At 44.2% G+C, this 72,089-nt stretch overlaps 4 protein-coding genes across 4 annotated transcripts in view; 3 read left to right on the forward strand and 1 right to left on the reverse strand.

The window, feature by feature from the left end:
• The first annotated feature begins 8,825 nt into the window (after positions 1 to 8,825).
• Positions 8,826 to 21,250, forward strand: LOC133917571 (fimbrin-5-like). The gene is made up of 14 exons (XM_062361451.1): positions 8,826 to 8,912; positions 9,008 to 9,181; positions 9,280 to 9,527; positions 9,636 to 9,807; positions 10,134 to 10,172; positions 10,304 to 10,378; positions 10,522 to 10,638; positions 10,728 to 10,939; positions 19,586 to 19,735; positions 19,812 to 20,011; positions 20,347 to 20,504; positions 20,585 to 20,681; positions 20,789 to 20,880; positions 21,056 to 21,250. The coding sequence occupies exons 1-14, from the start codon at positions 8,826 to 8,828 to the stop codon at positions 21,248 to 21,250; spliced, it is 2,016 nt and encodes a 671-aa protein (XP_062217435.1).
• A 13,549-nt stretch (positions 21,251 to 34,799) lies between these two features.
• Positions 34,800 to 48,703, forward strand: LOC133919188 (glycerophosphodiester phosphodiesterase GDPDL3-like). The gene is made up of 9 exons (XM_062363496.1): positions 34,800 to 35,168; positions 35,909 to 36,202; positions 36,390 to 36,502; positions 36,588 to 37,083; positions 37,279 to 37,317; positions 37,401 to 37,688; positions 37,911 to 38,050; positions 47,585 to 48,071; positions 48,186 to 48,703. Exons 1-9 carry the CDS (start codon positions 35,060 to 35,062, stop codon positions 48,452 to 48,454), a joined length of 2,235 nt encoding a protein of 744 aa, XP_062219480.1. The 5' UTR covers positions 34,800 to 35,059; the 3' UTR covers positions 48,455 to 48,703.
• A 5,585-nt stretch (positions 48,704 to 54,288) lies between these two features.
• On the forward strand, positions 54,289 to 55,256 carry LOC133917572 (uncharacterized). Its single transcript, XM_062361452.1, has 2 exons — positions 54,289 to 54,577; positions 54,648 to 55,256. Exons 1-2 carry the CDS (start codon positions 54,351 to 54,353, stop codon positions 54,784 to 54,786), a joined length of 366 nt encoding a protein of 121 aa, XP_062217436.1. The 5' UTR covers positions 54,289 to 54,350; the 3' UTR covers positions 54,787 to 55,256.
• A 15,742-nt stretch (positions 55,257 to 70,998) lies between these two features.
• The window catches only part of LOC133919189 (uncharacterized), a 1,202-nt gene continuing 111 nt past the window's right edge, over positions 70,999 to 72,089 (reverse strand). Inside the window, exon 1 of the mRNA XM_062363497.1 lies at positions 70,999 to 72,089. This exon is cut by the window's right edge and continues 111 nt beyond it. Within this exon, the coding sequence (XP_062219481.1) occupies positions 71,381 to 71,710 (330 nt within the window). The 5' untranslated portion in view covers positions 71,711 to 72,089 and the 3' untranslated portion in view covers positions 70,999 to 71,380.

Consider the following 72,089-nt stretch of genomic DNA (forward strand, 5'->3'; position numbering starts at 1 on the left):
TATCATTTGTACACACAAAAGGATCACAAGCAGCATCTCTTCTTATCATTTGAACACACAAAAGGACCGAGACAGCATATCTATTCTTATCATTTGAACACACAAAAGGACCATAAACGGCATCTATTCTTATCATTTTAACACACAAAAGGACCAGCACACAAGCATATGTTCTTATCATTTGAACACACAAGCAGTTGTCCATGAAATCAGTATGAACTTGCGCTAAAACCCTAGGAATCGGAGCAAAGAAGGAGATGGAGGGGGAGCCGGGAGGCCTACCTCGACGTTGGGGTGGTTGTCCTCGGCAGTGGACGAGGGTGCATGGCACGGTAGCACTGGCTCAGTTTCGGGGTGCTCATCGGGGTGGAGGCGGCAAGCTCCTCGGCGTTGGGGTGGTGATCCTCAGCGACAACAGTGGTGGACAAGGGTGCAGTGCATGGCAGCACGGGCTCCTCAGCGTTGGGGAGGAGGCGGCGAGCTCCTCAGCGTTGGGGTGGCTATCCTCGGTGACGGTGGCGATGGACGATGGCGCAGGGCACGACAACGCAGGCTCCTCGGCGTCGGGAGGTGATTCAGCGGAGGGCACAGGCTAGGAAGGGGAAAAATTTCTAAGTGTCAGAGGGCGCAAGCATCGAGCATTTTTATAGGGGAGGACTTTCACTGCTGGCTCAAGATGAAGACCGACAGTGAAACGAGATCTTCACTGCTGGCCTAATAGGACAACCGTCAGTGAAACATATTTCATTATCGACCCAAGAAGTCCATCGGCAATGAAATAATTTTCACTGCCGGTCAAATATGTTCATCGGCAGTGAAACCCCTTTCACTGCAGGTCCGAGGTGCAAACCCACGACCTACCCCAAGTAAGACCGAACAATTAAACCGTCGCGTTACTCAAGCGTTCTCAAATTAGTTTGTACTATCTATGTTTATTAACATTTCGTTGACCTAAAATCCTAATGCAAAAAAATTATTCAAATTTCTAATTCAATAAAAAATTAAAATAAATATGTTCATACATGAATTTCTATATTAGGGCCTACTATATATCTTAATTCCATCAATAAATATTTTAAATCATTAAAAATTGAAAATAAATACGCTCATAACTATAGCTAATGTAAATCATGTAATATACAAATAGCAATATGCTAGTGCTATTGCTAATTCATTAAAAATAAAAAATAGTAATACATAGCAACAGTGCTTGTGCTATTGCTAGTTCATTAAAAATCAAAATAAATATGCTCAATAATAAAGACATATTCCACTATAAACTACAAATTGAAGCTTCCATAACATAAGTGAGGTACAATTGAATCTAAAATAAATTTATAGTAATTAATACAATTTAGCTACTTTGTCTTAACGATTTGCTCTTCATTATGATCACGACATACAAATGGAGGTTCGTTGGTGTCTTCCACAGGACCTAGGTCAACATCCTCTCTGAAAGGAGGTAGCGTGTTGAATTGATTGTAGTCTTCCTCATCAACGATATTCTTCACTCCGATAATCCTTCTTTTCCTTGAAGAACCACGTGGCGCTCCTCCTTGTTAGTCGGGTCCAATGAGTTTTTGTTGGTGCCATCCCTAGAAATTTTCTTTATTATTAAACTGTTACATGCATGATATACATATAGCGATAACTTATCAAAATTAAACAGCACATTCACCCTCGGGATCAACCTCATGACACTCTGTGATGTTGTTCTCTAAAGAGCGATAAAGTGCATCAAAGAGAATGAATGAAATGTCATGAGATGTGATCCAAACGACATGAAATGTGTTAGAGATGTAGTGCATGAGGTTATGAACGCAGCAGAGTAAGAATCACATGAATTGGAGTTCATTTGCCCACTTAATTAACCAAATTACATGCTTGGTGTTTTTAAATCCAAAATTATATGAGGTAGTTCAAACAAACTCAACATGGCAAAAGGTATTTTTATTGTGTAAGGTATACATAAAGAAGACCTAAAAAAATTAGTTTCACATTTTATGATTTTTATTAATTTCTGTAGAAATTAATCAAGTTTAAAAGGCTTAATTAAGATTAACAAAGAATTAGTGCTAAACAAGCATTTCATGATTGAAATATAGTTTTCCTATACAGAGCATGACAAAATAAGATTAACAAAGTTGGATTGAACAATTTTGGATATTTCAAGATTTAATTATGGATTAACAAGTTACAATATATAATGAAATAGAGGTATTTCAGTGGACATTTCATGCATTCGTGTATTTTTATCTTGTAGATCATGACAAAACAAAACTAACAAATTTAGTTTCATATTTTTCTGAGCTCTAGATATTTTTCTACAAATTATAGATTATTTCAGTTGATTTATCAATACAACTAATATTCCTTTTGCATTTTTTGGATTTTTCTACTTTGACCGATTGCCAACGGAGAACGGCAGCAGAGCATGGCTAGGGAGGGGTACCAAAATGCTCAACTCACTATGGCGAACTCGTTTGAGGGGTTAGCGGTAAGCACGGCTAGCAGCGACCATGGAGGGCGGCGGAGCAAGGCCGACGGTGGCGACACGCTGGAGAGGGAGAGAGTGGAAGGGAAGGGAGTGGCGAGGTTCCCTGGACCACAGTGAAGCTCGTCATGCGTTCGGCTTAGGCAGAGGTGGCTCATGGCCCGAAGTTCGTCGGCGAGGTGGGCGAGCTTGCGGTGGAGGCCGGCGGAGCACTGGGCCAATGACCAGCTATGATCAAACTAGTGCGCGCAAAAGATTGGGTATGACACTGTGAAGCTCGCCAAGCAATGGAATTGAACGGAGAGGGCTTAGAAGTGGTGAAGCGATGAAGGTCATTAGGGACGATGCTATGCTCGGGCTTGGGGGAGGACCACTGTTTTATACTGTACACATCACTACCGGCTCATCCCACCAGTCGGCAGTGATGTGCAACTATCATTGCCGGTCGGTGGCTTAAGTCGGCAATGATGAGGCTATTGGGCATCACTGCCACTCAAGCCACTGGCTGACAGTGATTCCCCTTATCACTATCGAATCACTATCAGTTCATAAGCCATGATAGATAGTTTTTTCCATGCAGCCTACGCACTAGCAGTGATGCCCCATCTCTGCTGACCCGTAAAGAATCGACATTGATGGGCTGACATATATGCCCGGTTCTGTAGTAGTGCTCCCCTGTCTTATAAAGTAGGGTTTCGATTGAGCGGTGAATTTATCTGGTGTTCTTGCTCTTTTCTGGCCTTACTCTTGCACCCGCACCCACTGGCCCTAACACTCCCAACCTCCCTCGCCGACGAGTGCTCCTCGCTGTATCTAAGGACCTCATGACTCCCTCAGGCGTGTGCGGCAGAATCAGCTCCCCAGTGGGGGGGGAGGGGTCACGCGACATTCGAGAATCTCGTTGCTGTGTCAGCGACCTCAGCCGCCACCACCGCCCACCAGGTAGGATCGGCTTCCACTGTCGCCGCCAATGTGGGTGAGCCATAGGCGGGCGGGGCTATTAGTGCTCATGTGTAAGCCGAAACCTTTACGGTGGTGATTCCTCCACAGTTGCCCAGCCACTACTGGGCATGGTGCTCCATCAAGCTAGTAAGAAGCACCCCCTCTAAAACTAGTGCGCTGGGGGCATCAACCGTCACCGAGGTCGAGCTCAACCGGATGGTCGAGGAGGGAAAGATCTCCTCTAGATCGTCACCCGAGCCTCGAGGTAGGTGCTGATCTTGGCACAGTAGGGCCATGAAACCGTGGTTTCTAAGGCCTTCTCTAACGCAGCCCTCGACTTCCCAACAGTGCCGCTTCTCAAAGGGGTGCTTTGCCATTTCTATGTGGAGCTCCCTCAACTTTTAGCGAACACTATTGTCCACCTGGCTATCTTCGAATGGGCTATACAGGCGGAGGGCTATGAGGGACGAGCAGAGCTCTTTGCCACCATCCATGAAGCAAGCTACCAACTAAAGACCAGATGGAGGACAGAGAGACGAAGGCCCTCAACTTCAACAGCTTGAACTTCTAGCTCCGGTAGGAGTATCAGGACGCATTTCTGGCAAAGGCCATCATCGATTGGTGGTATACTAGGTGGCCGAAGGGGTGGTTCTATTATGATGTGGGCTTCGGATCCCCCCTTTGCTCCACTAACTGGGACATTCATTACATCCGAACTACGGTGGACCTTCCTAGGGCCCAGCTTGTTTTGAGGGTGGCATTCCTCCGGATGGTGGACCAAATGATGAGCATGCATGATCTCATGGAGGAGTTCACGATGCTGCGGATTTGGCCCCTTAGGATGGATTGGTACCACACCTTCGATCAAGGTGAGGAGGGTGAGCCGAACGCGTACACCGGGCCCACCGTCGCTTCTGGTGAATCCTCCCTTTTTCTAGCATTGAATCCACAGATGTGAGACACCTTTTACTTTCAGATAGGTGCTTTGCATTGGACCACGGGGGCGAGATCGTGGACTAATTCCTCGACCAACCCTCTGTTGTAGAGCAGGACAACCAACTGGAGTTGGTTGGGAGCTAGGATCGGCACAACCTCGTCTGCTCCCGCCTCATAATCGCGACTTCAGTGTGCCAGACCCAGCGGAGCCTTGGGTCACCAAAAAACAAGGGTGCGGGGCCTCAAGTGCCACAGCCTCTGCGATTATCACGATCCTACTCAAGACTTGACCACCAGTTGGCCCTTCTGCCTCATGTGCTACCTTGACGGTCGAGTCCTCCAAGGCGGAATTCAATGGGACGAAGTGTCAGAGATGTGCGGAGGACTTTAGAGGTATGGGCGACATGACTGAGGATGTGTCCTAGGCCGGAGTTGGTGGCCCGGGAAAGGATCCAATCTTCCCGAACCCAGCAGGCCATGGCCAACGTGGAGGGGGTGCAAGGCCTCCCTTGATGACTATGTGACATGGGGAAGATGACCCCTTCGATGACGGGAACGACACGAGCCTTGTTACCACTGTGACCAGCCGCATGGGTGAGGCGTCATTTGGTAACCCACTGCACCGGTGCTTAAGTATCATGACCTTTGTGTTTTTCCATTTTTACAGGGGCCGTCAAAATAGATCGGACCTCGTCCCCCGTGCTGGAGGTTTTGGCTTCCTCCGAGGACCCGTCGATTCCTCTAGAGATACATGAGGCAGCCACTTTGGAGGTGACAACTTCATTGCCTTGGGGCGTCCCTCTGGGCCATGATCTGGCTCTTGTAGATGGGGCTTGGGGGCCAGACCCTCCATGGTGCCGGTCTCTGTAGTCCTAGAGTAGGGATTGAGCTTTGAGGCCCTGACTCTGGATGACTTCGTGCTCCGTTCGGAGGCGTTGAGTGTCTTCCTAGCTCGAAGGCCCCCGAAGGAGATGGTAGCATGTCTAGACGTAGTGGCCTCGTAGGTATGTTAGTTAGATGAAGCTTTCCTGGTTCCAACCTTCGAGTTACTAATCCTTATCTCTCCCTCATTGTGCTTTGCAGCAACTGCTCCTAGCAACGGTGCTAGGCTGTTCATAGCGTTGGGCCCTTGTGGCTGCCCAGAACAAGGCTTGTGAGGAGATGGTAGGGCTCTGTCATGCCCTAGAGGAGGTAGAGAGGTGAGCGAAGGCTGTGGAGGGCCATCTGTAGGAAGAGATGATATGCGTTAGGAACGAGCGGAGGCTGCGACTCATGAGGCTACCGAAGCCCACTGAGTTGAAGAGGCATCTATCGGCCAGACCATTGTGAGACGGATCGCTGCAGAAGGAGAAGCTCGGGACCTCCAAATTATGGTGGTCGTAATCTAGCAATAGCGAGGGGGGGGCATCCCAGGCAGTGGAGGAAGCGCTGCGCACGAAGTGCCAAGGGCTGGCTGATTGCATGACGAAGGCGGCCCATGCCATCGAGAAGGCTCATGCCTCAGGGTCAAGGGCCCATCATTGCCATCCGTCCTGGAGATTCTAGCCTTAACACTCCACTGGCTCCGAGCCGCAACCGGGGTGATGGCTAGCACTGCCGAGGCCTATGCTAGCTCTAGCGTCCATGTGATCTAAGTGTTTCGATTGGTGCTGCTACACCGCACGGGGTGCAGCCACTTTGAAGTGATGGAGCAGCCAGCTCCAGACTTTGTGGCTAAGGACCTCCGACTTGAGGTGCCTCCAGCGAAGACCACATAGCCTTAGACAACTTCCGCCAGGGGGTATGGACAAAGCATGGCAAACCCACGACTCTACATTTTATAGTAGATCGCGTGAAGTCAAGTGCTCAAGAAGCTCCCTGTTCGGACCCCCCTCTACAAGAGGTTAGGCTTCGTTCTTGGAGACCTCCTCACATGCAACACCGCCACCGCAGGACACCTGCTCATCTAGCCTGCCTCCTTGTTCGGATATTGCTCCACGGGAACACTGTCACTCGCAAGCGACACTCCGCAGGATCAGTGGTTGGAGGTGTCGCTCTGAGTAGGCCTTGCATTTCTATTTCTCTCCTTTTCCTGTGGGGGGCCAGAGACCGAGTGTGTTGACTCGGCTTTCCCGCTTCATATATTTTGACTTTGTTTGCCTACTTTGGAGGGCTACATCTCCTTTGTGCTTTTCTATTTATCAGTGTGTCATGCTAGAATATGCGTGCCACATAGCTAACCTTTGAGAAGGATTTGCGCATACATGTTTGGCAACCCGAAGCGTGAGGAGGGCCCGCGCTACCTCTCCTACGGTGGGAGCGCTTTGTTCTACCTCACAATTCCCAAGGATGTGTGGACCTAGAGGTGGCCGCTGACATCTTGGTTAAGGAGGAGCTAGAAGACCCTTCCGCTTATACTTCGGAGGCTAGCCCAGATTCCATAAGGGTAGATGAGTGATAGAGGGTTTTTGAGGCTATTGGCCCACGTGACTCTTGGCATTTTGTTCTCCCACAAGACCCTAACAAAATGTTGCCATCTGATAGTCTTGAGGATGGAGGATGCGGAGGCCGTGGAGGACTCATCGTCATCGGGGGAGTTTGATTTCTTAGCCTTCGACTCCTACCCCTTTCAGGTGGAAGCCTCGCCTTCTCAGGCTCCAGGAGACTCCATCTTTGGCATGAGGTCTTTGCGTCAAGGGTATGCACGACATCGCCCGATGTGCCGACTAGGTCATGGGGTTGGAGGCCCCGGAGGGTGGAGACAGCCCTTCGTGCCTCGTCGTACTTCGGGAGGGCGACACAGCCTAGCTCGTTTGTTAGGACTGGATTGATTGTAAGGCACATTACCGAGTGCCATTTTTGCACTTATTATATAAATAAGATAGTGATGTGTTGGCTTTGGTTCCCTTCTCGCCTTTTATAACTACTCGTACCTACACTCCAGAAGCTTCCCCTTTCCCGGCCCCCTCACATGATGCGGGCAGTAACGACCAAAGGGTGCGACTAGAGGGGTGCTTAGGTGTCATAGATGCAAATAGAGTGACAAACATCACATTAGTGATCGATGGTACGGAGGCCTACAGCCTTTGAGTTAGCAAAAGTTTGTACACTCGACGATACTGAGGCCGTTGGCCTCCAAGGTAGCAAAGGTCTGTACACTTGACAGTACCGAGGCCACTGGCCTTCGAGGTAGCGGAGGTTTGTACTCGACGCTATCAAGGCCACTGGCCCTCGAGGTAGTAGAATTTTGTACACTCGACGCTACCAAGGCCGCTAGCCTTCGAGGTAGCAGAGGTATGTACACTCGATGCTACCGAGGCCGCTGGCCTTCGAGGTAGCAGAGGTTTGTACACTCGATGCTACTGAGGCCACTGGCCTTCAAGGTAGCATAGGTTTTTACACTCAATAGTGGAGGTTTGCACTCGACGCTACTGAGGCCACTGGCCTTCGAGGTAGCGGAGGTTTGAACTCGATGATACCGAGGCAATTGGCCTTCCAGGTAGCGGAGGTTTGTACTCAACGCTATTGAGGCCACTGGCCTTTGAGGAAGCGAAGGTTTGTACTCAACGTCTTAGAGGGCAGTAAGGGGGGCGGCTATGGAGGAGTACCCTACCCGTCCTCTGAGAGGACGGTAAGGGGTGACGTTGCTACCGTAGCATCTTAACCGTCCTTTAAAAGGACTGCAACCCTTTCAGAGACGGTAGGGCCTATTTCTATAAATCTTACCATCAGGAATCTATTTATTTAAATATTAGATAAAAATATAAAAATTAAAAATCTCGCACGATGCCATGCCGCTGGGTACAAACAAATCAGGCCCCTAATCCATTCTTCTCCAAGAAAAAAATCGAGCTCCTTAAAAAAAACCATCGACTAATTTGGTGTTAATCATATGCACCGCAAGCATCGATCAGGCCGCCGTCCTCCATGGCAGAAAAGTTCCAAGGTGAAGGTTCAGCTTCTAAGTTTGGGGAGGCGATGCGTTTGCTGCGGGGCAAAAAAAGGGCACCTTTTCAGCTTCCTCTCTCCCAAAATTTTAGCTCGTTGCTTCGCATGGCTGTCTGCAATCCAACAACACGTCCGCTCCCCCACGATTCTTGGGGCCTGCGCGGAAGCGATCCGTGTGGAGCGAGTGATTTGAGGTCTGGGCGAACGAGTAGGAATAGGGAAAGAAAAAAAGTTTGTAATTTTAGCCAGCCCCTCGGAAAGGTTGGTGATGATTTGTTCTCTTGTTCTTGTCGTGGGTGTTGCAGGTGTCCATTCAATCCGCTCCTCGTTCTGGCTCTTCTTTGCTTGATGTATTCAGTGCCAACATTGCGAACGAATCGATGGAAGGGTAATGGCAACTATAGATCGCCAGTAGTTGAGGAACTGGTGGGTGCAAGAAAGAATTTTGTGATGAGGTAGACATTTGCCCAAGTGCAAGAAAGAATTGTGTGATAAGAACTAGTCGTATCCTTCAAACTCGAAGGCAATGTCTAGCTTCTTTGGTGTTCTTGTCTCCGATCCATGGCTGCAGAGCCAGTTCACCCAAGTGCAGCTCCGGACCCTGAAAACAAAAGTAAGCATCCGGAGCACTTTTCATTCATGGCATAAAATTCTCATGTTTCATAGCCGTGCAATCACATTGCTACCTCTTACGCTTTGCTGCAATAGTTTTTGTCTGCGAAGAAACCAGGTGCCGATCATGTAACCATAAAAGATTTGCCCCCGGTGATGGAGAAACTTAGGGGCATCCATGAGGTTCTATCTGAGGAAGAGGTCAGCAAGTTTTTGAGCGAGAGCTATCCTGATATGAGCCAACCAATTGAATTTGAGTCTTTTCTTAAGGTACAATGGATCATTTCTGCATACCAACCAGTGATTTTAACTTTTCACTCACATAGGAAAAGAATCTTGTTTAGTGATGCAATCTTGCAATTTGTTAGGAGTACTTAAATGTTCAAGCAAAGGTGACCAGCAAAAATGGAGGCAAAAAGAAATTGAAAGGATCTGTGTCATTTTTGAAAGCCTCCACCACTACTCTCTTGCACGTTATTAACGAGTCTGAAAAAACTTCCTATGTGAATCATATCAATAATTTTCTTGGCGAGGATCCTTTTCTCAAGAATTTCTTGCCATTGGATCCGGCATCGAACGGGTTATTTAACCTTGTTCGGGATGGTGTGCTACTTTGGTGAGTTCTCAGCAGTGCTCCATTCTGTTCATTTACTATGTTATTTCATCATATTGATTTTTGTTGATGATACGCTAAGGCTTGTCCCTTTATCTTGTAATGAACCAGCAAGTTGATCAATGTTGCTGTTCCGGGCACAATCGATGAGAGAGCAATCAATACAAAGAAGGATCTCAATCCATGGGAGAGGAACGAGAACCATACCCTTGGTCTTAACTCTGCAAAGGCCATTGGCTGCACTGTTGTTAACATTGGAACACAGGATTTGATTGAAGCTAGAGTATGTATTTATGTTAATGTTGCATGAATTATGATTTTATTCCCCATTCTTTTCCTATCTAACTAGTAAAAACAACAAGTCAAGTTTGGAATGACAAATATATAAGAAGATATTCTTGACTAGTCTGTGTATGTCTTGAAATACATTGTAGGCAACTGTGAAATTTTTCAAATGAAAGTTCCAGGAGTATTCCTTGTTGATGATCTTAGCAAAAGTTTTTTTTTTATTAACGAAAGGATACACATTATCACTTTGGTAGTCAATTCATTATTATTCAATCAATTTACATCACTTTAGGAGCTAAAATATCTTATGCTTCTTTGCAGCCTCATCTAGTTCTTGGTCTGTTATCCCAGATCATAAAGGTGCGTGTGCTATAACAACATTGCTATATTAATTACTAAAGAAAATTTCAGCACTATACTTTTTGGTGATTGCTTCATCATTTTCCAGTAAATACAGTTGTTCACAATTTATTTCATTGTCCTTGTCTCAGATACAACTACTGGCTGATCTGAATCTAAAGAAAACACCTCAGTTGATGGAGTTGGTGGCTGATAATAATGGCAAGGTTTGAATTATCAAGAATTTGAATGTGCATGCATGTGCAGAAACAATTATCAGAATACGTGATCATTTTACAAGAGTTTAATCATGTTTAATTTGTTTCACTCACAAAATCTGGCTAATTGATGTTGCCATGATGCTGTATAGGAGGTAGAGGAGCTGGTCACCTTAGCACCAGATAAGATGCTGCTCAAATGGATGAACTTCCATCTCAAGAAAGCAGGGTATAAAAAAACTGTAACAAATTTCTCTACTGATGTGAAGGTATGTATATCTTAGTTGACCTGGATATTATGCTTTAATATCTTTGGATGATTTAGTTGTTCTGTATCTTATGAATAGTTGATATGCAGGATGGTGAAGCGTATGCTTACCTTCTCAGCACCCTTGCTCCCGAGCATAGCTCAAAAACAATGATAGAAACTACAGATCCTAAGGAAAGGGCTAAGAAAGTACTTGAAACAGCAGAAAAGCTCGAGTGTACAAGATATGTAACACCTAAGGATATTGTTGAAGGTTCAGCAAATCTCAACTTGGCATTTGTTGCTCAAATATTCCAGAACAGGTAAGTAGATTGAAGCGGCCTTTCTTGTCTATGTCTGTCCTGTAGGTTGGCAAGAACTCACAGGAAAGCTCAGCAATTTATTAGCACTAGCAGCCGTGCACTTGTGGCACACACGAGTAATTATACAACTACGGTTTCTGAATTATGCGGACACCTGTTATATTCTGAGTTAACATAAATCAAGTAACCGAATACGATGATACATGTTTTGAGAGCAAATCAAGTTGTGTAATACTTCCTCTGGTCATAAATACTTGTTCCTTTGACCAAGATTCGGTTAAGCTTTTAAAACTTTGACCGTTAATAGTTTTCAAAATATTTAGTTTTGAAACATAAAAATTACATGTGTAGATTTGTCTTGAAAAATACTTTTATAATATTATATTTTTATTAAATACTATAACTATATTCTAATAGAAAATAATGGTCAAAGTTGTACATCGAAGACTGTGAAAAATAAAAAATGATAAGTATTTATGACTGGAGGAAGTAACACAAATTCTGAAATATAGGATAATCAAATAGCTCATTACAACCAACGAAAATAGCACCACCAATTGAATGAAACATGTGCCAGGTAACACTACCCAAATATAGTGTATCCAACACATTTTGTTGCCACTTGCGGTCATGAACCAAACACGTCTAAATCACTGGCCCTAATATATAAACCTTCAATCAACATTCATGTACCTCCCTTTCAGAGATTCGATTGAATCCAACCTAGAGCCTCGGAATCCTACATCTTTTGGTGAAAAGTTATCACGTCCAATGTGCATGTAGCAATATCAACGGTCAACAAATGATGGGCCAAGTCATATTGATCCTCATACAAAGGCTCAGAGAAGTGGATGTTATTCCTCTTGTACTTAGAGATGCTTGTTCCACTAAAGCTGTCATTGAAATGCTTCGACACAAATAGTGTCTGGTCACTGACGTCGTTCACCCTGCACCACTCCGGCCTCCGATTCAAGAGATCACACTTGTAGATCACACTGCTATAGGTAACGCGCCATGCCTTATGGAACTTTTTCACCATGGCGTCGACCATGTGCAACTCACCGTTTGATTCTAGGTAACTACGATGGTTGAGCTGCGCAGGTGGCGGCAGTGATGGCATCAGCTTTATGGTTGGGGTTGCACCGGCGGCGATGCTGTTGCTGCTGATGGAGATCTATCTGGTGCAGTCGATTGCCAAGAATCTCTCTTTACAGTGCATGACGGAGTCCACAGAGCATTCCAAGTAAGTGATGAGCAACATCCACGTACTGTCGACCTCGACCTGGAACAACGCGATCTCCATGGACCTCACGAGCTTGACCATGGCCACATACTCTTGGCTGTCAGTGCAAGGTAGCACGGAGAGCATGATCTCATTGAAGAAATATATGATTCATCTTGTCTAGCCTGATGGCACTTATACCAACTGAGGAACGGTGACGTTATAAGAGGGGGGTGAATTAAGACACTTAGAAACTAATTAGTTTCGAAAACTTCACAAGATAAACTTATTTCAATTATATCTAAATGTGTTTTAGGTTTATCTAGTGTGTCTACTCTACCACTCAAGAGAATTATAACATATTCTAGCAAGGTAAATTGTAAGAAAATAAATGTTCAAACGTAAATAAGGTAGAAAAACAAACTCGGCACAAAGGATTTTTATTCCATGGTATCGATGATATAAATACTACCCTTAGTTCACGTTGGAGCTCCACCAATGATATACTCCCGGCCGACACCTGATTATAACTCTTGAGCCACTAAGCCACCAAGATAAAGCTTCAAGCCGGATGAGCCACCAAACAAACAAGGCAAAGTCTCACAAATAGCTTCTCTTCCGATCACTTCGGAGCTTGAAGCACCAAAACAAGGGACTTCGCGTCTTCGTATAAGTGTCTTGCCGCCGCTCCACACCAAGTCGGAGGGTCAGAACAATTCCGGTTCAAGTTACCGGCGAGTCACTAAGACTCCAAGACACTGGTATACCACTTGGTACAAGCTAGGATCACTTCTTGATCCCTTCTTCAAGCTATAACATATAGCTACAACTCACTCTAGGGCTATAAGCACTAAACACTCTAATCTTGTGCTTAATCGCTTTGGATGATCACTTTAAGCACTTTGGTAGCTTGAATATCTTCTGAAGTGTCTACGAGATTCTCTAGACTCCAGCAGCATGACATACCTTCAAATGACTAAGTGGAGAGATATTTATAGCCTCAAACCTGCCAACTAGCCATTTTTCCAACGGTTCAGAAAAGCTGTTAACGCCGGATGATCTGGTGAGAACAATTGTACTAACACCGGATCATCCGGTGAGTACAACCTCAGAAACTAGCCGTTGAAACTAGCCTCTGTGAACATCGGACACTCCGGTGTATCTTCAAATCCATCACCGGACCTTCCGGTGAGTTATCTTGAGCCATCCGAGTCTCTATAGTCTCTCTGTGTAAAATGCTCCGGTGCATTCGTCCGGTGCTCATTCCATTCACACCGGATCATCCGGTGAGTTAAACCTTCTCTTATTTTCCCTGAAAATGATCCAATGCAACTATCTCTGTGATCACTAGACTATCCGGTGAGTTGATCTTCATTCTTCAGCATTTGGAATCGCCTCTACAAGAAAAACACTCCGGTGCTTTATACCCTTCATCACCGAACTATCCAGTGCGGCATCAGCCTTCTCCCCCTTTGTTAGAAATACTCTGGTGAGTTCAACACACAAAGCACCAGACCATCCGGTAGGTTGATCTTCAGTCTTCTGCACTTGCATTCTTCTCTACAGGAAATACTCTGGTGTTATCCAGTGCAGATCACCGGACTATCCGGTGAGGTCCTCGGCTTTCTCCCCCTTTGTCAGAAATACTCTGGTGAGTTCATGTCCTACTCACCAGATTATCCAGTGAGGTTAGGAGCCTCTAGACACAATGCTCCAGTGAGTGCAAACTTCTCTGCACTGGACTATCCAATGAGGCAAAACTTCCTAAGACTTTTCCAATTCAATCAAACTTTGTCTCGGATACGGTGACTTCTTGATGTATTATATCTATGAGACCTACTAACATATATTCTTGACAAATATGTTAGTCTCAATGACTATATTGTCATTAATCATCAAAATCACAATCATGACCTAACAGGGTCATTTTTACTACAATCTCCCCTTTTTTAATGATTTATGACAACACAACTAAAACAAGTGGCAAATAATAAATAATACCAATCGTAAAGAGTACAAAACCTTACCACATTACTTGAATGCATGTTCTTGTCATTTATTCCCTCTTTGTTGTGGCTCTCTCTTTCTTCATTGTCACTATCCCCCTTAATCGACTCATACAAGAACTTGTCGCCTTTATCAATCTAGGTGCTTCATATTGCTTCTTATATCTTCTTCTTCCCCCTTTGTCAACTTTGACATTTCTAGGGATCTTGTATCTTCCTTATTGCTTTGATCATCAAACTTTTCCCCCTTTATCAACATCTCAAAAAAAGCTACAAACATATGTTGAACTCGAGAAAAAATATTAGAGCACAGGAGAGAGCTTCATAAATCATGATCCAATGAAATGATACCAATTGAAAAGATATACTAATTATAATAATATGAGGTATTGATATCAATTGAAAAAGACAAATAAGGATCATAATTCATGAAACTCACATGATATAATCTAAACTTCTCATTTATTTGTGCATACATATAAATAATTTATGAAACTCACATGATATAATCTAAACTTCTCATTTATTTGTACATACATATAATAAGACCTACTTGTGAATACCATTTGTAGGAATGTAGTAATATATGCACAGTTAGACAATATGTATATGCAGAAAGTTTCAATCATATCATGCATGAAGGTAGTTTAAATGTAGAAATAAATTAACAATAACACTAATTAAAGTATTTAAGTATTGCATACTTCTAAAGACTTGTTGATATCTCCATGAGACTACAAAAGATACATTTAGTAACACATGTTAGTCTCAACATCACAACCTATAGGATATACTTTCTCTAAAAGTGTACATACAAATGTTGAATACTTGCGAGATATATGCACTTGCTATTAATAATAATAGAGATTTATCTTATAGATTGTATCATAGCATATGAAATATATCAATTGTGAAAACTAGTGCCATGAAAGAAACTTACAACTAATAAACCATATAGATTGCTCATAAGAAAGAAAGGAACACAAGCAACTTACCATATAAAAATCTATACTAGGCATTGCAATAAATTGAAATATACACATGTAATCCTAGATAAGATAATGGTTCAAAAACGTGAACAAAAGTCTAGCTACCATTACGTCATTACCTTTGGATGGGGATTTGGATATATGATGATCATAATCTTCATTAATACATTCAATCTTGTACACTTGACTTTTTTGTTTAAACCTTCACTTTATTTTGTAAGCCAAGTCTCTATATCCTTATAGCCGCCTCGAGCTTCAAGTTTTCTTTTGAACTTAAACCAATTGAAGCTCATTCGTGTTGATGATGACTTCTTTAGGCATTCAAATGGGTTGGTTTCACTTTTGGTTTTTTCTTCCAACCATATGTGCAATCACTCTACCATTGTTTTTATTCTTGAGCTTGTAGTGGTTGTTTTTGGTCTTGATCTTATAGTTAGGTTTGATGTAGATGTTGGAGGTCTTATTGGAGAGGTTCCTGATCTTCTTCTTCTCCTTAATATCCTTCTTAACTTGTTTGCATTGGAAGGACTTGTGACCTTCTTGATGACATTTGAAACATGTTGCAATGGACCTTTCTGCAAGCTTTTTCATCATGGTAGCATGGTTATCTTGAGGAGGTCGGGCATGAGTCTTGCCCTTTTATCTTGCTAAGTCCTTCTTAAGTTTTTTCACTTCTTACTTGAGCTCATCATTTTCTTGTGCAATGAGTTCATTAGATGGTTTTTTAAGAACATTTTCAACACATATCTCATTGCAAAGTGATGAGCTAGATAAATCAATTAAATCATCACAAGAAGTGCAAGCATCTATCTTAGAATTAAAATTAAATAGTGGTAGATTGCTCTAAAGGGGCCTTAGATTAGATTCATTGCACTTAAAATTTGCTTTAAGCTCTTCGTTCTCCTTGTTTAGCAAATTAAATTTGCTCAATACTTGCTTATAATTAGAAACAAATATAGCATGAATGTTATTGAGGGCATTGAATTTATTAAATTCTTTAGATTATTTTTTAAGGCCTTTTTGTTGTTTATTGATCAAATGAAGGAGTTCATTATAGGAGAGAGGATTTTCATCGGATTCATCATAACTTACATCACTATTCATACCTTTGGTTATAAGATACTTGTGTGATGACGACTTACGTGATGATGATCTTAAAGAAGAGCTTCTCTTGGAAGAGTGGGTGGCGAAGCTCTGATCACTTGAGCTTGAATCTTCATCTTCACTCACCCATCTTCTCATGCTTCCAAATGCTTTGGCTCTTTCCCTTGTCTCCCTTTTACTCTTGGTCTTCTTCTCCTTTTTGATGTGATCAATAGTTTTGACCAAGTCTTTAATGGATATTCGATGATCAATCTTGGTATTGATCTTCTTGATGTTCTTTTCCAATTGAGAGATGAGCTTGACGACTTTAGGATCAATTTCTTCATCACTTGATGTGCTTTGTTCATCATCTTCATTGCTCTCTTCATCTTCATCTTAATCTCTATCATCTTTGCTTGAGTTTGGCTCTTACTCTTTCCTCCTCATCTTCGTCTTCATGTGTGGGCATGGTGCTTGCTTACTTGTGAGAGCAAGGTTCTTAGCGTCGGATGAGGAAGCAGCTTCTACCCCATGTTCATGGTCATCTTATAGGCGGTGATCTTACCGAGCACATGACTTTGAGTCATCTTCTTGATGTCGTTGTTGTCGTAGATGATGGAAACTATTAACTTGTACTTTGAAAGAAGAGCTTGAAGTATTCTTCTCACCACTTGATAATCATCAATTTAAAACCTAACTTATTGATCTCCTTGACAAGAATATTCAAACGTGGATACATATCATTAGCACTTTTATGAATAAATTGTTTGATGCTATTGAGTTTAATAACAAGCACATGATATTTCTCATTACGCACATTCTTTGTACCTTTATGAATTTCAATAAGACTAGTTCAAATATCATGTGTATTGGTGAGAGAATAAATACGATTAAATGAACCAATATTTAAAGATGATAAACGGATACTCTCTGTTAATGCATCTAATTGTCTCTCATTGTTGGTGATGCGAGGTCTCATCCCTTCCTCGGTGACCATATGCGAGTTATATATGATCAGTAGAAAGTACAAGTAAATTGGATTACCTTCTCACTGAGAATTGTTATATGAATTTTAGTTTACATGGGCACATGTCAATCTGTCATTAACAATTGTTAATATATCAATACTTCTATACCACCAAGAATCTTCTTGGTAAATGGATGCACGTGTACAAGCATTACTAAAAGTAATTTATTAAAAAAATTCATAGTGCTTTGTTCTGTAAACAAAATTAAATAAACAACATGCAAACATTCTGTCCAACACATTTTGACTAAAATATTGGCAAAGTGTCTATTTGCATCTAGAGCCAATTGACATATCATAGAAATTAATTAGCTAAACATAAATCATAGAATTCAGATATCCATGAACCAAAGAATGATGGATTAGAAATGCACATACTCTAGCCATCCAAGCGTTCTGTCAAACATGTTCTAGTCAATAAAACACATATACATGTTTAGCTAGAGTCGAGGATGAATTCTAGGGCCGTTGAGGTGAGCATGATGTGGAACTTCGCCGCATCGACCCCTTCAGATGACGGGAGGGCATCAGGGCCAAAGTGACCACGGACGACTGCTATCTCCCCTTCGGCGTAGACGAACACATACCCCTCGAGTTGTGTTGTTCGCTAGCTATTGGCTGGTGGTGACAAGAACAGGAGGACAACACTGCGCATTGGGACGCCACCCTGAGAGGGGAGGTTGAGCAGGGTGGCGATGGGTTGGTGTGGCCGTGAGGAATGGTGCTCTAGGCCTTGAAGGGCCATGGAGCACACGCGACAATGCGGAGGAGGTTGCTCCTCATTGGTTTGGATTAGTGGAGGGAAGGAGGTAGGCGTAGAGTGGGTAAAAAAGCACCCGTATTGATATGGGGAGGGTGTGGTGTAGGTCTACGGGAACTAATTGATTGACTGAAGTTTCCAAATTGATATTGCATGAAGGAAGAAATCCTAGAGGCTATGGTTTCTAAATTGATGGACTAATTGATTAGGTGAGGAGATAATTACGTGTGATTCCAAATTAATTAATAGGAATCTGACCACATCTAGGGGGATTAGGGGCCAAGTCTGATCTCCAGTTGATTGCATGATCTTTTTTGGAAGGAAATTAACAACCGGGATTAATGGGAGCAAATTTAATAGAGCAAAACAATGAAAATCAATGATTTCTCAATTAAGTGAGGGAATGTTGGAGGGACAACACAACCTCGGCCATTGGATTCAGATCCGAGGATTCAGGTAGTTCCGTGGTCGCTTGTTGGGGTGGAGATAGGATTTCCAATGGTTGATGACAACTCATTCTCGGCCATTGGATTGAATGAAAAACCATCAAACAAATCTTGGTTGTTGGTTTTGTTGGATGTTGACACATCTGAGCGTGGACATTTTCTACGGTGTGCATAGGATTCTTTCAACTCGTTCATTTATAGTTTAGATTATACCTCGTATCTATGTCTTCACTACGAACATAGATATGCCCTTTGTTCTTTTTTGGATGTTGTTTTAACCTCCAACACACAGAACAAGGTTACAATCAATTATTCCACCTTTGACATGTTTACCTCTCTTAATTGCTCCTACTTCCAATACTTCCAATTAATAGCACCCAATCCACCACACTCGTTCACTCAACTCCAACTTCCAATGGCTTTTAACAGGAACTCTTTAGGAAAACACCACCTAAAAAAGACAATTATTTAATAGCAAAGCTAACTTTGTAAAACAACATCTATTTCAGAACGGAGGGAATATTACAATAATTTGATCTTGCCGAAATGTATTGTTTCAAACACTCTGCAGTATGAAAAATCTTCTCTATTTTTTCAAATGACATACTTGGTTTCAAATTGCATTATCTGCCTAACTGTTCCTATTCCTTTTCTTTTAACATATGCACTGCTCAACATTGATGAATAAGGAAATTATTGGTGTAACCATGGAGTATTTATCTTTTACATTTGGGAGGATTGTCAAAATGTATAATATTGCCATGACATGCAAAATTTTATTCTTAATTTCTTACATTTAGTTTTTGGGAAAGTTTTATAGTACACTACGGATGGATGACCATCATTAACTAGATTATCATTTAAATGTGCAAATTAAGGAAAAAACTCAATTGAAATACATGCGATGTCTCGACCACTTTAATCTTCCAGTTAGTTTTCCATAGAGTAGCATTATCTTCATGGACTGCTAAAACACTTGCACCATGCATTGAATATCAAATTTTAATTCCTCGAAAAAAAGAGTGTGAATCTTCATCATATCTCAATAAACTATGAACAGCATTTTCCCCTTTGCTAATGCATCTTATCTGGAATGATTACAAACTGGTGCAGAAATGGCCTATCAACCAGCAATGTAGCTCCAGCTGAAGATACTCCTGATGATGTGGAAGCATCCAGGGAAGAGAGAGCATTTCGCCTTTGGATCAACAGCCTTGGAATTCCAACTTATGTGAACAATTTGTTTGAGGATGTTAGGACTGGGTAAGCCCCATCTCTAAGTACCACTTAACCTTTCTTGGTATATATTTTGCTATCTATACCAAAAGTTCATTTGCAGATGGGTCCTACTAGAGGTGCTTGACAAAATTTCTCCTGGGTCAGTTAACTGGAAGCAGGCATCTAAACCACCAATTATTATGCCGTTTAGAAAGGTGGAAAACTGCAACCAGGTTATCAAAATCGGGAAGGAGTTAAAATTTTCTCTGGTAAATGTAGCAGGAAATGACTTTGTGCAAGGAAATAAGAAACTAATCCTAGGTAAATACCTCTGTTTATATTAGCTTGTTTGATATCTTATTCTAGTTGTTGCTTTTATGCTCCGCATAACTTTTTTTCACTCTTGTTCACTTTGTTACTTATCATGGCTAGAATTTGTTATTTACCCTATCAAGGTTTACCTGGACCTGTCGTAACATATATCTGCCAAAAGGAAATAAGAAAGAGAACATGGACATATATAGGATGGGGCTTGTTTTCGTAGGGATATTTGTGATCATTAGCTGCTATTTCATCCAAGAGGGAAAACATTTTGAGTTCCTAAATGATTTTCTTTTCTAGCATTAATATTTCTTCGAAAATTTTCTTATTCCCAGCTTTCTTGTGGCAACTCATGAGGACCAGTATCCTACAGTTACTAAAGAACTTGAGATCCCACTCTAAAGAGAAAGAGATAACCGATGCTGGCATTCTGATTTGGGCTAATAATAAGGTCAAGGAATCAGGCAAAACGTCCGGTATCGAAAGCTTCAAGGTTCATCAACCTTCTTGATTTGGCTAAATCAAACTATTGTGTCATACTCGTGGACTTAAGCACTTGTGTTGATTCTCTAGGACAAGAGCATAGCAGATGGGGTGTTCTTCCTTGAGCTTCTAAGCGCTGTGCAGAGCAGGGTTGTTGACTGGAGCTTGGTGAAAAAGGGGGAGGACGGTGCGTACCTCTGCTCCCATCTGCACCCTTCATGAGTCAATTTAACTTTTCGTTGTAGTAACTTCTGTTGTTTCATGAATCTCTCTTCATTTGCTTTTTGATCGCAGAGGAGGAGAAGAAGTTGAATGCAACATACATCATCAGTGTTGCTAGGAAACTAGGGTGCACCGTCTTCTTGTTGCCTGAGGACATAATGGAGGTAAATGTGGGAAAGTTTAGTTTGGTTCCATGTAAAACTAACCTGTTCATAGAGCTAAAGCATTAGTTAATTTGCACAAAATTTATATACCAGGCATCTCACTGATCTTAGCTCGGTGTCCATTCCGTCCGAAAAACAGGCATTAATGTCTGCTTTTCATTTTTTGCCGCGGCAGGTAAACCCAAAGATGATCCTCACTCTTATTGCAAGCATCATGTACTGGAGCCTGCAGAGGCAAGGGCCTTACCAAAGCCCTGGACAGTCAGAATGTGCAGCGTCACGTGATGCTCTTATGGAGGAAGAGGAAGTGGAGGAAGAGGAGGATTTCGAAGGAGGCATCGAAGATGGCGTCTCCAATCTGACCACTTGATGAGAATTTGCACGGTGAAGTTACTGGGTTATCATCAGGGGTTGTCTAAACCTCCAGGGAAAAACAATCAACAGCTGCAAAGAAGAAAGTTTTGGTATTTATTTGATTCATTCTTTGCATGCCATCAACTCAAGTTTGCCAAGTAGGTAGAATTGTGCGTGATTGCGCAGCTAAAGCTTGTAAGCTAACTAAGAGATGGAAAGTGTATAATGAAACGCGAGAATAAAACCAAAATATATGCTGGACTGCTACCACATCAAACATCATGTTTGGAGCACAACACAGGAAGGGAGAATGTCCAACCCCATCACATACGCATCTCATTACCATCTCGCTGGGCCTTGAATTTGGGCCTCGTGAGTCTGCTTTTTGGTCAGGTCGGGCCTAACCTCACATGCCTACCTAAATAATGACAGCTCCATTAATCAAGTCGACATGTATCCACCGTCAAGCCCGCAGGGCCAACCTTGCAAGTAGGGTCCTCTTGGGCCTGCCGTCTACCCTAGCAAAAGGGGGCTTTGACGAGGCTGAGGGCTCTAGGGCGCAGGTCTCGACAGCGCCAACGACATGAAATCCACAACATCGACCAAGCGTGAGGGGCTTCGAACCCACCTTGAGGTAGGGTGCACGACCGAGGACGCATCGGCACTTTCCCCAAGCGCCAGTGTGCCCTCAGCCGGCAACTCGAAGAAGGGTACTGGTGCACTCTACACGGGATTGGATATGCCCACAATATTGAGGACTACCAGGTCCTTGTAATCTTTCGAGAGGAGTACCTCGAGCGGCATTGGTAGGAGATAGGACCGAAGATGAGCGGCCCAGAGACCGTAGGCCCGCAACGGGCCGCTAGGTGGATCATCTAGCCTTACCGAACCCTCCTCCGCTAGCTCTGCCCCCTTCGCCTCCACCACCCATGGTGCAACATATCAAAGGGGAAGATCATGCCAAGCAAGTGGTCCTGGCCATAACAGGGGGGAGCCTTTAGTGGCTCCTCGAAGCAACAGCGATGAGACTACACGCCTGGGGTCAACCATGTCGGGGCAACTAGCGTTCACCACCGAGTCTAGGGATGGGCCGTAGCCCTAGTGACCTTTGCCTTCGACGACGCTATGTGGGGTTAACTTACATTGATGCCCTAGTTGTCACGGTCGACATCACCAGTGTCAAAGTCTGGAGAGTGCTGATCGACAGAGGAAGCTCCAATTATCTTCTCTTCGTGCATGCCTTCGACCAACTCCGCATCCCGCGGGGCCGACTCTCTTTAGCCTAACCCAACAACAGTCATCAAGTCCACAATGTGGTTGAAGGGCTTCTCGAAGACCCCCCCCCCCTTCAAGTACCTTGGACACCACGACACTCTAAGGCCACGACCGGAGGGGGACGTCAGGCAAGTCCCAACAGGTATGGTCCACCCCAACCAGACCTTTCAGATCGAGGCAAACCTCACTCCGGAGCAGGAAACCCAGCTTCTGGCCGTCCTGTAGGCCTGAAAGTCCATCTAGGCCCCCTATGTGAGTTTTAGATAATTAATGACAAACGATTAAGGGACTAATGTGTTTATTAAAGTTATGAACATATTTTAGAGATGTTTGGCTTGTTACCGGTGAGGAGTTCATATGGAGTCTTCTTCAAGAGTCAATGAAGATATATCCGGTTCGATTTCGTGACAAGCGGTGTTAACGGCTTCCGCCTAAAAATGGTCGAAGGTCATATGCTCATCTAGCATTGTTCTTGTCATCTCAATAAGTGTTATGTTCTTCCTTAAGGCCATGCCATTTTATCAAGGAGAGTAAGGTGCGAAGAATTTATGCTTGATCCCCTCCTCATCAAGAAATTATTCAATTTGTGTGTTCTTGAATTCACTCATATTATCACTCTTAATATTCTTGATCTTCAAATTGAACTCATTTTGGGCTCTTCTTGCAAATTTTTTTAATGTTCTTTGAGTCTCTCCTTATGCAAAAAGAATACTCAAGTGAAACGGGAATAATAATCAACAATTACAAAGCCATATTTATTACCGTTGATGCTTATATAAGCAATAGGATCGAATAAATCCATGTGAAGTAATTCCAAAGGCCTTGTTGTCGTCATGATGTTCTTAGCAGGATGTGGCGCTCCAACTTGTTTTTCCACTTCACAAGTATTACAAACTATATCCTTGTCAAAATTAACACCCGTTAGTCCTAAAATATGCTCGCTATTTAGAAATTTATTAAGATTCCTCATACCAATATATGTTAGTCTATGGTGCCATAACCAACCCAAGACGGACTTAGCCATCAAGCAAGTCTCAAAGTTAGTTAATCCGATAAAAAAATCCACAAGATAAAATTTATCTTTCATTTGACCTTTGAGATTAAGGATGAATCATCCCTTCTAAAGACCGTCACATTATAAATAAATAATTATATCATATTTCACAAAGTTAAGAGATGGATAACAAATTATAATTCAAGGATTTAACAAGTAAAACATTTGATATGAAAAGATTATTTGAGATATCCACTTTATCTTAGTCACATTACCTTTTATTTTCCATTGTCTCTAAAAAACAATGGTCTCATGTGGTGATCCACTTAGATCAAAATGTGAGACCATAGACTTTTCTCCAGTCATGTGATTTGTGCAACTACTATCGATCACCTAACTTCTTCCACCGGAGGTATATTCCTTTAAAAGAAATTATGCCATATTCTTAGGTACCCACATTTTTTAAGCACTTTAGGCACTGAAAGTGCATCTAGCCCTTATGTGTGGTTTTGGTAATTAATGACAATACATATGAATTAAAAATTATATTGAGAATTGTTAGTAGGTTATTCCATAGGTGATGTACAGAGAAGAGATATGCATCAAGATGAATGGGCTCTAAGTGATGCTCGGGTAAGCCAATAATAATACATATGGACTAACAATTATGTTGAGAATTATTATTAAGTTATTCCATAGGAGATGCATAAATGATGAAGCATGAGTTAGTTGAGAAATGTCATGAGTTTAAAGAATTGCATCAAAACCATTGAGATCTTAGTGATGCTCATAAGAAAAAGAAAAAGCTCAAAGAATGAAGGCTAAGTTACTTATGGAGATCAAGTAAATAAAGATATGTTATTGTCAGTAGAGTTTTATTGACTAACTTGTGTACTATGTGCTTGAAAATAAGTGGAGTTATGTTCCATATGAAGAATGACAATAAACATGAAAGCTAAGTTACTTGTAGATATCAAGTAACTTAAAATATAAAATTGTCAATTATATTTTATGGACTAACTCATGTGTTTTGTGCTTGAAAGTGAGTTGGGGGTTAGGATCCATAAAAGGCATAAGTTGAATTGAAATCCAATATACCAAAAGTGAAGAACAAAGATTGAACTCCATATTTGATAAAGTGAATTCATTGAAAATGTCGGATACAAAGTTATTTTCTATGGTAAGATGATGAAGGGCAAGCAAGACTCGGTTACGATGGACCATTCGGTATTGAAGGGCAAGCAAATGGCTTGACACCGAAGGACCAAGGTGGTGGTGAAGAGGAAGTGAAAGCTTTGCATCAATACCGTGTGAGGCTATGGGAAACTATGTGTGATTCACATCAATCACATGAACAATCAAGAAGAGATGGAGCGAAGACGATATAAAAATTGGCAACCCTCTAAGTTTGAAAGAAGGAAGCGATACTTGAAGGTATTCAAAGGCTCAAATTGGTACAAACGAGTTTTACATTTGAATGTGATTATAGGTATACCACACTATTAAGAGAAATGCAACATAGAGCTAATTTTCGTGTATCAGTGCTCAAAAGTTCCTAACCAATCCAAAGTGAGAGTTCGCTTTAGGAGTCCGGTGCGGAAAGTGTGGAAGTGTCTGAATTAGGTTTTTGAGTGTTCCTAGTTTTGATCTAATGTGTTTGAGATCATTAATTCAGTTAGGATATGTAACCCTCTGAATATGTTTTTCGTATAGTCCAAATTCACCAAAATTGGACTTCAGGATCATAAGTTATCGTCGTTTTTCAGCGGGTTGATTGTCTGAACTCGGAAGCTCCGAGTGGAATCCAGAAGTTTCGGGTTGTCCAAAACCTCCAGATGAGATCCACGCAGAGTGCTCGGTTTGGACCTTTTAGTTCGCTTGGAAGTTCCAGGTTAACTTGGAAGTTCCAGGTTGGGGTCCTCTGTTGTGTTTAGCTCATGTAACCTAGAGGTTTCGGGTGAATCCAGAAGTTTTGAATTGTACTGATTTTTGGGCATAACAGCTAGTTTTGGGGGGTTGGATATAAATACCTTCTCACCCCTTTTGAGGGGGCTGCTGCTTTGGGCACAAAAGAAAAATATTCTAAAGCCAAAAGAACTCCTTCCTACTCCGATTTAGTGTGAGATTTGAGAAGAAAAGTGAGTTGAGTTGAGAGATTGAAAGATTGAGTGCAAGTGAGCTAAACTCTATTCTTGAGCACTCGAGTTCATCGGCAAGAAGTTCATCGTCGTGTTTGTTACTCTTGGAGCTTGAAGCTCCTAAGTGGCTTGGTGTCGCGGCTAGCACCCAAGGTTGTGGTGTGCCGTAGGAAGTTTATGAAGGCTTCGATGTCGCCTCCGGAAGGGAAAAATCAAGAATGAAAACTCAAGCTCAAGTGTGATCGAGCTTGGTGAGAAAAAGGGTTGAGAGAGACCTGGTTCAAGTGTGACCGAGCCTCTCAATGTAGACGTAGGAACCTCTAGGGAAAGTGTCGGGAAACAAATCGTGTGTCTTCTATCTTGTTTCTTTGTTCTTAAGTTCTTGCTTTTCGTTTGTGCATATTTGCTTGATTTACTTGTTCGTGTGAAATTATTTGTAGGTTCTCTATGGATCTACTTGGAATTATCATTTAGAACACATGGCTTCATTTGGTTTGAACTAGAACTCATTAGACGTACTTTAATTTCAGTTTTGAGCTCTTTCTCTGTCTGAACTCAAAAGTTTCAGATTGAACCCGAAACTTCCAATGAACATTAAACTCGGAACTTTCGGTAAACAATGTTTTCAGAATTTTTAATTAGGATTGTCTTGCATATCATTTGCTAGATTCAAAGAATCTTTGTCACCATATGATTGCAACCTTCACACCTATTTAAGGTGTTTGTGCATTAATTGGGTCTAGCATATTTAGATTTTTCATTTGTGAAAAATCTGTTAGTTTATTTTCGCTACAAGTTTATACCAAATAGTAAAAGGGGTCAAAATTTTGTTAAAACACGTATTCAGACCCCCCCCCCCCTCTAGGCGACATCATTGTCTTTTCAAGCACCCAAATTGATTTCTCAACATGAATATTTCTATTCCTAATGCCAGCATCTTTAGCAAAGACCCTACCAAAACAATCTTTCTTAAGCACATATGATGCATCAAAAGTACTATGAGAAGAACAAATAAACTTTTGGATACTTTGTGCCTTTACGAACTTAGCGTGATGTTGATCCATTTGCACCCAAGTCTTACCCTTTTCCTTTTTGGGTGGAGTGTATCCAATTCCTTCATGATTGAAATTGTCCTTTTGAGAGCCAAAAACTTCCTTGAGGGCCTTACTACCCTTATGACATTTTAGAAAGATGTTTTGAAGAAGTCTCTTGAGCCTCTCATTTTGACTTGCTAATGTTTGCATAGATTTAGAGTCAATAGCATAAACATCAATATCGATATCTTTAAATCTAGAGCAAGCAATTTTATTTGAGACACTAGGGGGACAATTTGCATCATTTGAGAGGGCGATACCACTCTTGAGAGTTTCAACTTCCACTTCAAGAGACTTATTTGCTTTGTTCAAGCGGTTAAAGCTTTTCTTGAAGTGACTTGTTTGAGCTCTCAATTTTAGTATTTGAAACTTAAGCTAACTAAAAAAAAAGATAAATTATCATATCTCACCTTCTATTTAGCTAGAGCACTCCCGAGTTCAAGGTTTCTCTATCTTTTTCAAAGATGAGCAATTCTTCTTCTTTTTCGATAGTGTCCTCTTACCCCTCTATTGTCTCAAGTAAATCATATATACTACGCAAGGATAATTTATCTAGATGATCTAACAAGTCATCATCTCTATCACTATCACTATCATGCTCACTAGATATATCAACATTGGAAAGCTCAGTTGGTTGTAATACCTTATGCCCTTTTGTCATGAGGCAAATGGGAGACTTGTTGTCGCTTAAATCTTTGAATAGAGGCTTGATTTTTTGTGAAGTGGCAAGAGCAATTGTGGCGATACATTCTTCTTTATCGGAGTCGGTGTAGGAGACGTTTGAGTCCCACTCTTGATCAAGATGAGCTTGACCCTTGTAGCTCTTCTTGTAGTGTTAGCTCTTGTCTTCATTGTGGTATTTTTCCTTGTTGTACCATTTCTTCTCACATTTGTTCTTGTTTTTCTTGTTGGAGCGATCGGCGATAAAATGACCTAGTTCATCGCACTCATAGCATATTCTTGTTGAGTGTCTTCCCCTTGACTTGCCGAAGGTCTTATTTCTTCCACTTTTTTTGTTGAAGCCACTCCTCTTGAGAAACTTGTTGAATTTCTTCACATATAGTGTCATTTGTTCTCTTTCTTGGTGGTCTTCACTTTCTTCTTCACTAGTGCTTTCTTCAACTTCTCTTCTAGCCATCAATGCAAGATTTTATTTCTTAGAGCTTGAACTTGGATTATTGATATCATAGACTTCCTTGGAATCTCATTCTATCAAGTCACGAGCTAGAATCCTTCCAAGTACGTTATGAAGTGTTAGCTTCTCAAAGTCATCTCACTCAGGAATGAGGGCCACCAAGGCGACATTTCTTGGAGTGATTGCTCAGAGCATCCTCTTGATAATGAAATTGTCGGTCATCTCCTTGCTTCCAAGCCCCTTGATCTCATTGACTAGGAGATATAGGTGATTTTACTCTAACTTGGGGTTTCATCATCACTCATGATGAATCGATCCAATTTACTCTTGAGAAGCTCTAGCTTGAACTCACAGACACTTGAGGTGCCTTCATGTATGTCGCGGAGTCTTGTCCCAAATTTGTTTTTCACTCTCAAGTGCGGCAACCCTATTGAACTCATATTCACTCAAAGCACTAAAGATAGCATTTGCAGCTTGAGCATTCTTGTGTTCATTGGTGTCGTCTTTAACTGTGGACTTGTTTGAGTTCTGCAAAATATAGCCATTTTCCATTATACATCAAATAGAAGAATTAATAGATTTCAAATGCATTTTCATCTTATGCTTCCATGATGCATAATGAGTACTATCAAAATATGTTGTTCTACCGGAGAAACCATGCACATATGAAGGTGTGAAAGGACTAGTGGAGTAATCATATGGAATTCTTGCTCCTCCTTCACTAGAACATTCCTTACCTGTCATCCTAGATTTCTCTAGACGGTTAAGCCTAATTTAAAGAGATTAGGCTCTAATACCAATTGAAGGATCGAGATGGCGGCCTAGAGGGGGTGAATATGCCTTTTTTCTAAAAATATCCTACAAAGCTAAAATTCTGACTAAAATTAAATATGAAATTTAAATCTACTCTAGAGCAAGTGACAAGATGCAATCCTATATGAGATATAAATATTAGGATTAACACAAAGCAATTTATGAACTTGTAATTAAAGTAAATCAAATATGTGAAATAATCGAAGAATAGAGAGACGAAGATGTTGTTCTCGAAGTTCGAATCCTTAAGGGGATCCTACGTCTCGGTTGATGGGCTCGATCACACTTGAACATGGTCTCTTTTAACCCTTTTCCTTTCGAGGTTGCAAAAAGCACTCATTTGCTTTCTTGTGGTATTTCTTTTCTTGCAAAGGCGAAATCCGACCTTCACAAACTTTCTCACGGCTCACCACAAACGTATTGGTGACTTGTGAGCAACTCCTAGCCGTTAGGAGTCTTGAAACTCTAAGAGAAAAGAATACAAACACCAAAGTTGGGAGAAGACACTTAGTGCTCAAAGATCCACTTTTAAATTCTAGCACTCAAACTCTCATTTTCAAATCCCCCTCAAAGGTGAACACTTTCTTGGGAAAGGAGTGGGGCCTTTTGCTTTGGAGAGCTCTTAGATTCGAAATGGGTAGAGACTTAACGAGAGAGGGGGGAAGGGTTATAAAGAGACTTTTTCAGAAACTAGCCGTTGGACACCTTTTCAACTCATATCGAATGTTTTGAACTCCATATCGAAACATCCGATCAATTCAAAATGTCAAATTTGAACTTCAAAAACTAACTCAAATCTTGTGAAAATCACACATCGGAACATCCGATGTGAAAAATTAAATCGAGACAGAAATGTCTGTGTTGGCTAAAACCGAATGTTTCGACCGGATCGGAACATCCGATCCAACTTTCGGAACATCTGATATTGAATTTTTACTCTAAATCGAGACATCTGAACTTGATAAAGTCAGACATTTTGACTCACATCGAAACATCTAATATTAAAAAAAAAAACAGTGAACCCTGACTTTTGAAATTTTGGAACATTCGATGTCACACAAAGAAAATTGACTCGGTAAATAAGTTGTGAGCTTGTGTCTTTTTCTAGACTTAGATCTTTTTTAGCACTAAGAATAAAACCAAACTATAATATTGCACCTCTCTTAATAGTACGACGGTCCTATACTCCATTTCAAAAACAAAATAATATTTAAAAGATTAAACTGTTCGTCGTCTTCTTTCTTCAAAATAATATTTATAATTATCTTCTAATCAATGCATCATATGACATATTGTTATTATCCTAAGTGAGATCTAATCTATGTAAAATTTCATATTTTCTAGTTTGATATACACAACTAATAAATAAATATCTATATTTTAAATAAGTATTTGTATAATCCACCTACTGGTCTTAGTCTGGAACAATTTTGTATTTTTAGCTTGAGCCGGTGGACAAACTTGGAGGCGGCCAATTCAATCGGCTGCGTGTTAATAACCCTGGTCGTTCAAGGGGCTAATTTTGCTAGTATTCGATAAGTAGCTGCCCTCACGTGGATACTCGACCGGTCTTTTGTTACTACTCGTGGAAAATCCGGCACGATGACAAAGAACGGAGCCTACGCGTTTGGTTTGATACGAACGTCCATTTCGATGGCCAGCAAGTTGAGCCGTCACACACGAATGTACTACGTCCAGGCCAGGGGAGAAAAAAGAGAAACGCCCATGCATTTCGAGCTTTTGGTGGTTCAATGATTTGGTCCCTTCAAAAGTTTTCATATTAGACGCATGCGATGGACTTTTCAGAGGTATAATATGGAACAGGGGCGAGGTTAGGGTATCATACAAATCTGCTTATAAATAGTATGACTTGGTAAACCTGATTCGATCTGGTCCAATTAGTACAAAGAGCTCGGTTTAGGTTTAATTTTCTAGACCATTGATTTTTTCGATTAGATTCGGGTTTTGAAAGTACGCCTAAACATAAAAAAAACCTAAACCTGATCTGAAAAACCGCTATTAAATCAAGCTTGGATTTGTGGTTATCATATTAGGTTTTTCAAAGCTTGGCTCGATCTGGCTTTTGAACAGATACTGTGTGGTACCTGTGCACTGCCACAAGTAAAACAAAATTTTAGTATTAGTTGTCTTATGTTGACTATATATATATATATGGTAAATTAAGCTTTTAAATCAATATTTATTTTAGACTGTGTATTTGACAATACCATCAATTAAATTATAGTTTTGCCCTAGCATGGAACCATGAAACAAGTACGCGTCGTGCCGGTTGTAGCACGACCCCACAGATTGTAGCCAACCGGCACCGCGAGTTCCTGTCGTGCCCAGCAGACTCCAGCGCAGGCACGCGCTTGGACCGGTCCTGGTGGACCGTCCCCACCGCCTCGGCTCCCCTCTCGCTGGACCTCGGGTCCCACGGCGCGTCCCCGTGCTCCCGGCGCACCCAGCACAGAGCACGCAGGCGAGAACGGAATCTGGTCGCGGCGCCACCGCCGAGGGGTGAAAAGGAAAACCAATGGCGAGCAGTGGGGCCTGCATGGGAGGACGTGGGCCCCGCGGAAGCGGTGGGCCCACGTGGCGGCATGCACGTAGGGGAAGGGAGGGGCGCAGCGTGATCCGCGTCGCGGAGACGGTGGTCTCACAACATGGGCGTCACATGGGAGGTGCAGTTCTCGGCGTTGCCAAGCTGGCATGAGCTGTTACGCATTTTCCCCTGCCTCTGCCTGCGTATCGTATATACCCCTCTCTCTGGAAACCTTTTTTTACGTTTTCTTTTTGAAGGGGGAGTTTATATTTCGTGCGAAAAAATAATCTCCTTGCCATTTATTTGGCTGCAGAATATTTTCCCAAATATGAGTGGTTGTGGTTCTCAAAATATTGCACGGTTTTTTTCTTTTTAAGGTGATGAATTGCACTGTCGTGGCAATGCTATGTCAGGGTGGCAATGCCATTTTCCGGCCAGGCAACAACTGGTGGGTTTTTTTTATTTCAATGCCTGATTTCGTGGAAATGATGTTACGGGAGGCTGATTTGGTAGCTGGGTGAGAATAATGGCTGCACACCCATGATTAGGAATGAAAACGGTTTGAAAACATAGAAAATATCTAAATCATTTTTAGTTTCACATTTTTATTCGAAAACAAAGTCTATAATGATAATATCGATAAATAATACGATATCGATGATATGAGAAAACTGAAAACGATGTAATCTCGATGGAAACATACCGGTATCAATTAGGAATCGATAATTCAAACTAAAAAATAATCTGACGTCAAATTGCTAGCTTACGCAATTACAGTCATATAGATATATGCAGAATATGTGAGGTCTTTGTAATTATGTTGTATAATAATACTTTGATAACCTATATACATATATATAGTGATATAAATAAATAAAAGACCAAAATACCCTCATGGCTATATCATGTGGGCTGTGGGCTTTCTATCTCTCTAACAGTTTCACTCGATCCCGATCCCCATCTCTCTCCCCTAACCCAAACTTATAGCGGCTAAGCCAAGGCATGAGGCGGCATAGGGGTGAGCACGCGATGCAGCGCAGCTAAGGCACCTACGCGCAATGTGAGGTGAGAGTAGGTGTGTTGCTGCTCGAGGTTCCTGCGCACGGCGCAACACGAGGGCAGGGCTCAGGCGCTCAGCATGCCATCGCTACCACCACATGAGGAGGAACCGAGGAAGGGCGTCATCGCCTCGCCAGCTCGTTGCGTTGTCTGGCCAAGGTGGGGTGAAGGAGAAAGGTTGGAAGGGCGTCGCCGACTCGCCGCATCAAGGTCTTGAGGCCGACGATAGACGTGAGGAGGCACCGACTTGGAGCACCAAGGTCAAAGGAAGGCAATCCATCGGCTCCTTGCGTCATGTCCAGCGGGCGGCACTAGCGGGTGGCGCCGGAGGGCAGCATTGGCGGGCGACGCCTCTAGGGTTTGGGCGGCACAACTGTAAAGGAACGAGTGAATGAGGATGAAGATGTAGCCTAGATCGGTGAAGGACCTGGAGTACTGGGCCGCTAGGGGTTAAGGCTAGTAGTGGGAGGCGAAGGCTTATTGGGCCATGAGTCGGGCTAAAAATAGAAATTTTTGTCGATAATTACCGTCTAAAAATGAAAGAACTTGAAAATGATCAGAAGACACCTAAATCGTTTTCGATATCATTTTCATATAATTTTATCATTTTTCTTTTCCATTTTCGTTTTTGGAATTACTGTTACTAGCTAAAACGGTAATTTTTTTTTCGAAAAACCATACAAAATTCCAAAAATTACTGCTTTCGTTTTCATCCCTACCCATGATACTACTGTACCACCAGGTCCGACTTTAGAGACAAGCTAGATTTGGATGTATTCATCGGATTAGACTCTAACCATATAATTACATTCGTATATGTAGATATGAACAATATATACAGACCACCAAACGATCTTCTCCAAAAAAAAAAAATGCATAAACAGAGTTTGGATGGCAACCAAACACACCCATAAATGATAGGATTATTTGGGCATTCTAGTTTTTGTCAATAGATCAGATGGCGCCCTTATGCTCTGGGGGCTCATCATGTACATGCACGGATGAATGTTATGACCTGGATCCCCTTGATTTCACTGCTGGTCACTTATGCGTGAGGCTAAACACATGTGTCTTACTGTGACTTCGACGCAAGAGATCCCGGTCCGAATGCCATGGCATGTGCCTGCTGCCTCGCTCTGCTTTACCCTAGCCCTTGGGGAGACAGAAGCAGCATCAGGTGGGTTATCGGTCAGACCAATATACTATATATATGGCCGCGTTCTCAAAGAACAGGAATAAAGAAATCACGTCCAGTAAATTCTCGGCACACGATGGTTTCATTATAAAGCAGATGAAAAAAAATCATCGGTACACCATACACGATGCTAGCTTCACGTACACAAGTCCAACATGATACGCTCCCTGACATAATACTGCTAACTGCATACTCAGATACCAGTCATGAATGAGCAGGCAAGCAAGACGATAGATAGAGATGGAGCATATCGGGTTTTTTTTTGACCGATGCATGCAGATAATATCCATGTACTCCTATATTTCCTGTGAATGGAAGGACGTTCATTACCCATGTACCACCACCAGCAGCGAGCGAGCATCCAAAGCGCAGGCTCTCATGCGCATCAGTGGCGGACCGAGGTGTGCTATTATTATTATTCTATTGCGATCGACAAGCCAATCGTGGTTGAACGAGATGCGGAGAAGCACCGGAACTAAAATAATTAGATATATCACTTATTAGTTTATAGATCTATATATCTTATTTATCGAGCTTAAAAGTGTCATATATATATGATTAATCACTAGAAATATAAAAAATTACTAGTTAGGTACCCTGAGCTGGATCCGCATCTAGGCAGATGACCGCACATGCCACCAGCAGCCACCTATGATGATACGAGTTAGTCCAAATTCACGGTGCTACGTTAAATTACACGGAGGATCGTGCCATATATATACCTCCAACTGAAATACAGAATTGGTTCGCAAATATCAAGACGGCATAACAAGTTTATTGCATTCACAAATTGGTCACAAATTATACAGATATTAACAGTACAATTTTTTTTAAAAAAGCACTCCAAGACATCGTTTATTTTAATCTGAAGGTTAGTTAGTAAAGGTGTCGATCATTTCAAATCGACAAATTATCACCCTTTTGTTCCATGGTACAAAAGTAGTGGTCATTTTTACTTTCGGAAATCGAGAAAAATGTCATATGCCCTAATTGGTAGTGACATTTCACCCATGGCTGCCCGCATTGGGTCATATCCTTGCCCTTTTACCCCCTTCGGAAGTACGCAAGCTCCGATCTTTTTACCTAGCGGACCTCGCAGCATTAGGATGTAAGTTTTATATTTTTAATTATTGAAGTGATTTAAAAAATAAATTAAAGATTTATTTTTACTTAACTAAAATAAAATAAATAAATAAAGTGGTGACTTAGATGTACCGCTTACCTCCTAATCATAAGAAAACGTCAAAGTAAAAAAATGAAAAAAAGAACAAATCATTTTTTCCTTGGGAAAAGGCTGAGAATCGGGAGGAGCTCACAATTTTCCGACCACAGTCCCCCTTCCCCGACCCCGATGTCACCTTCTCCTGCATCACACAGCTCAGCAGCAGCATCGCCCCCCAGTCTCCATTTTTCTTTGTCTCTCTCGATCTTAAAAATCCAAAGCAGCCGTCGGACGCGCATTGCTCTTCTTGCCTCATCTCCTCGCCTACTCTTCCTCTGCTTCCCCGTCCCCGGGCCTGGAGCTAGAGTTTCTTGAGCTGCTGCTGGTGGCGGTGGTGCCTAGGTGTCGATCAGCAATGGGGAGGAGCAGCCACGCCTGCTCCATTCTTGGCTCGACCCTGCTTTTGCTGCTGTCTCTGGGCTCTGCCGCCGCGCAGAAGGGCTCGACTTGGAAGACCCTAAGTGGTACGCTCGATTCGCTGCGCTTCCCTTCGTTTCTTGAAAAATTACGCAGTATGTGTGTCTCTGATCTAATCTGATCTGGTTGATTTCTTGCTAGCATTTGCTTAAAGATCAGTTTTTTTTCACTTGCAATTGCAATTTTGGTTTTGTTTCGCTGTTTCGGCTGGATCTTTAGGATGAGAATGAGATGGATGCGCATTATTTTTCTTTGGCTCAAGCTTCTATTTTTCCGCAGCAAAATAATTTTGGTGGTCTTTAGCACTGATTGGGCGACTAGATTTCTGATTGGAAACTTGGGGGCCGTCCATGACGCTTACCTTTTCCTTTATAAAAGAAATTGCACGGTAGCCTTCCAGCTGAATGACATTTGGTTAGGATACGATAGCAACCTCTTTGAGATTAGTTTACATGACCATGCTCTAGTACAAGCCTACGCATAATAACGTTTTAGTGAGAAATACGCGTAAATCACTAGCTGTAGGCGTTGCTTATGGTATAGGGGGTTGTTTGTTGTGAGATTTGGAGTGGACCAGTGCTATGGATACGAATTTGGCCGTTATTTCTTTCTTGATTTACCGGCGATAATGGCCGATAATTGCAGATGGTCATGCATGTTGACCTAACTATATGCCATGTACGTTTTGTAATTTTGGTACTGGAGTTTCTACTGTGGCCATGCACTTAGGGTCCAGTGCTTCCGGCTTTCCTCAGACCTAACAGTAACAGTCATCTCATTTTCCCAGGAAAGGCTCCAGCAATCGTTGCTAAGGGTGGCTTCTCGGGCCTGTTTCCCGATTCCAGTGATTTTGCTTATATGTTTGTTGCGCTTGCTAGCTCTCCCGACACAGCCCTGTGGTGTGATATTCGGTTAACCAAGGATGGTGTCGGCATCTGCCTTCCGAGCATACAGATGGATAATTGTACGACCATAGCCAATGCTTTTCCAAAGGGGCAGAAGACCTACAATGTTAATGGTGTATCTACTGTGGGATGGTTCTCTGTGGACTATAAGTTCACTGATCTGAAAAATGTATTTCGTAAGTGCTGTCACAAGCTTGTACTTCAATAAAGTTCTATCATTTGATCTTGTGAAGTGCAATTGTTTTTTATATTTGGGTACATTCAAAGGAAACTGTTCAAATGCCGATGCATTTAATCTTCTATTACGTTTTCAACTCAGCTGTTTTGGTTGTCTAACTCACTAACTCAGTTTGATATTTACAGTGCAACAATCGGTCCTATCTCGTGGACCTTACTTCGATGGTGTCTTCCAAATACTTACTGTTGAAGCTGTTTTGTCCCAATATAAGGCCCCTGCTGTTTGGTTAAATGTGCAGGTAGGGCTAAAATTTTAACTACTTGCGCTGAACTACAAATTGGGTGATTTTCCTCACCTTAACATGTGGTTTGTGAAAATTGCAGCAAGACAGTTTCTACAGCCAGTTTAATCTTAGCATGAGAGGCTATATCCTGTCGACATCAAAACAATCCATTGTTGACTACATCTCATCGCCTGAAGTGAACTTCCTCACCAGCATATCTGGAAGAGTTAGCAAGAAGACAAAGCTTGTGTTCCGCTTTCTTGATGAACGCTCTATTGAGCCATCTACAAACCAGACATATGGCTCAATGTTGAAAAACCTAACATTCGTCAAGACTTTTGCTTCTGGAATACTTGTCCCCAAAAACTATATCTGGCCTGTTACACAAGATAATTATCTGCTGCCCCATACTTCAGTAGTTGATGATGCTCATAAAGCAGGGCTAGAAATATATGCTGCTGATTTCGCAAATGACTTTACTTTCAGCTACAACTACAGCTATGATCCATTAGCAGAATATCTCAACTTCATTGATGGTGCCTTCTCGGTTGATGGTGTATTGACTGATTTCCCTATTACTCCTTCAGAGGCAGTTGGTGAGTCCACCTTCTATCCTCTCCTCATAATTTCATGCACTCAAGCTGGCCACTTGGTCAGTGTGATCTTTTATTAAGAACAGTTATAATGAAATCATGGTCCACTTTTCAACTTTTGGCATTCATCTTTGAACAAGTTGGAGATGTAGTATGGATCGTGGCTTCTCTGGTCTTGATCCTTTTTTTCCCCTGCAGGTTGCTTTAGTAACCTGAACAACAGCAAGACAGATCATGGTACACCTGCTTCCTTTGTCAATTCATGCTTAACTTCACGCATTTTATAATGGTACTGAACTTCAGCTTTCACGGCACTGCAGCTAAACCTCTAGTTATCTCTCACAATGGTGCCAGTGGGGATTACCCAGACTGCACTGACCAAGCTTATGAAAAGGCAGTTGCTGATGGTGCAGATGTAATTGACTGTCCTGTTCAAGTGACCAAAGATGGCATACCGATATGCATGAGTTCCATTGACCTAATGGATGTTACAACTGTTGCAACAACACAATTTTCTGCACAAGCAGTTACTATAAACGATCTGAAGGCTACTCCTGGAGTCTTTACCTTCAACCTCACTTGGGATGATATTGTGAGGAACCTGAAGCGTAAGTTAATTTGAACTCTTTTTTTGGTAAACCCGAATGTTTTCCTACTCAAATAGATACCAAATTTTGAGACATTGTAATGCATATACAGTTATGCTAATTGCTAAGTCTATATTTTGTGTTGTACAATTTGATCAACTAGTGAACAGTTAATGTCCCATCTGTGATGTTTCTTGCACTCATCATGTATTTGTTTGAAGACTGACATTTTTGTATTTACAGCCATGATATCAAACCCTATGAGCACATATCACGTATTCAGAAATCCCAGAAACAAGAATGCAGGAAATTTTATGAGATTATCAGACTTTTTGGCCTTTACGGAAGGAAGGGATTTGTCAGGAATCATGATCAGTGTAGAGGTAAGAATTTAATTCTATAGAAATAGGTTATATCTAGTGTGAACCCATATTTGAGTGATGTTTACCTAAGTCGTGGCGCTGGCTATTGGATGAGTCTTGGTTGTGCTGTTCCAAATCTCTTATTGAGTATACTAGCAAAAATACCAAGAGCAATCCCTTTTGCGGGTTGCTCCAGTAATCCTTCTTCTAGAAAAACTTTACAGATCTTAAAGCACATGTACAATTAGTTGGTAAAATTGTATTTATATTAGATAATCAAAGACTAGACTGATGGAGCCTAAAAGAAATCACAAACATCTCTGGATTAGTGGCTAGCGCCCAACAAACTTTGTTAGGGTTCAGAACCCTGATGTTTCGCGGATTCGAAACATGCCGTTGTGTTCGAATTGATGTATTGTAATGCTGAATGTATTTAGTTGCGGGCATGCCAGTATATAAACGTATATGAGAGAAACAGAAGACAAAATGTAATTGAAACACGTAACTTTATTCATTCATTATTGAAATTATAAAGTACAATTTCATAGATTACAATTTTCTCACACACACATACGCACACGCTGTTTGATTGAGTCTTTCAGCGATCGTGTCTTCCTGGTTCCCGTGGCCTCATAAGGCCATCGGTTAATTACGTCCGATTTCTCGGACAACATCTGATTAAGCTGCTTCACTGATCGTCGTCAGGTCGTCTCTGAGTCTGTAAAGCTGTAGTCACACCATCAAAACAGATCAAAGTAAGCGTTAGAAAAATAATTAAAAGGAAAAGACGGGACAAACAGTCTAACGTGAGCTTTATAGACTATTTATATATTCCAGGTCATCATCGGCCACATAGGCTTCAGAATCTGTAGCTCCTCATCATTGGCCTCAGCCTCAGGTACTACAAGAGAGCAGTGGGAGAGGGAGTATAGATACACGTCAGTTTACCAGGTACAACCTGTCGGGAGCCCGGCAAACAGCGCGTCTCTAGACTCCTATCTACAACCTTTGCACTATCCCACAGGCAACTCAGCCACGAAGGTAAACACTACAAAGGCGAAAGGGTAATAACAATGGCAAACAAAAAGATAACCGAATTGCCGGGCCTCCACAAAGTCATCGACCATGATACAATACCCAACTCATTGATCATCATTAGCACTTTAATCAAACTATCAATGGAAACAACGGTAAAAAGGGCCTCGAACATATCATTGACTCCATAATAGGAAAGTCACCACAACAGGGCCATATCAGTAGCAGGTAAAAGGGCACCCAGGGCAAAAGGCCACCGAAGCACCGGGGCATTACATGCATTAGGCAAATAATTGATCAACAAGAGGGCTCATAGCAACTGAGCCACATCCAGCAACTATAGACAACAACACGATATCAAACAGGACCAAAAAATTTGCATCGTCAGGTCCTTCATTAACAACTGTGATTTGAAACAACAGAACCACAAGGGGTCTACAAATGGTGCCACCATTACTGCTTTCCAGCCAACAAAGCAATGCTATCACCAGAACAAGCCCATAATACATCAGATGGCAGCACAATATCATCATCGACTAGCCACTGGCATAAGGGGCAATAAGGCATCACTGCTTGGTTAAGAGCAAAACAGCCATATGTCGACACAAAGCAACAACATCTACTAGAACAGAGCCAGCACCCATCTCATTAGAGGGAGAAGAAGCCGGTGACCACAACAGGTAAACAAAGGCCGGCCATAAACTAGAATCGGCAGCAGCTTAGTGCAACAAGATCACAGAACATCTTGGCTAAAGCTAACACCATATCAAACATGACCAACAACAGCACACCAGCCCATGGCCATGGCGTGAACGCCAGCCGAAGCTCATCACAGATAAGGAAACACCAACAACATCTCGGCGACAAAGGCACATGCACACAATGGCCATGGCGTTCAGGAAGCGCTCGGCGGCGCTTAGACCGCCTTACACCCAACCGGCCACATGAGCACCACAACACATAAAAGGGGCAACAACCATCTGTACCCATCCAAATTCATGACAGTAATGCCCACCTCCATGGCCATGGCGCAAAGACAACCGGATCCAATCGCAGAACAAGAGTAGTCAACCAAAATCACATCACACCATCTCCACGGCCATGGCGATAAGGCATCGATCGAATTCATCCCAACACAAAGATCAGCCGACCAACACACATAGCACTTTCCACGGACGTGGCCAACAAGAGTTGGCCAGATCACAGAACAAAATAACCATCGCATGGCGCGACATGAAGGATGACCGATCACCACATCGCAAAGAGTAGCCGGCCACCAAGATCACAACTTCACAGACGTGGCAAAGAGGCACCGGCCGGATTACCACCTGCTCGCGCACGGACGTGGCCTGAAGTGATAGGATAAGTCCTTGTGCAGTCTTTGTGGGGCTGCTACATGATGATAGGATAAGTCCTTGCTGCCCATATGCTTTAGGACAGCATCTAGGACATCTAGGACATCATCTTAGACTAGAGGACAGCATCTAGGACAGCATCTTAGACTGTACCACAGCATCTAGGACAGCATCTTAGACTAGCATCTTAGACTAGCATCTTAGACTAGCATCTTGGCATATGCTTGGCTGGCCATGGGCCTATAAATATGTATCCCTAACCCCTCAGGTTGGTATGGCATTGTATGAGAAGTGAGAAATAAACCAGAAAAATTTGCCCCAACTCCTAGTGTCATCCTCTCTATGAGAGTAAGAATTCTGCTACTACCAAGAGTAAGAATTCAGCGACTAACAACTGGTATCAGAGCCTGTTTATCCTGTAGCCTGAGCATCTCTTGCTCATCTCCCCCCTCAGCCTCGCAGCAGCCCCAGCTAAGAGCAGCAGCAGCCCCGGTTGCTCCTGCTCACTCCTCTCCCTCTGCACAGACGAGCAGCAGCTCGTCTGAAGCAGCCCTCTCCCCACGCAGCAGCTCTCCCCCGGTAGCGCGTCATGTCCGCAGGGCAGTCTCAGCGCTCGGTCGCCTCGAGCACGCGGCGTCGGCAGGAGGCCGAACTTGCCGCGGCAGAGGAACGCAAGCGAGCGGCGGAAGAGACCGCTGCGGCGGCGGCAAGGGCGTCGAGGCTAGCAGCGGCGGAGCTGGCAGCAGCCAGAGCGGAGGCAGAAGCAGCGGCGGCGGCGGATGCAGCGCGTGCGGCGGCAGCAGAGGTCGAGGCTCTGCGCGGCAGCACCGGCAGCTCCATTTCTGCTGACGACAGCGCCGACGCGGATCTCGAGCTGCCGGAGGCAGAGGCAGCGCGAGAGCGGGCGGCACAGTGGGCAGCCGCGCACACCCACGAGCGCGGCGGCAGCCCAGACAGGCGCGGACGCGCCGGCGGCGCTCCTGGAGGAGGCGTGCACGCCGGCGGCGCTCCTGGAGGAGGCGTGCACGGCAACGGTGGCGGACGGGTCGATGGAGAGCGCGGCCTTCACAGGCGGCGTGGCTCTCTCTCCCCGGATCGGTACCGTGGTCACCACGGTTTCCAGGCTGTTGTCAGGGACGTCGGCCCCGGCGGTGGGTGGCCTACCCTCACTAAGACCAACTATGTTGAGTGGGCTGCGGTGATGAGGGTAAAGCTCCAGGTGCGGCACATGTGGGAGGCAGTCCGGTACGGCGACGTCGACTACGACCAGGATCGACGGGCGCTGGATGCCCTCATCGCTGCAGTCCCGTCCGAGATGCAGTTCTCGCTTACCAATAAGCGGACTGCCAAGGAGGCTTGGGATGCCATCGCTGCGGCACGCATCGGCAGCGACCGCGCCCGCAAATCCACACTGCAGGCACTTCGCAAGGAGTGGGAGAACCTGGCCTTCAAGCCAGGTGAGGACGTTGATGACTTTGCTCTCCGTCTCAACACTCTGTTGCAGAAGATGGTGCAGTTCGGCGACGACACCTACGGCGAGGAGAGAGCCGTCGAGAAGCTCTTCCGCTGCGTCCCCGAGAAGTACAAGCAGATGGCTCGCTCGATCGAGTCTCTGCTGGATCTCTCCACGATGTCGATCGAGGAGGCGATAGGTCGCCTCAAGGTCGTCGACAGCGATGAGCCACAGTCTCTCTCGGGGCCCATCACCACTGGCGGGAAGCTCCTTCTCACTCGGGAGCAGTGGGATGCCTGCCAGGGTGACCGGAGGAAGGGGGAGCCTTCTTCCACGACAGGCGGCCGCAAGCGTGGCAAGGCGCGCAAGGCGCGCAGAGACGCCGAGGCCGGGGCGCGAGGACGTGCCGAGGGTGATGCTCGCGGAGGCGCCCAGGGCGGCGCCGCCGGCAAGCACAAGCCGGCACGAGACGACACCTGCCGCAACTGTGGCCGGCTTGGCCATTGGGCCAAGGACTGTCGTCAGCCACGACGCGGCCAGGCCCACGTCGCACAAGCGGAGGAGGAGGAGCCGGCTCTGTTCATGGCTCATGCGAGCATAGAGCTACCTCCAGCGGCACCGGCCGCAGCGGCTCTCCTCCACCTTGACGAGCCAAAAGCCCACGCCCTCCTCGGTGACGGCTCCGGCAGCGACAAGACTGACGGGTGGTGCCTCGACACCGGCGCCACCCATCACATGACCGGTCGACGGGAGTTCTTCACCGAGCTTGACTCTAGCGTCCGAGGCTCCGTCAAATTTGGGGATGCCTCCGGCGTGGAGATCAAGGGCGTCGGTTCCGTCATCTTCACCGCCGTGTCTGGTGAGCACAGGCTGCTCACCGGAGTCTACTACATTCCCGCGTTGAGGAACTCTATCATCAGCTTGGGACAGCTGGATGAGAACGGTTCGCGCGTGGTGGTTGAGGACGGAGTCATGAGGATTTGGGATCGCCGTCGTCGCCTTCTTGCCAAGGTAACCAGAGGCACAAATCGACTCTACGTCCTTAACGTGCAGGTGGCACAACCCCTCTGTCTCGCCGCTCGTCGGGACGACGAGACGTGGCAGTGGCACGAGCGCTTCGGGCACCTTCACTTCGAGGCCCTGAAGCGGCTCAGTGCCGCAGAGATGGTGCGAGGCCTGCCGTGCCTCGACCATGTGGAGCAGCTCTGCGACGTCTGCGTGTTGACGAAGCAGAGGCGACTCCCCTTTCCCCAGCAGGCGAGCTTTCGAGCCAAGGAGAGGCTCGAGCTTGTGCACGGGGACTTGTGTGGCCCGGTGACACCGGCCACACCGGGAGGACGACGCTACTTCCTGCTGCTCGTCGACGACCTCTCCCGCTACATGTGGGTGATGGTCCTCGGCAGCAAGGGAGAGGCTGCGGACGCCATCAGGCGCGCGCAGGCTGCTGCGGAGGCGGAGTGCGGCCGCAAGCTGCGCGTGCTGCGCACCGACAACGGCGGCGAATTCACGGCGGCTGAATTTGCGTCGTACTGCGCTGACAAGGGCATTCAGCGCCACTACTCCGCGCCGTACAGCCCGCAGCAGAACGGCGTCGTCGAGCGGCGCAACCAGACGGTTGTGGGGATGGCTCGGGCCCTCCTCAAGCAGAGGGGGATGCCGGCTGTCTTCTGGGGAGAGGCGGTGGTGACGGCCGTCTATATCCTCAACCGCTCGCCTACCAAGGCGCTCGACGGCAGGACGCCGTACGAGGCTTGGCATGGGCGCAAGCCGGCGGTCTCCCACTTGCGGGTCTTCGGCTGCCTCGCGTTCGCCAAGGAGCTTGGCCACATCAGCAAGCTCGACGACAGGAGCACTCCGGGAGTGTTCATCGGCTACGCGGAGGGCTCGAAGGCCTACCGCATCCTCGACCCGAAGACACAGCGTGTGCGCACGGCGCGCGACGTTGTGTTCAACGAAGGGCGAGGATGGGCGTGGGACAAGGCGGTGGACGACGGCTCGGCTCCAACGTACGACGACTTCACTGTCGAGTACGTCCACTTCGAGGAAGCTGGGGGAGTAGGCAGCTCTTCTTCGACGAGCGTGTCTACCCCAGTCCCCGAGCCTCCACCGACCCCGGCGCCTGCTACTTCGAAAGCACCACGCTCTCCAGCCAGGACCTCGGCTGCGATGAGTTCTTCGCCAGCTCCACCACAGCCGGCAACGCCACGCACTCCAGCACCGACAGGCACCTCTCCGGGCACGTCTACTCCAACACCAGCTCGTGTCGAGCACAGCCCGGTTGAGCTCGCTACTCCGCTCTCTCACGACGAGGAGCGTATCGACGCGTACCACGACGGCGAGCCGTTGCGGTACCGTACGATGGAGAACCTTCTCGGCGACCAGCCGGTGCCGGGACTGGTGCCTCACGATCTGGAGGCGCAGTTGCACCTTGCGTGTGACGACGGCGAGTCTCGGTCGTTTGCAGAGGCCGAGAGACACGCGGCATGGCGCGCCGCGATGCAGTTGGAGATGGATGCGGTTGAGAAGAACCGCACCTGGGAGCTTGCTGACCTCCCTCGTGGTCACCGAGCGATCACCCTTAAGTGGGTGTTCAAGCTGAAGAGGGATGAAGCCGGCGCCATCGTCAAGCACAAGGCTCGCTTGGTGGCACGAGGTTTCGTGCAGCAGGAGGGGGTCGACTTCGACGACGCCTTCGCTCCCGTGGCACGGATGGAGTCCGTGCGACTCCTCCTTGCGCTAGCTGCCCAGGAGGGCTGGCGTGTTCATCACATGGACGTCAAGTCGGCGTTCCTTAACGGCGACTTGAAGGAGGAGGTCTACGTGCACCAGCCGCCGGGATTTACGATCCCCGGCAAGGAGGGCAAGGTGCTCCGCCTGCGCAAGGCCCTCTATGGCTTGCGGCAGGCACCGAGGGCGTGGAATGCCAAGTTGGATTCCACGCTAAAAGGGATGGGCTTCGAGCAAAGCCCGCACGAGGCGGCCATCTACCGACGGGGCAGTGGAGGAACTGCTCTGCTGGTGGGTGTCTACGTCGACGACTTGGTGATCACCGGCATCAAGGATGCGGAGGTGGCGGCATTCAAGGAAGAGATGAAGGCCACCTTCCAGATGAGTGACCTGGGACCTCTCTCCTTCTACCTGGGGATCGAGGTGCACCAGGATGACTCCGGGATCACGCTTCGACAGACCGCCTACGCCAAGCGCGTCGTTGAGCTAGCTGGGCTCACCGACTGCAACCCAGCTCTCACTCCGATGGAGGAGAGGCTGAAGCTGAGCCGCGACAGCACGACGGAGGAGGTGGACGCTACGCAGTACCGGCGTCTTGTGGGGAGCCTTCGCTACCTCGCCCACACACGGCCGGACTTGGCATTCTCCGTCGGCTACGTTAGTCGGTTCATGCAGCGACCGACGACGGAGCACCAGCAGGCTGTGAAGAGGATCATCCGCTACGTTGCGGGGACTCTCGACCACGGCCTCTACTACCCTAGGTGCCCTGGGGCGGCACACTTCGTCGGGTACAGCGACAGCGACCACGCCGGCGACATCGACACCAGCAAGAGCACGAGCGGGATCCTCTTCTTCCTCGGCAAGTGCCTCGTTAGCTGGCAGTCGGTCAAGCAGCAGGTGGTGGCTCTGTCCAGCTGCGAGGCCGAGTACATAGCGGCCTCCACCGCTTCAACTCAGGCGCTCTGGCTCGCTCGACTGCTTGGTGATCTCCTCGGCAGAGACACTAGAGCGGTGGAGCTCAGGGTGGACAGCAAGTCCGCTCTAGCCCTGGCAAAGAACCCCGTTTTCCATGAACGCAGCAAGCACATCCGGGTGAGGTACCACTTCATCCGAGGCTGTTTGGAGGAAGGGAGCATCACGGCGAGCTACATCAACACCAAGGATCAGCTTGCGGACCTGCTCACCAAGCCTCTTGGGAGGCTCAAGTTCCTTGAGCTCTGCTCCAGGACCGGGATGGTTCAATCTTCCCACAAGACGACGCACAAGACTTAGGGGGAGAATGATAGGATAAGTCCTTGTGCAGTCTTTGTGGGGCTGCTACATGATGATAGGATAAGTCCTTGCTGCCCATATGCTTTAGGACAGCATCTAGGACATCTAGGACAGCATCTTAGACTAGAGGACAGCATCTAGGACAGCATCTTAGACTGTACCACAGCATCTAGGACAGCATCTTAGACTAGCATCTTAGACTAGCATCTTAGACTAGCATCTTGGCATATGCTTGGCTGGCCATGGGCCTATAAATATGTATCCCCAACCCCTCAGGTTGGTATGGCATTGTATGAGAAGTGAGAAATAAACCAGAAAAATTTGCCCCAACTCCTAGTGTCATCCTCTCTATGAGAGTAAGAATTCTGCTACTACCAAGAGTAAGAATTCAGCGACTAACATGAAGGCCTTCCGGCGACACCTGGTCACTCACGGACGCGACCCAAAGGCCGGTCGGCGACACCCGCTCATTCACGGACGCGACCCGAAGGCCGGCTGGCGACACCTGCTTGCACAAACGCGACGCAAAGGCCGGTCGGCATACCTACTTGCACGGACGCGACGCAAAGCGCCGGTTGACATCTGTAGCACATATGGAGGGGGAGGGGAAACGGATCGCTGCAGAGACCCACCAGCAAGGGCAACGACGGCCATGGCACTCTGGCGAGATGACTTGTGCGGCGAGGATGCCTCTCTCAATGGATCTCCCTCCACTCTCTTCCCTCTCTCTCTAGCTCTCTCCTCTAGCTCTCTTCTCTTCTCTCTCAGATCCGGCCTTTTTCTACCGCGAGCATCCCTCTCCGGGCTATATAGCCGGTGGCTAGGGTTCCTACTTGGCAAAATCGGATCGAGGTATTAGGGGTATAAGAACGGGAAGGGATAAGGACGGGTGCGCGTGGCTCGGGCGACGGATGACGCGGCTCGGGAGAGCACGAGCGTGACCAAGGTGGCGCGCTCGATCGGCTCTGGCCCAAGGAGCAGAAAGACGAGGGAAGGAGAGAGCGGCTCGGGCACGAGGGGAAGCGGCGGCGCAGCTCGAGCGCAGAGGAGGGGCGGCACGAGCGAGAGAGGGAGGCGGCGGTGGCTCGTGCGCGGGGGAGAAGAGGAACAGGTGCCCAGGGCCCCTAAGGCAGGCGGCGGCCGGGTAGATAAGGCATGGGGAGCTGGGCCAGGCCGGCTTGGGCCGGGAGAGGAGAGGACCGGGCCGGCCAAAAGAATGGGGCCCTCTAGGCTTCTTCTTTTTCTTTTTTTTTATGTGTATGTGTATGTACCCTAGCGCAAATAGATGACAAAATAGCATCGTACACCTGACAAGAGCGTCGGCCGCTGGGCCACTCCACTCGCTAATCATCTAATTTATGTTTAACCCTGTTGCTGCTAAGTCAGTATGATTGAAAAGTACAGCAATCAATTCATAAATATTTATTTAGTAATCCTTCACGAAATTGACTAACTTCTATGACTAGAGCATTGAGAACCTACATCTGTTTTGTTCAAAAGACCAAAAACAGCAAACAGACGCATTGTGTCTGTTTTTTTTAAATAACTTTAAATAAACAATACGATTTTACCTTATACTTTCCCTACAAAAGGATTATTGAAGGAAAACCATCCCTTTTTATAAATAGGATGCATCTTATGCTGGAGTTCTTGCAAGTCTTCTCAGAATCGCAGCACCTCATTCTCAGTTTTTTCACTTTTCAATTTGTGCAGCATGCTGCATTCATGGCAGAGAAGCTTGGATTTGGTGTGGTAGATGCAGTGATCAAAGCTCTTGATGACTCTGGTTACAGCAAACAGACTGCCCAGAAAATTATGATTCAGTCAACCAACAGCTCGGTTCTAGGGAAGTTCAAGCAGGAAACTAAGTACAACCTTGTCTACATGATCGAAGAAGATGTCAGAGATGCTACACCTTCCTCCCTTGCAGATATTAAGAAGTTTGCTGATGCTGTTTCTGTTCGTACCACATCCGTTTTCCCAGAGACCCATCATTTTTTGACAAACCAGAGTGATAATCTTGTTCAGTCCCTGCAGTCTGCTGGCCTTCCAGTTTATGTTTACGTGCTCATGAATGAGTTCGTTTCTCAACCATACGACTTCTTCTCAGACGCCACTTCACAGATCAATGCATACGTGCAACTTGCTAAGGTGGACGGACTCATCACTGATTTCCCTGGGACCGCTCACAGATACAAATGTACGTTCTTGATCACATTTTCATGCATTACCACATCCTTTGTAAAGCATTTCAAATCTATGCAGTTCTCGATGAATTTGTGCTCACCTTGCGTGGTTAATTTCATTTCTGCAGTGAACTCCTGCATGAACATGGGAAACAACACACCGGCCTTCATGACTCCTCCCCAGCTGGGGGGACTCCTTTCAGCTATAAGCCCATCTGCACAGCCCCCAGCAGCAGCCCCAATGCCGCTCTTGACGGACTCTGACGTTGCAGAACCACCTCTACCTCTGGTTAGCAACACCACAGCTTCATCGCCTTCAGACGCCGCCCTCGGAATGCCGACTGATGTTTCAATCCTCGTCACGGTGCTGATGCTATGCGCTTCTCTCCTGATCTGAGGGCAGCCTTGCACATGCGGGCATGACACGCTAGAGCTCTGAGAATTCACGTCGAGCTGCTAATAGCTATTCTTTCCACCACTTTAATGTAGTGGTTCTTTTTGGTTTTGCTGTATTTTGGGGGATGGATGTTCAACTTGATACCTCAACTAGCTACATATTGGTACATATGTGTGGTGATACATTGTGGTGGTACATATTTTTACTGCCTACCTGCCTTTGAATTCAGATCGTTAAATTCACATTTCACTGAGCAGCGAGTACTTAGTATTAACCCAACATAGGAGAAACATGATAGGATTCTTATGAGCATTGAATAGGAGATGAATTTTCTACTCTTATCTGATTAAGCTCTAAGTGGCAATTTTAGATCATACGTTATTATTACTGAATATATAATTTTTTTAATATTACATTTTTTACGGATATTTTTGAAATAGTACCGAAAACAAGAAAATTTTAAAACTAATACCTATTCATCCTACAGTATGGTGAAATCTTGTTTTCGTTGTACCGTACAGTGAAAATACTGTTTTTTGTCGTACCGTATGGCGAAAATTGCTGATGTGGCACCGGCAGCAGCATAGGGGTGCATGGCTGCAGTTACGAGGTAGTTTTCGCCGTACGGTTTGGTAAAAATCGTACGGCGAAAATTGTATTTTCGTCGTACGGGATGACGAAAAATGTGGATATAATCGTGGCCCTGCGCCTGCACACTGCGTCATCTCATTTCAATCCGCGTTGTCTCGGTTCTCCTCGACCGCGCAGAGAGGAGCACGCGAGCAGAGATGAGAAAAGAGGAAGAAGAGAGGAGGAAGGGAGGAGGAAGAAGAGAGGAGGTAAGAGGAGGAGGAGAAAGAAGAAGAGTTGAGGAATTTTTTTTTCCTTTCTATTGTATTTTTAGATATACGTTTATCGATCTATTTGCATTTAGATTAACTTAGAGACTTAGCAAAATTTGTAAATGTTTATTTTAGGTAGAAATCTTTGTATTAATTATTATAGTATTAGGTTACGAAAACAAAATTTATGTTCGTGCAAAAAATAGATATCGGTACTCTAGTTAAGATGATGTATGTAAGATTATATCGTAGGATTGTATTATTATGCGTTACACTAAAGTACGGTATTTATTGAATTATTTGTAACTTAGAACTAGTGGTTTGCAACAGAAAACAATAAAAACAAATTGAGGATCAAAAAGCAATGCAACACCGAAGTATTTATGTTAAAATTTTAAAATTCAATGAACATTATATTTTTGAAAATTCGCAAGACTCCTAATATCAAATGGTATTAATTAGTAAGTTGCGAATTAATTTTATTAAATTTGTTGGTGTTAGTAATATATTTATTTAATAATGATATCCTCGATGTAGATTTAGGACAGTAATATGGATTATATTTTAGGCACCGAAGACTATAGTATTTTTCATTATAGGACAAGCAACGCTGGGTCGGCATGGCCATTGCGTTTATCAATTTTAATGTAGTCGTAATGTATGAATGTAATTGATTTTTATTTATAATTGATATATTTTTTAGTGACAGTTATGTCAAACTCTATAAAGCTTAGAATATTCTATGGAAATGGTCAAATTCGTAACGATCCAGCAGGTGTTGATTTAAGCAATTTTCCATTTACCATCCTTGAGCACCCAAACCCTGAGGGTACAAGGATGAAGGAGATGAAAATATGGTTCACCCTATACTTTCAGCTTGACCCTCAGATTTGTTCTGTTACGGTGCAATGCATGTGGACTCGTACGCTAAATCCAGTTTGTTGGGAGTTAAAGCTGGTGCATCAGATGGACAAGTAGTTGAAATGGTTGGAGTGGTGCAGGCGGCGTCGGGCTGAGTTCAATATCCTAGTGCAACCATGTCCAAGAGAAGCGGATGATAGTAGCAGTGCAACACCTCCACCGGAAGAAGAGGATACACGCGGGCATGCAGTGTCAATGGAGGAAGTTGAACAAATGCAGACGACTGAGGCAGAGGTTGTTGTGCATAGGCGGGCAGCAGAGATTGAAGAGGGTCAGGCTGATACGGGGGAGGAAATTGAAGAAATCATTGTGGAGCTCGAGAACGTAGACCGTAACGCAATTCATGAGGAAGAAGCTTTATTGGAATCTGTAAATATAGATGAAGATGATGGTGATGATGAGGATGATGAAGACGATGACTGCTCTAATACTGTCATCCCAGATGAATGGAATTTGCCTGACAAAGCAATGATGCAAGTTATGGAGAACTATGACTCCCCTTGGGAGTATGGTTCACCTAAATCAGGTGTTCTCCAATCGAACTGAAATGAAGGATGCAGTGGCACGGTGGACAGTGACATCACACAGCGAGGTATTTATTGCTGCCTCAAGCCCAGAAAAGTACAGTGTCAAGTGCAGAGCACCTGGATGCAGCTTTTATGTTCATGTATACAAGCCAAAGCATTCAACCCACTGGGTAGCCTCAAAAGTGGTTCAGCACAATTGTATGCTGGAAAATGTTGGTCAAAAGCACCGCAACCTCACTGCTGCACTAGTTGCAAATGAATTGTTTATTGAGATTATTCAGAAGCGGGATATGGAATGCTCGTTCATCCAACGATCAATATTACGACAGTTCAAATATTAGATTACTTATCAAAAGGCTTGACGTGCAAAACAGAAAGCCTTAGAAAAGTGGTGGGGTATATATGAGGCTTCTTATTGCGAACTAGCCCACGTGCTTGAAATTCTGAAGGTCAGGAACCCTGGCACATCTATTGCTTTCAAGGAGACTGAACTTCATGAAAAACAGCCTAGGATTTTCTGGCGTGCTTTTTTTCTTTAGGTCAGTGTACTCAGTCCTTCCAGCACTGTCGTCCTTTGCTTTGTGTGGATGGTACATTCTTGACTGGAAAGTATAAATGCCAGATTCTCACTGCAATTGGTGTTGATGCAAATAACCAGATACTTCTTTTGGCATTCACATTTGTGGAGGGTGAGAGCAGGTTGAGCTGGCTTTAGTTTTTTAGGCATCTTAAGGTTGGGGTTGTCCATGATCGACCTAACGTTTGCATAATACATGATTGGCATGTTGGGATCTTATCTGCTATAAAGACACTGCAAGAAGATTCAAGTGAGTTGTTCCCTTGGCATGACCTGCAGAATAGGTGGTGCATGCGTCACATGGGAGCAAATTTTCACAAGCAATTCAAGAGCAAAGCATTGATGGACATGTTCAAGCGGTTGTGCAGCCAGAACCAAAGTCGTAAGTTTGATGCTTTGTGGAAGGAGTTGGATAAGGAAACCAGGACGCACGTGCAGGAGAGAAATAAGGAACCAGTTATTGGTGATGACACTGTACCGGAGGCGCTGCCGCCTCTTGGAGAAGGTATTGATCCTCCTAATATGAGAAGAAGGTCGGCAAGAAACATCAAATGTTTCTCGCACTCTATGACACCAAAGGTGCTAGGTTCGTGTACTGGGCCATGTCTTTATCGAATATGTGTTGTACAAGCTAGTATATTTGAAACTTGATATTTATTTGTTTTGATGTTATTTGATAGGTATGGCGTCATGACTACCAATATAACATAGGTTTACAATTGGGTCATCAGAGGGCTGCATGGACTCCCTATTGTTGCAATCGTTGAGGGAATGTTGTACGATATTATTGGTTACTACCAGAAGAGGCATGCAGCTGCTGTGAGTCACTGTACAACAATGCGTACACTGTATGCCCAACGGATGATGGAGTACCACCAAAAGAAGAACACGAAGGCAGTACAACATATGGTTATGTGCGTCAATGATCACCGCTTCGAGATAACCCTAAGATCAAAAGAAGGAGTGGGGAGCGATTCCAGAATTGTCACTCATGAGGTGAACGTAGGGCAAGTTTTCAATAGATGGTGCGAATGCTCCAGCAACAAACCGAAGCTTTTACATGTCCCATGTTCTCATTTGCTGGCTGCATTATCACAAGTGGGTGTGGGAATCTTAGTATATGTGTCATCATTTTACTTGAAGGAAAATGTGGTGCTGACTTGGATTGGAGAGTTCCGTGGATTCAGTGCGTATGGTGACTTTACAGTTTACGATAGAGATATGCCGATATGTTTGCTCACTATGATACTGCTTAGACATCCCCATGGAAAAGGTGGTCGGCTGCAGACTAGACGTATTCGTAACGATATGGATGAAGCTGAAGTTAGTGGCCCTGTGAGGAGGTGAAGTGAGTGTGATGAGTATGGTCACAAGGCAAAGGATTTCCCACACTCCAACCGTGGCGATACTGGAGCAGGACCATCCACCGGTAGTAGATGTGGGAGAGTTGCACGTGGAGGACAAGCAGTTCACAGGACTGCGGCAGACCTGGCTAGATATGCTATCTAGGAACAATGTGTTTCTTTATTTATTTGGGTAACTGTTATGTTCTTGATGTAAAAACTAAGTGGTATTATTTGTGTAATTTTTATGTTCTTGATGTAAAAACTAAGTGTTTTCATTTATGTATTATTTATGTTCTCTCTGTCTTATAAAGTAGTTTGTGTATGGTTTATGATGTTGACGTATTAATTATATGATCATCAATTTACAATAATTATGTGTTTTATGTTGGTCTATTTTTGCAGAGATGGAGGCATAGTACGAGCTTCTCGACCGTTCTGTGGACACACATCACCGTGACTTCTTATATGCCACTCATGACGCTTAGAGTATTCCTGTTTTACGTATTTGTGCGCCAAAGACGGCTTGGCGACTGCATCCGGACTGGTTCGGCAGGTTGTACAGATGGTTCAATTTACACTGGTGATTTAATTTGTCGTGACTAATTAGGTCACGTATTTGCAAGTTGGGTCACGCAAGACTTCTTTCTCTTGCACGGATGCTTCAGGCCACAGATGAGGACGTGAGTCCGCATCGGGTGGCTGAGGGTCAGGAGGACGAGGGCCAGATGGAGCGGTCACGTCGATTCCCGTATGATCTTTCCCTCATTTCGGCTTTGGTGGACCGATGGAGGTCGGAGACACAAACGTTTCACATGCTGTTTGGGGAGATGGCAGTCACGCTGCAGGACGTCTCCATGCTTACCAGGTTACCGATTTCTGGCAAACCGATCGGTCCCTCGATCAATCCAGCTGGTTGGCAGCCGGACTTGTTTGAGAGGTTTCAGGGAGTTCTACCTAAGCCACTGAACGTGTCGCCCATTGAGGAGCATCAGAAGCATGGCCCCAAGAAGCAGTGGTTGGAGCAGTTCAGAGTTAGTAATTTTTTTGTTGCTTATCTAATTTCATATTGCACGTCCTTTGTCCATTTATTATCGGTATTAACAATCAATCGAATTATGCAGGTGGAAAGGATGGCCGAGGATCATAGAGTACCAGGTTACTCGACACCTGGAAGCTTACCTACTGTGGTTGTTCGGTTGGGTGATGTTCACCTCCAGCCATGGCAACATTGTGGACGCACATTGGATAGCCTATGCCTGGGCTATTGCTGACGCAACAGTTGTCGACATGCCTCAGGTGTCTTGGGGTTCGGCGGTTCTTTGCGTCACCTACCACGCGCTGTGCGACACCTGCTTGAGGACACGCAATGCGTCCAACTTGACGGGTATGCCTCTTCTGCTTCAGCTGTGGTTGTTCGAGCACTTTCGGGTAGGACGACCACTCGTGGTGCGTATGCATCACACCTCAGAGATGTATGCTGGCAACGACATCGACAAGCCTACGATGGGATCACTGTGGACACGCCAACGGGTACGCCCTTTATAGTACCGTTTAAATTTTAGTGTTGTAACATTGATAACCTAACTTAGAAGAACTATAATTTTGCAATCGCAGTGGGCATGAGTTCAGGTTCGTTCAGTGTATGAGGCTTTCACTGAGCAGTTCGACCACCTGAGGGCTGATATGGTCGTTTGGGAGCCGTACACTGCTGATTTCGTGCTATGGCGATCCGCTTACCATGGGATCTCCAAATTGTGCTTCAGGGACTCGGTGTTTTGGCTGACCCGGAAGAAACTGGTGTTCGACGTATTCATCGAAGACTACGCCACGCACCGCGTGATGCGCCAGTTTGGATGGTGCCAGGAGGTCCTGGTCCCCCTGGGAGACCGTGTTCCTGATTCCGTACACACGTGAGTTGTAATGTCACATACCTCATTTTATTATGTGTATTGATTTCCTCTAATTGACATTCCATTGTAGGTTGTCGACTAAGGGACTACCAAGGAGCATGGCTGACCTGACCATCAGGATGCAGCCCTGTGTGCAGCAATGGGGCGATGCGCTTGCGTACGTGATCGAGTTTGGTGCCCCTTACGATGACTACAGTTACCAGCAGTAACTGTTGTGGTACAATACACGGACTCGCACACGTCTTCTTCGTGTCGTGGACCCCCCTCCCCCTGTCATTCCTCTACTAGCACTGTTGTCTTGTACCCAGGACACGCAGGAGTTGTTCTACATGTTGCAGTACGTGAAATCTTCAAATCCTTACGGCTTTCAACATTCACATTACGGCTATTGCTAATTATTAGTCGTGTACCACATTCTGACATCGTGAGAGAGATTCACGAGGAGGCGACGAGTTCAGCAATGAGGTTGCACGAGCAAGGCACATGTGGAATGGCGATCGATGATATCACTGAAGCGTTCTCACGCCTTTCCACGAAGGCCCGACATATCGTGGAGTGCACATCTTGTCAGCAGCCCGACGTTGTTGTACGTGACCCTTTGGCCGCGCGTCCCACTCAGCGGTCCCCACGACCTTCTTCCGCCTTCGTCCACCAGCAATATGCTAGTCCTCAGCCTCCGCCCCCGGATCAGGTAATTTTATTACTATAAGAATTTTTTATTTAGTATGAGAATATTTTATTTCGTTAAAAATTAAATATTTTGTATGTAATTTTTTCTTCATAATATTGTTGCACATTTATGCTAGAAATCTTATAGTTTCCTATGCAAATGGTTAAATGTGTAACGGTCCATATGGTGTCGATTTGACTAATTTTGCACGTAGGAGGCTCTAGATGGGCCGCATCGCAGTTCCCAGGAGGCTCTGGATGGGCTGGCCCCCAGTTCACAGGAGTATCTAGATGGGTCGGCCCCCACTTCACAGGAGGCTCTGGATGGGCCGCCCCCAGTTCACAGGGGGCCTTGGCTAGACTGGGCATGGCTACGATACTCCTCAACCTCCGCATCTTGTGCATGCAGGAGGCTCTGGTTTTGCCACACCTGTGTGTATTCCCACGCCAGGTATGTCACAGATCTTTTTTCCATAATTTTAGATTCATTACGTATTCTCCGTCAATACTCAGTTGTTTGTGCACGATATAAATGCAGGTTTGATCCGCATCGATACAACCACCCAGGTTTCCGGGGGTACGCCGCACTGTAGCGGGAACCCCTTCTTTGACTATGTAGGGGCCTCGGAAGTGCTGGCCTCATCACAGTTGTACAGTGCACCACCTCCCACTCAGACTATGCAGCAGGAGACAGAAGGCATCTATGAGCCCCAGTTGCCCAGACGTGAGCATCACATGTCAGATTGGTACACACCTTCCGCCTACGAGCATCCTCAGGAGGAGGACGAGACCGACATTCAGCGTCAGCATGTAGGCGTAAGCGTGCCAGAGGCAGGGCGTAGGGAAGGGGTCAGGAGTAGTTTGTGTTGCTTTTGTGATTAATAATTGCCATTTGTTCAGCTTTCCATTTCATTAGTTCAGACTACTAGTTTACGGAGTAGTTTAGTTACTCTGATGCTACTACTTTATGATGCTACTACCTTATTCTGCTATCGTATTCTACTATGTTAGTATGGTGGATTTTACCATTGCATATGTAACTTACATGTTTCTTTCATGATGCATATTTGTACCAAGTGTTACATATTCTCGAAACAACAATGCAGGTAGGGGACTAACATTAATTGCAGCTCTAACATGAACCATGTGATGACAACACGACACGGAGATACAATTTATTCAATTACGAACAACACAGTACAGATCAAATACGAAATCAAATCCTCGGTCGACCGCTAGAACACATCTAATTACTCCCAGTTGTTCCTCTGACCTGCCATGCGAGGTGGGATATAACGTCTTCTGACGTTGCCGCATCTCTCTTAGTGCAATTGTTCCTATAGTTCCTCGATAATGATGTGCAGATGACGGATGTATTTTTGAATGTGTGGATCTATTAGCGGGCCAATCCAGTACTGAAACCCACAATCATCCGTCTGGAAAAAAAATAAATATGAGATAAGTAAATGGTTTTGAGAAAATAGGAAATAATGTGAGTATTATTTCTTCGTACTCTGAAATGTGCACAACTGAAGAAGCGACAACCTGCGTCACCAAAATGCTCATAAACCAGAACAACATCATCATCTTCATGTCTACATGGCGGCCAAAACGAGCAAGGAAGAGCATTATGGTTTCCGTAGGAATCTCTGCCATGGACATCTAAATGGGGGTGTGGAGGTGGTGGATCTATGGGGCCATCAAGAGGATGAGGATACGCCATTGTCTCGATGCGGGTCACGGTCACAAGATATTTGAGTTCAGAATCGATTGTGTTCTGTTTATATACAACAAGTCCCGATGGTGTATGGACCCAGTGCAGGCATGTAATTTAGATATAGTGCATGCATTGGATGCACTACTTTAGCGACTCTGTGAATTCAGCACCGTGTGGTCACATCGCTCTGAAAAGGTGGCAGCGACAGGTTACGTTATTCTGAAATGTTGACAGCATGGGGTCACCTCAACACACTGCAGCATTGATGAGCTAGCCAGCGTACGAGACAGTGCATATTGACTTAGGTACTATAGCCACAAACAGGCAACAAATGCTTACGATGGCCCTTGATTCGATGTACTTTACTTTCTTCAATAAAATGGTCGGGATTTACCAATCTACCAAGACCTTATTTCTAAGGAGAATGATTTCATTGGATTCCCTGCCTTGCTTGCAGAGGCAACAATAACTACTAGCCCAACTTTTGCAGAATGAAATGACCATATCAAGCAAGAGCAACCAAAGGGAATCTCTGCCACGCATCAGTGCCACAACTTTTCTAGGTTTCACAGGGCATCCAATGCTCCACCCCCCGGCCAAGCCCTTGCACTCAATCCATGCACCAGCCCCCATCCATTATAAATAACCCCTCCATCATCCATGGATAGACCACTCCTTTCTCAGCTCCTTCAACTGAAATGTCTTCCTCAGCTCCACCAAGCCAAACCAAGAAACATTGGGGGATTTTCATCCCCCAGAGGGTCGAACCACTGATGTGGTTCTATGGCGACCCTTGTAGGCTTCGCGAGTCCCAGGACATATCCTACACCTATAGCCTACGTTTCTTCATGTGCGCCAACTATGAGTACGACAAGCCTCGACATGGACCATGCGAGTACCCACCGTTATAGCGACATAGATCACTCATGTGGGCCTTTCCATACGATTTTATGCAATCTCTTACTAATCCCTCCTCTTGTTTCTTTTGTCCAGTCTTCTTCACCTCTCTACGACTTCAGGCAATGGCTCGACATGGAGCAAAATGAGGACCATAAGCAGTGGGTGGATATGGAGATGCGGTGGAGGAGGGAAGCTTACCAATGCCGAGAGTACGAGCAACATCAGGATGAACTATGGATGAAGCGGCAGGAGGACAAGCGCATCAGAAACACCGCGAAGGAGCGCGCCGCGGCTCAAGCAAGTGAAGCAGAGAGGGAAAGAAAGCGGGAGAGGGCCCATCGCAGTGGGACCCAATGCCCAAAGAAAGGGCAAATACTCCTAGGTGCACTCAGTAAAGAGCATCTATTATACTCCGACCTATTTCCATTCCCTAAGGCATGTTTGGTTTAGCAGCGGCACGCTATTAGATTACTCTTTAGGTGTACCGTACATGCCAATATTTATTGCTGGCACCTCTTTATGGTTAGGGTCTATTCGCGCTACGACGAAAAATCACATGTCACATGTAATATTCATCAGCTTATGTAGCCTCTGTACCGGGTTCTATACAACTTATGCTTTACAACTACTACTGTAGCCTACCATGTAATATCTATCAGCTACCTCCCATTGTCAGATAAGCAATTCTACGATTTATTTTACATCTTTCCATTCCGTTTCAGAAATAAGTTCAATCACAAAATAAAAAAGCGATACAATATTTCGTCTACAGAACAAAATTTTTTGGCTATTACGACGCAGGAGATAGGGCTCACGGACCCACGCAGGAGGGAGGGTCGACGCTGCGGGATATTTTGGCCTCCCATTTGGCGACATTTATTTTTTGCCGTATGGTTTGGCGACAACTAATTTTCGCCAAACCTTACGGCAAAAACTACCTCATAACTGCAGCCATGCACCCAAGTGCTGCCGCCGGTGCCACGTCAGTAATTTTTGCCATACCGTATGGTGAAAATACTATTTTCGCCGTATGGTACGGCAAAAATAATATTTCGCCATATGGTAGGACGAATAGGTATTACTTTTGAAATTTCCTCATTTTTGGTACTATTTATGTAATATATGTACAAAAATGTAATATTAAAAAAATTCACTGACATAGGGAAACAACTAAGTTTACAAATCTGTCTTTACTCAAATTTTAACTAAGCTGGTTGTTGTGTGAGGACTTCTTTGAGTTAGTAGTGGACGTATGGAGGAATGAAACACAGGGAGAATTGGTTGTTGCGAGAGGACTTCTTTGGGTTAGTAGCGGACGTATGGAGGAATGAAACACAGGAAAAATCTCCGATAGAGAGATGGCAAGCAAAAATACGTAGATTACGACAATTTATAAGAGGATGGGCTAAAAATATGAATGGAGTGTATAAGAAAGAGAAAGAGGAGCTTTTGTGTAAGTTGGAAGAATTAGACAGAAAAGCTGAGCTAATAATTTTATCACCAAATGAATCCAATTTAAAGCAATGCCTAAATGCAAGGTTATTCCAATTGCTTAGGGAAGAGGAAATTAAATGGTTCCAAAGATCAAAGGTGACAGAATTACTCGAAGGAGATTCAAATACTAAATATTTTCAGCTTGTTGCAAATAGTAAATATCGTAAGACGAGAATCTTCTGGTTAGAACAGGATGAGGGGACCATATGTGGGGAGGATAATCTAAAATATATATAACCTTATATTATAAGGGTCTTAATGCCCCCCCCCCCCAAGAGTAATAATTTTACAATGTATGAGACTCAAAGGAATGATATCCTACATGTCATTGGCCTTAAAAATGAAATATTAACTAGGACTTTCTTAGAAAAGAAAGTACCATATGCGATATTCCAAATGGAACATAATAAAGCACTAGGGTCGGATGGTTTTCAGCTGAATTTTATGAGGCCTTTTGGGATATAATCAAAGATGATTTGATGGTCTTATTTCATGATTTTCATGATGGTACTTTACTTATTCACAGCCTAAATTTTGGAACAATTATTTTACTACCCAAAAGTAAGTAAGCCACAAAAATCCAGTAGTATAGGCCTATCTGCTTGTTAAATGTGAGTTTTAAAGTATTTACTAAAGTGGTCATGAACAAAATTTCTGTAGTGGCTCAAAAAGTAATACGTCCAACACAAACAACTTTCATGCGAGGAAGAAACATTATGAAAGGGGTAGTAATACTTCATGAAACAATACGTGAGATGCATAAGAAGAAATAAAATAAGATAATTTTGAAACTTAATTTTGAAAAGGCTTATGACAAGATCAAGTGGCCTTTTATTCAACAAACCTTGAGGATGAAAGGATTCTCAACTAAATGATGTAATTGGATTGACACCATTATCCAAAGGGGAAGTGTGGGAATTAAGATTAATGATCAAGTAGGACCCAATTTTCAGATGAAGAAAGGTTGAGGTAAGGAGATCCGTTGTTACTTATTTTATTTAACATAGTTGTGGACATGTTAACAATACTCATAGCACAAGCGAAAGACAATGGATAGATTAAGGGGGTTGTACAACATCTTGTGGATGGGGGCTTATCTATATTACAATTCGTGGATGACACAATAATTTTTATAAACCATGATTTTGAACAGGCAAAAAACATGAAGCTTTTGCTCTGTGTTTTTGAGTAATTGTCTGGGCTCAAAATTAATTTTTATAAGAGTGAGTTGTTTTGTTATGGTCAGGCAAAGGAATTTGAACATCAATACTCTTTGTTATTTGGGTGTGGAATGGGAAAGTATCCCTTCACGTACTTAGGCATACCTATGCATCACAGGAAGCTAAGTAACAAATATTGAAAAACAGTAGAGGAAAGGTTTGAAAAGAAGTTAAGTAGTTGGAAGGGTAAGCATATTTCTGTTGGTAGCAGATTGGTCCTCATCAATTCAGTGTTGACTAGCCTAGCTATGTTCATGCTTTCTTTTTTCGAGGTCCCTGGAGGTATCCTTAAAAAATTGGAGTATTTCAGATTGATATTTTTTTTTGGCAAAGTGATGGCCACAAGAAAAAAAAATATAGATTGGCAAAATAGAGTATTCTATGTTAACCAAAAGACCAAGGAGGGATGGGGATTCAGAGTATAGTTGCTAAGTAAAGGGTTGTTTAAGCTGATTAATGAAGAGGGAGTATGATAGGAGTTATTAAGAAAAAAGTATTTAAAGAACCAAACTATTTCTCAAGTTGAGTATAAACCAGGAGATTCACAATTTTGGTATGGCCTTATTAAGGTTAAAGATCAATTCCTAAATCTGAGGAACTTTATAGCTAATAATAGTAACCAGATTCATTTTTGGGAAGATAAGTTGCTTGGTAACTCAAGTTTTAGAGAGCAGTATCCATCGCTGTACAATATTATACACCAAAAAAATGCATCTATAGCAACCATTATGAGCAATGTTCCTTTAAATGTCTCTTTTTGTAGAGCATTAGTAGGGTATAAGCTTTTGGAGTGGCATCATTTGGTCGCAAGAGTGGAAAATGTGCAGCTCAACGATAGATGAGATATTTTTAGATGGAGTTTACACCAGAATAGGTACTTTTCGATTAAATCTATGTATCAAGTGTTAATAAATAATGTAAATATAAATACAAACAAGGTACTGTGGAAATTAAAGCTACCACTTAAGGTCAAAACATTCATGTGGTACCTAAAGAAAGGAGTTATTCTTACCAAAGATAACTTAGCTACAAGGAATTAGAATGGTAGTGTGAAATGCTACTTTTGTAACAGTAATGAAACTATCCAACATCTATTCTTTGAATGTCATTTTGCTAAGTTTTTTTGGAGAACGTTTCATTTTTTCTTTAATTTAGAACCAACTAGGAGCATATATCATATATGTTTGGTGACTGGCTTATAGGGGTGGGGAAAAAATTAAAGGGGCAATTGATGGTGGGAGCAGCGGCTCTATGTTGGACATTATGGCTTAGCAGAAATGATATGTTTTTTTGACAAAGCATCGCTGAAATCTTATATATAGATACTCTATATAGGGATATACTGGCTCAGATTTTGGGCACTACTACAGATGTGTGAGACGGACAAAGAGGTGCTGTGTTCTGCATGCCGAACCCTGGAAGTAACGGTTATGCAGATTTTTGCCAACCATGGAGATTTAGCAATAGGATTTGCGTCTAATAATTTCTTCCATTTGAATATGTTGGTCTTCAGTTAACTATATTTTATCTACATCACGGTTTGTGTGATGTTTGTATACTGAATTTTATAGTAATGTATGGTTATATGTCCCTGAGGAGGCAGAGATCGGGATTCTTTCATTATCTAGATGAAATATAATTCTCTTATCTGAAGAAAAAAAACTTAGTATTACATTTAGTCCTCAGAATCGAGCATTCATCATTCTCTTACCCAATATGTATATACCTGATTTGAATATGAAATGCACATTGGAAATGTGTGAGATAAATATCCCTCGAGAGGATAGTCAGTTAGCGTCGGCTGCTAGAGAAGGATTAGACTATAAATTAGAATAATTTAGAATAATTATTCTCTTGCGTGACTTTATTCTGAATATTATCTCTTCTTATATAAAAATAAGGAGACCGGCCGGGTCGTCGGGGAGCACGACTGCCAAGACCACACCAATGGTTTGTCGGGCCTCGTCGCCAATGTCAAATTCTGGTAACGCGATCTGTCTCGTTCATCTCTTTCTTTGTTTGTGATCCAAAGGGCTGGTCGAGGTCCTGACAGGTGAAAAACGTGTCCTGGAGTCGCTCAGATCCGGCGCCAGCACCAGCACCAGCACCAGCATCAGCGGGGCGCCGCCGCCATGGTGCGAGTGCCTCTCTCTTTTCTTTCCTTTTCTGCTCCTTCCTTCTCGTGGCGCACTAGCGCTGTCTGTGCAGTGCGTACTGAATCTTGCTCGCGATATCGTTTCCAAATCTTGCCGACGTTACGTGTGCATCGGTTAATGATGCAATTGTCTGCTGAAAAAAAGGTTAACGATGCAATTCGGTTGAGGTAACCTCTGGGCGATTTGGTACATAATGCTAGTCATTAGTCGATCACCTTTTGTTGTACAGCCTCTTGCCAGCTTGTCTGACGAAGTTCATTGTAATGTTTTTACTAGCATACTTCTGAAATAACTTGACTCTGCAGATGGATTGATCTACCATTGTCATTCAATGTGTACATCGAGAACTATCTACCGTCATTTTGCGGGTTCTGAAGACCGTGGCGGAGAAGCTAAGAAGCCGTCTCGGAGAAGCTAAGAAGCTATTCATTTTGCAAGTAGAGGAGAAGCTAAGAAGCCGTCTTGGGCAATGGCGTAACGAGGAAACGATGACACTTTGCTGAAGACCGTAGCTGATTTAAAGTAGCAATGCTGATCCATGTAATCAGGTGAAGACTGAAATTGAAGAAGGTGCTGCTTCAATCTGTTTGTCAGTATCTTTTGCCATATAACTACCTGGAATTCTGGACAATGGTATATGCATGGCAAGCACTACCTGAACTGAGCAATTGTCACCATGATGATTCATTCAGAAAACAAAGACCAATTTCTCCTGAACTCCCTTTTCAAAATGAGACGTCGGTTGAGAGGTGAGAAACTCCGCCTTCCTCCTCCATCGGAAGTGGTAAACGTTGTGTATCATCCATGAAGAACAATGCCCAAATAAAACTTTCCTGCAGTAATCTACCTGCAGTTGACCCTTGCACCCAATGCCTCTCAACTCTCAAGCAGTGGCAAGCCGCACCCATGCATGGTGCCCTGGGATATGGCCACCAACCGCCATTTCTGGCCACCTTCGTCCCCGCCAGCTCATCCATCTCAACCCCATAAACAACAAGCCACTTGCACTGCTGTGCTGACCTTTGCCATGATGGCACGGGCAAATGGAGGTAGCTAGGACGTTGACTAATGTAATGGCCTCCTCCATTAATCCTTATCTGAAGCCTGAAAAGGAAGGAAGGAGGAGACAAGGCAAGGCCCATTCATCTTTATCGGAAGCCTGTGGAAAGGCTTATCATCAACTCAGAGGCTATCATGCACCAACCCAAACCAGGCAGCAGTTAGTGATATATGCATGCAGGAGGGGAAGCAGACACTGACCGTACCGGCACCATCACCATGCTCTGAACTTTCTGCCTGCAGCTTAGCTAGGTTCCATCAGCATTCAGCTGCACTAGCTAATTAAGCAAGCACTACTTTGGCTTTAGCTCAAATCTGGACTAACGAAGATATTCAGAAATGGTACTTTGCATGAAAGATTCGCTGGACGGATCTTGGTGAATTAGGAATGCTATTCATTGAGCCAGTCAGAATCCAGAAGTATAAATACCCTTTGGTCAGTAGCTTGACAATTTGCTGATTAATCAGTTATTGGCCTTTCTCGCAAAAAGAAAAAAGAATCTGTATATACTCTCCAGCTCTCGTCTTCTCCTGTACATACTCTTCATATATGATTTACTTATTTATGCAGTAGAGGCCTTCCGTGGTGTTTTTCTCTCAAAGAAGAAAAGAAATAAAGATTGGCTCCAACATGAGTTTGATGTGTAGTAATTCGACTTACATTTGAGTACAGTGTGTAGCTTGAAAACCCTCATGTATCTTTGCAAGACATTTTCTTTTTTCCCACACGGGACATACCCAGATTTCATTACAGAAGCAACAAAATTACAAGTTTCAGGTTCAAATGTAAAGCTAGTGCTGAAAGTAAAGCTAATCAGTAGCAGGGAAATTTTCGGTGCAAACAAACTATTCAATGCAAAGGTGCAAACATTGATTCACATCCATCCGATCCTGAGCTGAGGCAACTTTTCCTCTCACTATCTCACTGAGGTCATTTTATAGAAAACCCCCGGGCGACCCCTATCAGAAATCAAGAAATCAATGCAGATCAGGTGGAATAATATGAGGAAGAGCTGCCTTCAGATTAAGATTAGACGTACATGCATCAATGTTTGTACCTTTGCACTGAGTGGTTTGTTTTCACCGAAAACTTCCCCAGTCAGTAACACTTCTGGAGGATAAACGGCAAGTTAATTTGTATGCAAGACTGTGAAGCAGAAATACTTGCAATAGCAAGTTTGGAGTTAAAATGACTGATTTAAACCTCAGGCCCGAGGCATGTTTGTTCTTCAGAATTTAAGTGACACGTTTTGATTGGCATTTTTGGAAAATGAATGGAAATGCGCTAACCGTTTCCGTGCCACGTATCCGCTACGTATGCAGACTCCTATTCAGGCAGGGGATTGCTGGCCAGTTCTTGTGGAGTGGATCAGCACTTGGATTTCTGGAGGGCCCTGATTGATGCTCACCGCAATAGCCACCATGGTCAAGTCTGTTCAGACTGGGCCTCTTGCCATTCGTCAAGTCTGAACCCTGAAGCCTGAAATTTATGATCTGCAAGAGATCTTACTTTTTGGCACATCGGTTCACATCTCTGAGATATGTTATAACTGAGACGCAAATACAAGGTTCTTCCACCTCAAGGTCAACGCAAGAAGACGAAAAAACCACATTCATAGGCTCCAAACTAGCCAGGGATGGGCAACTGCGCGTGAGGAAAAAGCAGCCCTTGCCCAACAACACTTCGCTACAATCGTGTCCTCACCTTCCAGCAATCCAGCCGGTCCATTGATCTCAACTGGGACCTCATGAATTTGCCATTTCATGACCTGCGATCCTTTCACCCAAGAGGAAATCCGACGCGCCATCGACTGCATGTACGCTAACGATGAAGTAGTGTTTATCGCCCCCAAAAGAGACGAGGTTTTGGCTCTAGTACAAATTTTAGTCCTCTTTAGTACAAATCCGAGGGCTGCGGACAAATATAAACAAGCCAAAGGTGGCACAAATCAGACTCGCAAATCTCGATTTAGATGACATACTCGCCGATATGCCGACCAAGCGCACTAACTTCCCCATCAAATACCTGGCCTACCCCTCTCAAGTCTCAACCCAACGTTTGAAGCGGATGGATTTCTAGCCTTCAATAGTCAAAGTCGCTGCCAAAGTTTGCAGCTTGGAAAGGAAAACTGATCTTGGACGCCTCACCCTTGTCAAGTCAGTGCTTAACCTCATAGCCATTAAAACCCCCAAAAGTGTCCTCAAGGCTATTGATAACAACAGAAGGCGATTTCTTTGGGCGGGTACCGAGGTCTTAACAGGAGGCAAGTGTAAGCTAAACTGAAGCAGAGTTTGTCGGTAGACAAACAAAGGTGGCCTAGGATCCTCAACCTCGCAAACTTCTCTAGAGCCCTCGCAAACAAAGGTGGTCTCAGGTTCGAAAATTCATTGATAACCGGTGAATAATCACGATAACCGGCTAATTCGCTCCCCACCGAATGCACAAGTCGACCGGTTTTCGAATTTGAACTCAAAAATTCAAATCAGATTTAAAAAATAAAAAGTTTTTATAAAAAACTAGAGACAATTATAAGACTATCTGTGAAAAAAATTCAAAAAAAATCGTTTTGCATAAGGAAATACATGCTCAAACATTGATAAATTGAAAAGAGACCGAAAAAGTGGAAAGGCCGAAACGGGCCGAATGCACAGTGCAAATGGTTTGTTTTGGCCCAGCTCTATGGGATAAGGGTAGGAGGTCCTTATCCTCTTCGTCAATTCCCCTTGCGTCCGCAAGCAGCCAAATCCACACGACCTTCGCGAGCTGGGCCAGATCCGCCACAAAGCCGAGAAAATCCAACGATGGAAGCGAGAAATTCGGTCCGCATTGAGCGGTTATCGTGATTTGATGAAGCAAAATCGAGTGTCTGGGGCCAGAGCGCATTTCTTCAAAATTCGATCGGTAATCGTCTAAATCCGAGCAATTTTTTGTGTAATGTGGTCGGTATGCGCGCTTAGGAGCTTGTCAAAGCGGTTAGTTGGAGATTCGGTAGAGTTCTACCGATTTATTGCTTGGTTCCCTCAGTTTTCAGCCTGATGCATCGGTTTTCTATGTCGTGCGCTCGGTTAATACCATATCTTGAACTGAGGTAGCATAAACACAGCAAAACTACGTGTTCAGTGCCATATTGGTTTGGTCAAGGAAAACCAACAGGTTGTTTTCAAGATTCAAATCAAAAGTGCTCTAGCAAGATGACTCACATTCACACGATTACGGGCAGTGAACAACTTGTTGCATTTTTAGGTTGTTAGGATTGGTTAGTGTCCGATAGCATTAGTTAGCATCTAGTACTTAATTTTGTTCAATGTTTATTCACTGTTGAAATTTATGGAGTGCTAATATAATGATATATGTTATTTTGTAGTAATCGATGACAGATAGATATGTAGTGTGGCAGCACGAGGACAATTTGGCCCCGGAGTTTAGGTGCAATTACTACAAGAAAGAAAAGAAAGGCAGTGGTGCCACATGGTTGAAAGAACATTTGGCAGGACGCGGATCGAATGTTATAAGTTACGATAAGGTGCCTCCAGATGCGCATGATTACTTCAGGTGTGAGCTTGATAGGACAAGAGATAAGATGAATGAAAGGACTGGAATACATTTGCATTTATCTACATGAAAGTTCATAACCGGTTAAGCTACAAGAAGCTTCATAAGTTGGTATATGTAAATTACAACTTGAGAATATAGAATAATTTGAATGCAGACATCAGATCGACTGTTAATTATGATCCATTTCAGCAGTTTATAGAGCTCATATTAAATGAGGAGAACAATACGCTCCGGAACTAGATGGAGACCAGCAGATCAAATATTGCCCCATAGCTTGATAATGAGGACACAAATAATGACATATCCCTGCCAACTCACCTGGTGACAGACACAGTGAACCCACATGATTTGCAATGGTAGACTGGGGAACGTACACTATCACAACGGACTGCTAAAGTGTAGGTGACACATACGGGAAAGAGGAAGAAGCAAATTGTACATCTAAAGAAGGTCAAGAAGATTAAGGGTAAAGACAAAAGACAAGTGTAAAACGATGAGAGCATGGATATTGGCTCAAAGAGCCTAACTTACCAAGAGTCTAAATGACATGTGCTCAAAGACAAATAGCGATGACCACGACAGTCAGAGAGGCGATGCTCCTCCACGCCCATCCTCTGTTGTTGTTCTTGTACAATTCATTGCTGAGAGTCAATTTACGCATGCCACATAGGACCAGGATCACGGTACCCCTATCCTCACGAAGGCATATTATACTGGGTGGCTATGATGGACCACAAGATAGTGCGAGCTATTCCATCAACTATGGCATGGAGAGTAGTTCTGGATTGTATTCGTACAACTATCTTATCCTCGATGCTCAGTCAAAGTCTCCTATTCAGTGGGTTTACAGTGGCAAGACCTTGAGTTTTATGTCATATTGCAAGGACAATGGTCAACTACTTCTGCATGGATAGGGTAAAGTTGGGCAGAGTTTAAGGCAGAGTTACTATCTACATGACTAATAATGCTCATGTTCACCGATGAGTACAATACAATCGAATTTAATCGCCCCCTGTTAGAAGCTGGTGGTACTGAAGGTGATGATAATTTACTTTCTGCAACTACTTTATTTGCATACCATAGTATTGTACTAATTTTTTTTATCTCCTAGGTTGCACGTGGTGTGGATACTATGGAAAATACATTTCAAGCATCCATCATCACTTTGGTAATTGATGTATGGCATGTAATTGTGTTTATAGCTTTTATATGAACAGTTCGACATATTTGTTAATTTGAGGTGTTACTTATGTAATGTGTTTCCTTAGAAATGTCTAAAAAATTTCCTAATCTTTTACAATTTTTTCCCCTATGTATGATATATGCATGAGTAGATGGTATGATTAAACAAAACATAGCAGATCTCATGCCATACGTATTTATATTATTTTTTTTGCATTTTTTGTGATTTTCCTTGAAGTTCATAGAAATTCAAACAATACGCTCGGTAAATTGGAAAATTCGACATGTTATCGACTAATTTGTTCAAATTTTATGCAGTTTTGTCAATGCAGAAAATGAGGGAAAATCGATCGATAAATCGGCAAATGTGCTCGGTATTCAATGCAATTTGCTCGGTTACCGCTGACTCGATTTGGTCTGGTTTTGTCCCAGATTTAAAATTTTAACCAAATAAAATTGTCTAAATTCTCATCAAATTTTGACTAGCTTTCACGGTAATCGCAAATTTTCAGTTACAGCTGAGTCCTGGTTTTCAGACTCCAAATGATCTTGCTCCGTCTACGCTAGCTGGCTCTGGCAAGAATGGAAAGCGCGGCACGAACCTTGGGTGGGATCGAAAATCACATGTGACAACTCGGATATGATGCTTATTGGCAGCTCCTACCACTATCGCAATTGGAAATGCCTAAGGGATATCCTTTTGGCGCATTACATGGCATCATTGGCAGCGGCCTCATGACTTTGCTCACCATCTATTCCCGGCTTCTAGCGCGGAAGGTCAAACGTTGTGGGAAGCTATTGAAAAGAACTCCTGAATACGGATCGTCTCGGGAGTCATACGACACGACATTGCAGAATTTTGGCTAACAGTTCAACTGATCGAACGAAAAAACCATAACCAATATAACATCTCCTGTAAATTCACCCAACACTGCGAGTACATGGTGGATTCGGCCTATAGCGTGCAGTTTCTAGGCTCAGCAGAAACAAACTTCCCGTCGTTGTTTAGGAAGGCGTGGGCTCCTCCAAAATACAAACTTTTTCGCTTGGCTCGTGAACTAGACTGGCTAACAGAAGATGACCTTCCATTCCAACTCGCAGTGGAGACCAGCCATCACCTCTTCACTGTATGCAGATTCACAAAACACATCTGGTCCAACCTATCGCAGTGGGTGTGGGACAACCAACCCTTCGGCCAAATTGCTGGCCGATGACATCAATGATTCACCCATTTATGGCCACCGCACCCAACATATCAAAGGACTCAAATCGCTTATTATTCTTGTCTGCATGGAAATCTGGAACGAGTCAAATGCTAGAACGTTTAGGGCATGTTTGGTTATCTGTATGCTCTTAATTTGAGTCGTATGAGTCATACAGACTGAGTTGAGATAGGTTGGAGAGATGCAGTAGGGTCTGTTTGGTTGGCTGCATGTGCTCAGTCTAACTGAGAAGAAATTGTGTTTGGTTACCCGCATTAATATATGTTGCATTACAAAATAACTCACTTTTTTTACCAAATAACATGGGGTTGAAAATATTTTTATAATCAGTACATCACATGATAAGAATATTAGTGAATTTTTTATAATTTTGGAGAATTTTAATTAAATATTAACTTAAGTTTTTTATCAAATTAATTAAAATAGATTGCTAGTGAGCTTTAATTTACTCACGAAAATTTTTAAAATTTTTAGATCACTCTGATACCTAAATAAAATCTAAAGTTAAATAAAAAAAATATCATGATCAGTATTTTTGCACGGCTGAGCAGGCCCGGCGCGTACGTTCGATTCCGACGTACGCGCAGAGCCAAGCTCGCTCGATGCATTTACACAGGAGCGTGCAGACGAGAAGGCCGGTCCGGACAACCAAACACGCGGCTGAACGAAAACAACTGCACCGACAGATACTTACACTAGCGAAGCAGAGCAACCAAACACGTCCTTAATCGAAGCTGTCCTGTGGGCTTTTAGCTGGAGCACGGTATCTGTAGACGAGCATGAAACTGGATAGTAACGCTTTCCAATGGAGCCGAGCCGGATTCGAGTTCCCATCTAGTACTCCTCTAGTCCTCAACGAAAATCACGCCGTAGGAAAGTGCGGATAAAAAAAGCTAGAGCACTGTACCTAGACCGCGTGATTAGGAGGGGGTAGTTTTTTTTTTTGGTCTGTCCCATTTTTGTGTTTTTCTTTTTGCTCGGACCTTCCTGCTCTCCTGCCGGTTGGTTTAAAAAAGAAGTCAAGGCTCAAGAACCATCTGTGTGCACGTGTTGAAATGGCTTCTGATTTTGCCCATTAGAGATGACCTCGATGGTGCTGTATCACGGCTAGCAGAGGGATTATTGAGCCCAGAATTAATCGGGCCAAAATGGTTTCGTCCCAGCTCTGGTCTGAGTACCTTACATGGGAAATTGCAACTTCGGTGTTTATGTACCGTGTCTTTCTTCATCCCAATGATCTGTGACAGTAGAACAGCCGAAACTTGAACAAGTTACATACAAAGACTAGAATCCAAGTTCCAAAAGACACGTACAACTAACAAAATGCCAAAGAGGACAAGAATCAAAAGGGAAAGGAGGAGGAGGAATGCAAATTTAACTTGCACGGATTTTTTGGTGATTTCTTAGCCGAACCAAGAATTATGTATAGGCAAAACAACCCAAGAACCGTGGAGCTTGAATACACTAGCACTAGACTTGTAGCGACCTGCGCGTACGTATACGTTCAAGAATACAAGATACCGTACTCTATACACTATGCACCATCGATCTCAACCTACGTACGTATATGTATGTATAACACTACACAATGTATGTATATAGGTAGAATCGTACGGGCTACGTACGGCTACACGTAGATGGCGTAGCGCATGCTCTCGTGCACCATGAGGTGGCTGACCTCGTCGGCGCGCGGCCGCCACCCGCTGGCCGCCCACGCCTCCTCCGTCACGCCGTACTCCTCGCCGTCGAAGCGGACGGCACACGCCAGCGCCAAAAGCGCCCTGGTCAGCGCGCCGCCCAGGGTCGGCGCCGCCACCACCGCGCCCGCGGCCGGGGCGGCACCGAGGACATCATCGCCGTCCGAGGCGCCGAGCGCGCTCTCGTCCACCACCCGCGCCGTCCGCCGCCGGCGCCCCCACCTCAGGCCCTGCCGGACGAGCGACGCCACGCTCCACATGGCCGGCCCGCCGGCGAGCAAGGAGCCAAAAAGAACCCTTCTCTAGATCTCCGGTCCTCCTTAGCTAGCAGCTTCTCCGATCCCTCTCACCACGCAAGCTCCGTGGCACGGCAACCACCGATCACGCGCATCCTCCTTGCGTGCACGCACGCTTCTGATCTGCTCTCGGTTCGGGTTCCCTGAGATCACGCCACCACCATCTTCATGGCACCTCCCATGCTTGCTGCTTGCCTCCACTGGCTGGTTCCTCCTCGCCTCCACCACTCCATCATCGATCACAGCCTCACAGGTGTGCGTGTTGTGTAGGATGCATCTAACTAGGAGACTTGAGCTTAGCACATGGAAGCAAACACTACCATTGGAGGTGTATATATGGAGG

This window comes from Phragmites australis, chromosome 5 (genome assembly GCF_958298935.1).
Source record: "Phragmites australis chromosome 5, lpPhrAust1.1, whole genome shotgun sequence".
Lineage (NCBI taxonomy): Eukaryota > Viridiplantae > Streptophyta > Magnoliopsida > Poales > Poaceae > Phragmites > Phragmites australis.

What these genes read in the sequence shown, in the direction of transcription:
- LOC133919188 (XM_062363496.1), top strand. Translation starts at nt 35,060, where the DNA reads ATGGGGAGGAGCAGCCACGCCTGCTCCATTCTTGGCTCGACCCTGCTT. An exon ending in TGATCTGAAAAATGTATTTC is followed by an intron (nt 36,203 to 36,389) that starts GTAAGTGCTGTC and finishes TGATATTTACAG; the next exon opens with TGCAACAATCGGTCCTATCT. An exon ending in CAACAGCAAGACAGATCATG is followed by an intron (nt 37,318 to 37,400) that starts GTACACCTGCTT and finishes ACGGCACTGCAG; the next exon opens with CTAAACCTCTAGTTATCTCT.
- LOC133917571 (XM_062361451.1), top strand. Translation starts at nt 8,826, where the DNA reads ATGTCTAGCTTCTTTGGTGTTCTTGTCTCCGATCCATGGCTGCAGAGC. An exon ending in TGGCTGATAATAATGGCAAG is followed by an intron (nt 10,379 to 10,521) that starts GTTTGAATTATC and finishes GATGCTGTATAG; the next exon opens with GAGGTAGAGGAGCTGGTCAC. An exon ending in TTTGAGGATGTTAGGACTGG is followed by an intron (nt 19,736 to 19,811) that starts GTAAGCCCCATC and finishes GTTCATTTGCAG; the next exon opens with ATGGGTCCTACTAGAGGTGC.
- LOC133917572 (XM_062361452.1), top strand. Translation starts at nt 54,351, where the DNA reads ATGGTCGTTTGGGAGCCGTACACTGCTGATTTCGTGCTATGGCGATCC. An exon ending in GTTCCTGATTCCGTACACAC is followed by an intron (nt 54,578 to 54,647) that starts GTGAGTTGTAAT and finishes ATTCCATTGTAG; the next exon opens with GTTGTCGACTAAGGGACTAC.